The sequence below is a fragment of the Carassius carassius genome, chromosome 22, assembly GCF_963082965.1.
Source record: "Carassius carassius chromosome 22, fCarCar2.1, whole genome shotgun sequence".
NCBI lineage: Eukaryota > Metazoa > Chordata > Actinopteri > Cypriniformes > Cyprinidae > Carassius > Carassius carassius.
This window is the reverse complement of record NC_081776.1, coordinates 3,421,778-3,493,409: the sequence shown is the minus strand read 5'-3', so window position 1 is coordinate 3,493,409 and position 71,632 is coordinate 3,421,778. Positions and strand designations below refer to the sequence as shown.

Below are 71,632 nucleotides of genomic sequence, written 5' to 3'. Positions count from 1 at the left end.
TATTTTAATATATTCACATTTAAATGTTTTAGATATTATTTGACATATTTAAAATTGTATAAATAATGTTTTATAATTATTATATATAACAATAATGTTATTATTCTGTTGTTCTTATTATTATTACGATTTATGTAATGCTTATATATATATATATATATATATATATATATATATATATATATATATATATATATATATATATATATATATATATATATATAAAATCCCCTTTGGGTGGAGTGAGAGGGGCATGAACAGGGTTTTTACGTAAGAAAAATTACCTAAATTAATATCCTGGACAATCATGTCAACAGAATGCAATGCAGGCCATTCGTTATCCCACGCTGAAGAGTGATGAATACAGTGAATATGAATATCAGAACCTGCTAACTGATTGAATTTTGAGCAGTATGCTATTTATTACCTCGTCTAAAGCACGCATGTTGACATGTTGATGTGTGCTATATCAAGGGCATGGCTGCAGGAGTGTCTCTATATGTAGGCCTTGAGGATGTCTCCTTGTGATATTGTGATGTTATAGAATAACCTTTATCATAACCTTATTGACAATGTGTAAATAGTGATCCGTCAATGTAGTGATCAGAGCCAGCTGGGTTTAATTCTGTGCTTTTGCTTTGTCTCTGACCTTTGCAGAAATGGCAGTGCTGTTAGCAAAACATCTCAGGTTACACAAGGCCCTAGGAAAGACTTGGTGTTATTTGATGACTATTCACATTAGCTATTGATTCAGACATGCATTACACAAATATAATTACATATTATTAATTGTTTTAAGATCAGAGACACATAAGTACAAAACTGAAGAGAGAACGCTACTGACTGTGATGCTTTGAATGTGTTTCAGCACCACTGAAGTGGACAGCGACTAATCACTAAAGACTGAACTCTGAATCGATCTGAAGTGTTTCTGGAATATTTCTGGTCCATTTATATTTTTTTTAAATAATTTTAGGAGTTGATGAACTCTGTTTAAAAATTATAAAATGTAAAAAAAAAAAAAAAAAACATTTAAAGGAGGTACCTGATCTGGAAACCAGAATATTATAGCAACCAACCAGGAAACACATTTAAAAGAATCTAAAAATCTATTTACCCCAGTTGTATTAAGTAAGAATAAGAGTAAGTATCTAATGCGCCCAAAGCTTTGCACAATAGATAATGCTGTATATGGTCATTTTGAAAAGTTTCTGGTGTGTTTTGAAACAAAATTGAAAATTGTTGAATAGGCTATGATAAAGTTGGTTTAAAGAGGATGAAATGTCAAAAAATCCCAGAGACACTAAAGGAAGTAACTAAGCTATATTATAGTAACCATCAATCTGAAAACACATAAAAATAGCATAAAAATCTATTTTTCCCCCTACATAATTCAATTTAATAATATAAATTCTCCCAAGGTAATAATAGGATTTCTCCCATTAGTATCTAATGGGCTCAAAGCTTTTCACAGTAGATGGTGTAGTATATTGCTCATTTTGGACAGTTTCTGGTGCATTTTTAAAAGAAAATTTATCACTTTATGATGTTTTAGTGTATTTGTGAACTGTTTGATCTCCATTAATTTCTAATTCACTTCCATATTTGCTGCCCTGTAGGAAGGAACAGGAGTTGGACTCTGAAGATACCATCATTCTGCATCAGTTTGCCCGGCCCAAAACTGGAGTGCCTAGCTTGTCCCCTTTCTGCCTGAAGATAGAAACATACCTGCGGATGGCGGACCTTCCTTACCAGGTATCAAAATATATGATAATGATATGTTGTGAAAAGAGGTGGATGTTTTTTAAACATACAAGCTGTTTTCTCCTCAGAACTATTTCGATGGGAAGCTGTCTCCTCAAGGGAAGATGCCTTGGATAGCGTATAATAAGGAGCAGGTGTGCGGGACAGAGTTCATCATCGACTTCCTGGAGGAGAAGCTCAGCGTGAATCTCAACTCCAGCCTGAGTCCTCAGGAGAAAGCCATCTCACGTGCCATCACCAAAATGGTGGAGGAACACTTCTACTGGTGAGAAAGAGCTGGGGTTTTTTCTTCACATATGGTCTAAATCAACCTGATATTTTAATAAACATCTTCGGTGCTTCATTATATTGTAGAAAAACAGAGATCAGATTCACTTGCATAAGTGACTTGAGTATTTAATTACTGAATGACTGAAATGTGTTAATATTCTAAATATGATGCATTTTGCTTCAGGACGATAGCATACTGTCAGTGGGTGGACAATGTGGAGGAGACGCAGAAGATGTTAGCCACAAATGGGCCGCTGAGTGACATGCTCAGGTGGATTTTGAGTCAGGTGACCGGCAGCATTGTGAAGAGAGAGATGTACGGTCATGGGATCGGACGCTTCTCCAAAGAGGAGGTTTACTCTCTGATGGAGAAAGACATGCGCACCCTTGCCACATTACTTGGTGTGTTTTGAACATCTGAGGCACAGTTTTTCGAGCTTTATTGACAGGATTTGTAGCATTTTAGTCATTTTCTATATTTAATCTAGATCAGGGGTCCTCAATTCTGGACCTCGTGAACCACTTTCCTGCAGAGTTTCGCTCCAACCCTAATCAAACACACCTGAACAAACTAATCCAGGTCTTAAGGATCACTACGAAGTTGCAGGTAGGTGTGTTTAATCCAGGCTGGATCTGATCTCTGCTGGAAAGTGGATCTCGAGGTTCAGAGTTGAGGATCCCTGATCTAGATTATTATAGATGAATCTTTGGAGTTAAGAGCTTTTAAAAACCGGTTACAAGTTTCAGTAAACCTAAATCATCCTTTCACATTGGAAATGTACTTGTTTTTTTGTTTTATTCTCCAGTATAAATAAGCAGAGATTGTAAGTAAGATACGTAATATGTAAAATTGTTATATCAAGATACACTTTACTTAATATTGCATGAGATTATGCTTAAAACAAGTGTGCATAAAAATAAACTTAATTCTAAGGCAAAACAAGAAGTTTTTTCTTACTCTGTTGATATTTTTTTCTTGTTTTAAGCATAAACTCATTACAGTTCTATTCATTAATTTTGATAAATTTGTCAGTAAATAAGACTTAAAGTCATTTTACTTTTCAAATATGAATAATCTTGAAAGAACATACTCTCACTACAGGTGAATTGCTATGAAAACGTCTTTCCTTTATGGGATAACAGATAAGGTAATTGTGACTTTTTCATCTCACAATTCTGACTTTGTTCTCTCAATTCTGACTTGTCTGCTCTAAATTGTGATGATATAAACTCATAATTGCTAGAAAAAAAGTCATAATTACCTTTTTTTATGAGAAAAAAAATCTGAGAATCAAATATCAGAGGGAAAAAGTCTTTTGACGTATTTTTACAATTCTGAACAATATGTAAATTCAGTATTCGGAGAAAACAAATAGTCAAAATTCTGAGAAAAATTGCAGAATTGTAAGATATAAATCACAATTACCTTTATTATTTTTTTTAAATCTGTGGTAGAAACAAGCTTCCATAGGTACCTGAGCCATATCTAGAGACCAGAACATCATAGCAACAAACCAGAAAACACATGAAAAATTATTTTTCTATTGTTTTATATAATTCAGTTTAATAATAGAATTTATCCTGTAGGCAATAAAAAGTATTTAATGGGCCCGGAGCTCTCCACAGTAGATGCTGCTGTATTTGGTCATCTGGCTCAGGCCATGTGGACTCTCCCAGGAACACGTCCAGAGCAGTTAATCAAAGGTGAGCTCATGAACTCATGCTTTTTGTGTATTGGAATACTGTTACATAAAGTTTTGAGTGCATTAACTGACTGAAGCTGCTTCATCGGTGCAGGTGAGTTCATCAACCTGGCCATGTACTGTGAACGAATCCGCCGCAAATTCTGGCCGGAGTGGTTTGTGGACGTCGACGACCTTTACTATGACGGACTGAGTGAGGAGCCGGATTCTCTTTCCCAGCTTCCCGATTTGGGTCTGTACTCACGCAGTGGCAGCTTCCAGGAGCAGGAAAACGCTCTGTCGCACCATGACACACCGTCACCGGACAGCGACGCCACCGGACACTCTCTGTTCGATTCTGACATGGACACCGAATGCTCAGAAATGGAGCATTTGAAGTGAAAACCACACCCTCTTGATGATGTATCTGCACGGGCCCCGCCCCCTTCGTTCTCCCACAAGCCCTTTAGCAGGGGAAGGGCTGGTCAAATAAAGATGTGGTAACATAGCAGCGGTTTTCCCAGACTCTCAGCGAGGGGCAGGTATTCTGACACTTTTTAATTAATGAGAATGAGGATTTTATTCAATGAGGGAAGGTCAGGCCATAGAGAATCCAGGGAGAAAAAGTATCAAACAGAATAATAAAGATGGATTAAAGAGTGAGAATGGAACGGCGTGAATGATGCTTCAGCTGAATCACTCCTCCTGTGGTTGTGACATCATTACTGCGCTCGAAATCGACAGAATGACATCATCACATGTGACCATTTCCCTTTCACTGTGTGTGTTTGTAGCTAAACAGCATTTCTTACATCCTTGGATTTATTGTTATACGGGTAGACAGACAGAAAGAAAGGTTTTGGGTTCTGATTGAAGTGTGTAATTATTTGTGTGAAACAACTTGACTCATTCTCATAGTCAATCTAAAATTCGCATCCAGTTTTATTTGATCATATTTATCATATTTGATAGTACTTTACCATGATTTTTCTAAAAAAGTATGCGTAAGTATAAGTCAAGTAAGCCTAAATTGCCGTCTAGTATTCATCTTGAAATATAACTAACAATATAAAAGTTATTTTTATGGTTATTATATTTATTTGTCACAGCAAAAAGACACTTGAACTACAACATTGTTCAAAATTTCTAAAAGGCCTTTAACTTGCAAAAAAAAATAAAAATACAAATTATAATCTATCAGGCTGATGAGAGAATGCATATAGTAGATTCAATAGAACAGGTTTTCCAGGACAGTTTTGATCATGTTCATAATTTAGAGGCTTATTTAACTTTTGTGGTTTAATATCAGTCATATCTCATCAGCATGTTTAATCAAGGACAGAATATTATTTGATATTGGGCGAATTATGCATTTAGGAGCAAATACGGTGAATGTATAAATAGTACATTGACAAATATGATCATTTATTTGTTTGAGGTTCAGTCTATTTTCAGTTGCAAGAAAATGTAAAATCAATATAGTCTGCAATGCAGATTCTGAATCAGTTGCATGCTGTTAAAATCTATATCATGCAAGACTCGTGTATATGTTTTCAGCTGTAATATGTGCTGAATGTGTAGCTAAAAACATCACTTGTGTTTGTCGAACAGCAAACACTTCATATGGATCTGTGATTGTGCAAGAGCGCCTCCTGTGGGCTGCATCATTATTTACTACGACAAAAAACACTGGACCAGACCAGAACAGAATACCCTGGTAATGCAGCAGTGTTACTCAAATGCAGCCATTACAGGAGACTCATAACACAATACAGATGGAGACAGACAGCTGATGTGTGTGTGTGTGTGTGTGTGTGTGTGTGTGTGTGTGTCCATCTGCTGCAGGACTGAGTCTCTGAGTCATCTTCACACATGAACACACTCGCAGGTGTGTACTTCCAAATGTACTTATCTGATGTTTTTTCAAATGCAGCATTATAAGAAAATCTGTAGGAAAAAACGATTTCAAATAAACATTGGGTTAATTAACTGGTGCTTTATCAGAAATAAAATGTTTGCATTCCAGTAATTATTTAAATGTGCCAAAGACTTAAAGGAACAGTTTACCCAAAAAGGAACATTTGCTGATGATTTATTCACCCTTTGACCATCCAACATAGAGATTCGTTTTTTTTTCTCTGTAGTGAATGGGTGCCGTCAGAATGCGAGTCCAGACAGCTAATAAAAGCATTACAATAATCCACATTACTCCAGTATATCAATTAATATCTTGTGAAGTTGGAGAAAGCAATATTATTAAAAGAGGACTAATATTTTAACCTAAAGCAATGGTCTAGAGTTAAAAATGTCTTAAAGATGAATTTGTTTCTTTTAGACACGCAGATTTTCACTACACAATACATTAGTTGATGGACTGGAGTGGTGTGGATTATTGTGATGTTTTTATCAGCTGTTTGGACTCTCATTCTGACGGCACCCATTCACTGCAGAGGATCCATTGGTGAGCAACTGATGTAGTGCTACATTTCTCCAAATCTGTTCTGATGATAAAACAAAATCATTTACATCTTGGAAGGCCTGACTACATTTTCAGCAAATTTACATTTTTTTTGGTGAACTATTCCTGCAAAGTACAAAGTCAAAAAATTGACAGCCAGTCTGAGTTAAACCATAATCTTTCTTAAGATATTTGTTTGTTTGCTTGTTTGTATTTTTCTTGATTTAAGACTGTGCCTGATACTTAAATATTATTATTATTTTTTTATTGTACTATGTGTTAATCCTGGGCCACTTGACCTTTTTTTATTTATCGCTTGTGATTTAATTTATATTTTGAAAGTATTGCAAATACTTATTCTTGACTTTTAATGAGTTGTTATATTTCTTCATGAATATCTGTAGTTGTTTTAGTTCCTGTGAGAGTTGTGTGTTTTACACACTGTTTTCTTTTTGATCATATTGAATGAATTTCAGATAATGCTCACTAGGCCAGAATTCAAGGCTTGTCTTCAAAAGCTCACTTTAAGCATTACAGACTATTGCAAATTAATTTTTAATGGTTCCTTGTTTAGCTTTAGTTTCTAGCTAGTTTTATCATCCATACATGACAATCGTGTATTTATTTTCCTCACAGGTCATATACGGCCAAACTCATATGCCAAAAGTGATAGAAATATGGCAACCCAAAGATGGAATAATGTTGGAAAGGCAATGGTAAGAGTCCAAGTCTCATGTTTCTTTTCATGTGTGTGCTGATTTTAGAGCCATATTACAGAGTCTATGTTGTGTGTATCATGAGGGATTTATGGATTTATTATAGGCTATACATAATATTGGGGAGGGAGGGGTTGTGGACATGAACAAATGGTCACTGTAACTTAAGGAACCCAAATTGTCTGATAAATGTATTAAAGATTAAACCACGTTTCATGAAATATAGCTGTATTAAATTAACTGTTCCTTGCTCTATGTGTGGTTTCTGATTACAGTTCATTCTTTAATTCTTAATATTCATTCCTAATAAGCCTACATATAATTAAGAAGGATTTTTAAACTCCCTCATTTCTGAAGCCTAGAGAACAATATTACATTAGGCTACTTTATGGCAGTATGCTTGACTAAACAGAACATGCAAACATAGACGACTGTAATATCTAAATTTCATTAAGAATTGCTTTTCTCCAACACGTTATCGTCAGTAGATGGCGCTCACAGCACGCGCGCGCACACACACACACACACACACACACACACACACACACACACACACAAATACGGCTTTACGCCGTTTTCCAAGGCCCTAAGATTCACTATTCATTATTAATACACAGCAAGTAAAATTGACATCCAGTGCTTTGGTCGTTTTCCTAAAATTGTACATTGACGGAGCAGTAACTTATATTGTTTTACAGGTAATGGCCGATTTGAAACGACCGGCCTGTTTTAAAATGTAAAGCAATTTTATCGCATAAAAGCTATTAATTAACAGCTCACTAATGTTGTAGCAGTAGTCTGTTATTTTGTTTCCATGAATGTATTTAATATATATAATAATAATAAGTTATAGATCCAGAATAGCATAAAAAAATATTCACATACGTTGCCGATCTGTTTCTGGACACGTTTGGACCCGTCAGATCCGTCTTCATTACCAGTGAAATGGCAAACATTTGCCTCCATGGTCACGCAGAAATGGAAGCGAAGGAATTGCATCGGGCTGCGATGGATCTACAGCATCAGCTCATACCGAAGCAACATTATATTCACACAGCCTTGATGCTCGAATAATGTGTGAAATTGTGAATCCGTTTATCTTGAGGATCTTCATGCGCGGGGCACAGATTGATGAGAGGCACTTCTTCATATAAAAACGTATTCATTTAATGACAAAAGGCGTTTAAAAACTGTGCAATTTTTCTGTCAAAACCAAAGACATTACTGGTCTCAATAGGGCACAGTGACAGCTTGTGCTTTGGAAGTGTCAGGTTAAGTGCACAAATATACAAGTATTCACAGAGCCATAGAAAATTCAAATGAAAAATCCACGCACAATGTCCTTGTTTTTCGATGCAGGCCATCAAATCATTGTGACACAGCTGGTGTAATATTTCTCGTTAAAAAAGAGACATATTTGGGATGAACAAGAAACACAATAGAGCAAACAGATACAAACATAATGAGGCTTATACATTTAGTTGACGCACAAATTCACACAATGCTATAATCATAATGGGCAAGAAAAACTGGCCTCTTATTATTATCATTATTATTATATTGTCTTTGTTGTTTTAAAATCTTGATCTGTGTTAATTATAAGCAAGAACAACTAGCCTCTATATTATTATTATTATTATTATTATTATTATATTGTTTTAAAAACTTGTCATTTCCATATAAAGCGTTTCCAGACAAAATAATTAAATTAAATTAAATTAAATTAAAAGCTTGGTTTGTTTTTATCTTTCATATAAAATATCATAAATTGTACGAGTCCGTTTTGGTTTCTTTTAGATTTCCTAATAAACAAACATTTATTAAAATCTTAATAAACAAGCCACTGTCTCAAATCATGGTGCAAATTTTGGTGCATCATAAAAATGCACTCAAAATGTTAAGAAACCCCCAATTGGGTGGTTACTTTTGAAGAGCTGGTATCACTGAATTTTATTTATAGAAATAGAAATTTCGATATGGTCCACAGCACTGTGCGCTTCTAGGTTTTACTGTTTTCCTCAGGCCTCTGTTTTGCACCAGCAGAGTGAATCCGTGATCTGCATGAAATCGGCCTGCTTTGCCTGTGAACGACACACAGCGGAACTTGGCAGCCTTTGTTGTGACCGAAATGAGACTTTTAAAGAACTGATCACGTTTGCATTTAACAGTGATACTTTTAGATAAGTTAACATATAGCCACATTATGTTAAGTATAATAATAAATATTATTATTGTTGCTGTTAATTGTGCATGTTAGGATTTTTTTATTTAAATAATTTAGAGATATTTAGTTTATTATTATTATTATTATTATTTGGTTATTTATTGGCATAAAGGCTAATAAAATGCAGACACAATCTTAATGAGTATTAAACATTTTGTGATCGTGACGGAAATAATAATGATAATAATAATAATGAAGCATTTGCCATTAGTATGTGTAAGAGAATGCACAGTAGACTGCAGCAGATTAATTTCAATCCGTAATAAACCTTTTGTGGTCATGAGAGGAAGATGGCGCGCCCCCGAACCCTTTTTTCACAGCTTTCGGTTGGAAGTGATATGATGCTTTCACAGATCCCCGGACTTGAAAATAAATCTTAAATAAAATAATATTTACGTTCCCTCTTTAGGTTCAGCCGCGGCGCGTAACGACTCAGAGCGTGTTTTCTTGCGCCCGTGCCAGTAAATTGTTCGCGCAACCACGCGCGCTCCGCGCCCTTGGAGGTGCCACACACAGAGACACTTCATCACCGTCGGTCCGCCCCGAGCGGGCTTGTGACCGGGACAAAGAGACAGTCGATTATGTTCAGGCCGCCCCTTTCTCACGGAACAGGTGTCTGCGCGCCGTGGTGAGGCGAGGCGTCCCCGTACACATCCTCGTTCCCGGCCATCGCTCCGTTTTGGGGCGTCATTCGCTTCTCCTTCTGCCGCCGGTTGCAGAACCAGACCCGCACAACCTCCTTCTCCAGCTGCAGGCTATCCGCCAGCGAAGTGATCTCCGACGCACCGGGTTTCGGGCACTTGAGGAAATGGCTCTCCAGGGCCCCTTTGACACTCACCTCGATGGAGGTCCGCTTTTTCCTCTTCCTCCCCTGCGCAGCAATCTTATCCAGGCTGGTCGGACTTCCTGAGGTGGAGTCCGCCTCCTCCAGCCATTTGTTCAGCAGGGGCTTGAGTTTGCACATGTTCTTGAAGCTCAGCTGGAGCGCCTCGAACCTGCAGATGGTGGTCTGGGAGAAGACGTTGCCGTAAAGGGTGCCCAGCGCGAGCCCCACGTCCGCCTGCGTAAAACCCAGCTTGATCCGGCGCTGCTTGAACTGCTTGGCGAACTGCTCCAGGTCGTCCGAGGTCGGCGTGTCCTCGTCCGAGTGCAGGCTCTGCGGGTGGCCGTGCTCGCTCAGATGCGGGCTGTGGTGGTCCTCGTGGTGCATCCCCGGTTCGCCGTACCCGGACTGAGAGTAGATCAAGCTCTGCCCGTTGGAGGTGCTCATGCTCGGCATAGTGGTCGCGCGCCAAGCGCCCGCCTCGTGATGCTGCTGGCTTTGCTGCACCAGATGCGCCTGTCTCGGCGAATGCTGCAGCTCCTCCACCGGCTTAATGTCCTGCTCGCCCAGCGGGCTGGCGGGCCATGGCGACCCCTCTCCCCCGTGAGACAGCGCCGCCGTCAGCCACTGGTGCGCGTGGCCGAGCGTGCTCCCGCTGCTCTGCAGTGTGGTGTACTCGCTCTGCAGAAGGCTGTGCGCGTCCCTGTAGGCCGGCGGCGGCGGCGTCTGCTGCATGCTGCCGGGCTCCGAGTTGGACGTGAGGATGCTGTAGTGGTTGGACGCCGCGGTCGCCATAGTTTCCACAGCTACTCTGTGCCACAGGCGGCTCCCCAGCGCGCCAGAGCCGCGAGGACGCAGAGGCGCGCACCTGAGATCCGCCTCGCGCTGCTGTCTATTGGTCAGAAGCGCTTGACAGATGTGACAGCGGCGCGTTCATTGGTCACAGTAGATTCGACAGAAGCCCCATCACATTGCGTTCGCCTGAAAACAAGCACAGAAGAATCAGCAGTGACAGGGCGCAGTTGGCTCCAAAGCATCCAGCCTGGCTTTCGTTAAGTTTTTCTTAAAGTTTAAACGTTTCACAATTTAATATTAACATGCTGTTTTATTTGGCTGTTACTTATAGGATAGTTATTCCAATATATATTCCAATTTAATAATTCATTTTAGCTTAGTTTCGTTATTATTGGATATTTAATGAGTGCTTTGTCCAAAAAGGAATACAATTTATTATATATGGTGTTGGCCCAAAGCATTTCAAATAAAAGGTAAAGAAACAAACAAACAAAAATAATTTAATCAACATAGTTTAAATGTGTAAGCAAATTAATTAAATATATTTATATCTTATATTAAGTTAATATTACTGGATAAAACAAAATTCTTTTCAACAAAAATATAAAATAAAAATAAAATAATGATATTTGGTTCATAATATATTTCATATATAAAAAAAGACTAAGACTATTAATCAAATTCAGAAATGTGATTTGCACTTTAAAATATATTTCACAACACTTTGTGATTTCTAATCTATTTTAACTTAATTTTCTTCATTAAAATTATAATTAAAAAATGTATTTTCTTTGTTAAAATTAAATTCAAACTGTTTGAAAAGGTGCAGTGAGCTCATGACTGCTTATTGAAAATCTGGCACCACTATTTTATTTGACCTAAAAAAAAAAAATAAGGCAAAAAAAAAAAAAAAAAATCACAATAATAGACTTCAATGAAGTGTAATGCTAGCCATCCTTACAGTGTATATGAAAAAAGTTAAATGGGTATCTAAGATGATGATATTATGATAATTATATTTGTTTATATTATTATATGGTTGAAATAGCAGCACTCTATGTAATGATGTGATTTCAGATTCTCTCTGTTTCTCCCTCATGGCTCAAGGAGGGGGCATATTTCTCGGGCTCCTGTCCGTTGCCATGGCAAGAGGTGAATGAAACAACGCCGCCCACGTCACAGCTGCTCGAGCCTTTTCTCTCTCTCCCCCGCACACATAAAGCCCATTTTAAAGCCTGAAAAGCACATGCAGGGCATCGCAGGGCCAGAGAGAGGTGAATGACAGACTCAACCTCCATCCCAGCCACGGACTTTTGTAAACATGCACCCATATGCACTGTTCTCCACACATTTTTTTGCACTCCCTTATAATGCATCTCTGTGTGCAACGTAAAAAAAAGCATGATAATCCCATGATACTAATTGGGAGTGCATATTGCCAAATGTTCATGAGTTTTGGTGAAACGCAAGGAGCGGTCGTGTTAGTTGAGTTGTAATTTTAAGATTCAGAAGCTTTAACAGAGTCGTGCACGGCCAAGCAGAAAACACATTAGCTTAATAAAGTAATATGCAAACTATGGGCTGTTCAGTTACACATCCTAATAATGCATAAACGATGCTAGACCCATTAAAGGGACGAAAAGGCCCAGCGTTTATAATTATTAAACAGTTATTTCTCTGGTAGTTCCTCCAATCTGTGTTTGATAGAATAAGAATTGATGGTGAATAATCTGAGCAATAAATTAGCAGTAATTATATCGACCCTGTACTGGAGTTGTTTAATTTCTCATGGCTTAATTAGAAAGGACTGTTAAGTAATTAAATGTTCCAATTGAAAACATGATCATCTTGGGGATTTGTCTTCTTATACTTTTTTTTTCATAGCATGAGCAGAACAGTCTTTTAACACTGAATTAACACTGAATTATATATATATATATATATATATATATATATATATATATATATATATATATATATATATATATATATATATATATAATAAACAGTACATTATGAATAGCCTATATATGAAAATATTTAAATATTGTAAAACAATTTTTTTATTTAAGCATGTTTTATGACATGATATGTTTAATATAATATATACAAACACTCATATTACATGTATACATGTGATGAGCAGTGAAATTATAGTGCAACAACAATAATAGACTATCAAGAACAGGAAGTGAATGAAAAGAAGAAAAAAGGGCAATTTAAAAAATATATATATACAAAAACTATACAACAATGTATACAGATATATCAAATATTTCTTATAAACACATTTTTTGTAGAGTGTGATTAGTTAGTTTTGCAATAGAAACTACATTGTGCTAATAAAATAATTTTCAGTCTTTAAAGTTACATTTTACAAATCAGTTACAATTTATGTTACCATATATATATATATATATATATATATATATATATATATATATTATATATTATATATATATATATTATATATATTACATTACATTTTGTATTCTGTCAGTTTGAATGTGTGTGTGGGGTTTGTTTGGGGTTCACCTGTGTCAGATAAGGGGTGTATGAGCTCCTACAGACCCTCATTCACATGTAATTAGTCTGCACAAAGGGCTCGTTAAATCTGTAATCCCACATGCCTCCTCTCCCTTTGATAGTGTTGATCAGCTGTGAGAGAATGGCTATTATTCTCCTTATAAAAGAGGGGCAGTTCAGCTCTCTGTATTAAGGCCCCCACTGTGCACAGCAAAACTGGGGTCAATAGCACCCCAAACACACTCGCTCACACATACATGCAGCAGAAACTCCAGCTCATCACTTATGTCATTAGGTCAAACCAAACCTTCAGTCTACAGGAACCACCTGTTTGACAAGCACAATATTTCACTGCACAAATATGTACTCATAAAATGTAAATAAATACTCACAATCAGCTATATTTTCAAATTAATTATCAAAGCTAAAATAGGTTCTATACTGTATACTCAATGCATGTATTAATATTTAGAAATCATATTAAAAATAATAGCAATAATAATATTTCTCTTGCTCTTTTTCCTCTTACACCCAGATCCAACGGCTCTCTCATTTTTATTGGGTAGTTGTTTAAATATGTATACTTTTGAAGCCCGGTGGGTACATCAGTTATTACAATAAATGCAGAATTGCATGTATTTTTCACAAGGGTTTTGGATTTTAATGGGGTTATGATTAAAGCTCCTGCATGCTTCTATCCCATCTATGGTCTGCACATTCAGATTTTAGCTCCATGTCTACGATGTTCCTCTAATTTAGAGCATTTGTGAGGATTATGCATTTTCCACCCGATTGTGACAAGCATTTGGCGCTGGTTGGAGTGAGTGGGAAAATGACGCTGCATCATCATCAGATTAAGTAATCCAGAGGTGTCTGTGTCTCTGGCTTTGTGTGGGAGGATATAATGAATACACTAATTAGGGGTATTATTCAGATAATGGGTGTAAGTATTTGTCTGAGAAGCTTAGGCAGTTATGATAAAAATGTAATGTGCAAATCTAAAGTCATTAAGATATTTAGTTGATTGTCAAAGATCTTTGGTAGGCACCTAACTCGCAGCCTGATAGCGATCATTGATTCTCCTGTTCCCTGAACTTTTATGACTTGATGGGAATAATACTAAAGTCTCTTTCTCCTGGAGTTTGGTAGTTTAATGGCTGTTTGGATTTTACTGCCTTTGCAATAGACCATTAAAAATCCACATGGGTGTTTTGATCGTTTTGCACCCTGATCTATTCTCTGAGGATGTGGGAGTATGAATATAAGTCATGTTTTCAGGGCCACTGTGGCTTTAAATTTTCTTCTAAATGCAACCACATGACCCTTTGTTATGTATGCTTAAACCTCAGTCACCACAAATTCATGATTCTGGCTAGCACATTAAATATTCAGTTTGGGGATATGCTGCGTCTGATTGGTCAGTAGCTCAAACCAATGATTTAATTTTTCGTAATATTCACTGTCATCCATGTCATCAACTCTGTATATCAAAAATCAACACAACTGAAACAGGTAATACAATCACAACTAGTTCCATCTTTTATCTCAGTTAGCAATTGTACTGTCGTGCAAAGGACTCCAGAAGATTTGAGTATTACTGTAAAATTGTTGCTGTGCCCCTTATTTTTTTATAACTATTAAAATAATGTACTAGTAAAATTTATAGAATTATTAACTTTATTAAAGATGAATATTTCATGTTCATGGAACCAGTTGACTGTATGTCACGCAATAAATGTATTTTTTTCAGCATAAAAATATTCTAGAAAATAAAAATATATCCTCATGCTAAAAAGAACATTAGCATCAGAACATGAAACTAGAACATCTGAGCACTTCTCCTAATAACAGCATCAACAGCCCAACAATTTTAGAACTCACTATATTTAAGCTAGAACCTCGGCATCAGAACGTTCCAGTGATCTAGAACAAAATAATTCAGTTTAAGTAAAATTCTGTAAAAATGTGACAAAGTGTCAAAACATCTCCAATGTTCAATAGCATTCTAGAACATTTGAACTCTCCTTAGAACTCTCAGTATCAGTCAGTGAACATTCCAGTGATCTAGAACAGTAAAATTCTCTTCATGTGTGAATATTAGCATCAAACACCTCCAGTGTTCTAGATATCTATAATGTAGGCATAAACTTCAGCATTCTACATTAATGTGTGAACGTCAGCAGCAGAACACTTCAACAATCTAAATCTCCAAGGATCTAGAACAGCAAAATTGTGCTTAAGTAAAAATATAATGAATATCAGCATCAAGATACCTCCAGTGTTTTAGAGCATTAGATATCTATAGCATTCTATAGCATGCTAGAACATTAGAACTCTCCTAATTTGTCCTTTGCATCTGGAAATACCAGTCATCTAGAACAGTAAACCTCTATTGAAATAAAATTATGTTAAGATGCATGGAAATCCACATCAAAACACCTCCAATGTTCTAAACCATTAGATATCTAGAGCTTTAGAACTATTCTAATGCATCCTCAGCATCAGAACATTCTAGTTATCTGAAACAATTCTATTTTGTTCACAAAACATCTCCAATGTTCTAGACCATTCGATATATATCAAATTCTATAGCATTCCAGAACATTAGAACTTTCCTTTTATGTCCTCAGCCTCAGAATGTTCCAGTGATCTAGAAGAATAAAATTCTATAAAGATCAGCGCTGAAACATCTCCAGTGTTCTAGATTATTAGATCTCTATAACATTATGTAGCATTCTAGAACATGACAAATCTTCTAGTGTTCTCAACATTAGAACATTGTAGTGATCTAGATAAGTAAAATTAAGTTCAAGACCATTAGATGTCTACAATCTAGGCATAAACTTCAGAACTGTAAAATATGAATGCGTCAATTAGAACACATTAGAACTCTCTGTATGTGTGAACTCCAGCATCAGAACATTCCCATGATTCAAAATCAGTAATACTCCTCTCATGAACCTCAGGACACTCTTCTAGAACAGTCGAATCTTGAAAGCCCTCATGGATCGATAGAGATGGGCTAACCTCAGATTAAACCCAGATTTCAACCCTTGGTTTGTCTCACTGGGGATTTATACAGAAGTATATCAGTCCAGATCAATACAGCTGTCTGAACTAGGGGTTAAAAAGGCTGTTAATCTCTGCAGCTGAACACCGATGGCCACACTAACAGCTGAAGAAGAGCTGAATCTGTGCATCCAACACAGGTTAACAATGAAACCCTGGTCAGGACAGACAGCGGAGATGGAATGTAGGATGTGTGTGTGTGTGTTTAGCAGTTAGTATGCACTAAATGGTTCAACTACACATTAGAAAAGAAATAATACCCCTTTGTTTGGGCCTTTGTTGTAAGTGGGGGTTAAAAATATGTTTGTGATCATATGATTGTATATTATATGCATGCTCAAATATGCTTAAAAAGTGTCAGACAAACATCAAATTCAGTTTTTTTAATGCACATTTTCTCTCTTTCTCCACTCAAGCCTTACTAAAGCGCTCACCACGTTTAGGTCATTTTCCCAAGAGCCCGGCTCCCCCTTCCCGAACAGATACAAAATAGAGAAAATAGAGAAAAAAGAATTGAGTGGTTTAAGGCAGGACACCATCTGTCCTCCGCCATAAAGGACCAAGGACATCTTGCAGTGTTTGTGTGTGTGCGAGTGGGAGGGTGGGATTGTGAAGTGGTTTGCTGGCCCAACAGAGGTGCTAGAGGTGAGAGATTTGCAGAATGAAGGGGTGAAACAGAGAAAGGCTGAGTGGATGCTCACAGAATTCCTGCTAAGAGTGAAGCGGTCTGCACTGGCGCTGGTGCTCCATTTAAAGCTGCCTCTGTATGTGTGTGTGTGTGTGATTAGCGGACCCCCAATTGTTAGCGATCTCCTAAAGCTGCCTCTTGCAGCTGTGACCCCCATGACCCTGTGGCACCATGGCAACCACTTAGACCTCCATCCTCTCCCAAAGCTCTCTTTACTGCCCAGTGTCATGCAAAAAAAATGCCTAATTTTAGGAAGCTATGGTCAGTTTTTAGTAGATTTAAACATATCCACCTTCACAAGGAAAACACATAGTTATGCCTTTTAAAGAAATATTCTATAATAAAGGGTACTAGTAATTTTCTCTCAGCTGTTTACACTTTGAGCTACACAAACACATCGTGGCAGTTGATAGATTGAATATAACTTGACACTGTCTCAGTTCTGACAAAGGTTTCCGAGTCATATTAAACATGTTTGCCAGTGTTTGTAGAATTGAACCGCTGCTGGTATGTCTGAAAGTCAATGTTTAAAGTGAGCGCTCAGCTGCTCTTCTGTGTGTACAATCATGTTTGAAGAAAACTGCTGCCTTTTTCAGCTCATAATATGTGACAATGAGAAACTGGAAAATAATGCAATTTCTCTATGGTTGATTAAAAACTCATCTTTTGTTTTGATTCTGCGTTTGATTCTTTGATTATGACTCATATTCTGATTCAAATTTTGGCTATGATTTTGATTCAGATTCAGATTCAGATTCTGACCCTGACATCCTAAAACCATAATAGACTATGGGAACTCTATACTTTTTTTGTCAGAAATGTATTGTTTGTTTATGCCTTGTGTTTTGATTCAGATTCTGATCCTTTGATTATGACTCATATTCTGATTCAAATTTTGGCTCTGATTTTGATTCATATTCTGATCTGACCTCTTAATACCATAATAGACTATGGTAACTCCATTCTTTTTTTGACATAAATTTATTGTTTGTTTATGACTTGTGTTTTGATTCAGATTCTGATCCTTTGATAATGACACATATTCTGATTCGAATTTTGGCCCTGATTTTGATTCAGATTCTTATCCTCTTAAAAAGTCTTAAAACCAAAATAGACTAATATTGGAACTTCTTAAAAGAGTTTTTTGTTTTGATGGTTGATTTTCAGTTGTAATATCCTGAGCAACTGCAGTATTTTGGCAGTAGCTCTAGTCTAGTGTTTATGGTAATTTTTTTTAAGGGGAGGACAGCGGAAGTGAAAAATGTCTCTGCGACGATACAGTTTGTCTTCATCAAACAGAAAGAAATAAAGATAAATTGACAAAATAACCGTAATGGAAGGGGAACAGAGTGCCATGACACATGCTAGTGCCATGTACGTACACACAAACAAACACTGACACACAGACACACATTTAGCACTTCCCAGCAGTGGCTAATGAGATGTTTCTTCTGCTCAAAACAGTCAGAGTGTGTTTAATGAAAAGTGGTGTGTGTGTTTGTGTGTGTTAAATGAAAGTGTAATTACTTTGTGTATATTAACAGATGTGCTTTGTTTGCCATGGTCCAGTGCAAACGGACCGAGGGCTGTTTCATGAGATTGTGTGTGTGCTTATGTGTGTGTCTGAGAATACTTCATAAATTCATTTGCGTGTCTGTGGAGGTCAGCATGTCTCATAACGACCCTCAGCATTAGCAATAAATGCTAACTCCTTTTATTGCTAAAACGCATCCCATAAAACACCAAAGCAGTGCAGCAACAGTGCCTTAATGTAAACATTATTAAATGAACTATCACTCCCTTTGGGATAAATTAGAAACCATGGATGTCGGTGTCCTTCTGAAATACAAACGAACGCAAACATAAATGTAGCACTTGAGGCTCCACTGAAGATGCATGTGTGTGCTTGTATGTGCGAAATCTCCTGTCACCCTCAACCTGCAAACATCACACACTGTTTTTCTGGAATGTTCTGCTCTTGTTTCTGACTGTTTGTTTGTGTGCTTGTATGTGCGAAATCTCCTGTCACCCTCAACCCGCAAACATCACACACTGTTTTTCTGGAATGTTCTGCTCTTGTTTCTGACTGTTTGTTTGTGTGCTTGAATGTTAATGAAGTGGGAGCCCAGCCACTGTTTACAGGCTGGAACAGTCGTTCCAGGAGTCTGACCTCCTTAGAGGGACATGAAACACTTTGTATGTGTGAATGAGGAATGTGAGTGCGTGTGTGTGTATTTCTGTATGTAATTATGTGTGTTTATGTGTTGGTCTCAGAAAGGGGAAAAAAGAGGCACTCACTGCTCCTATTGAACTTGACCTGCAGGCCTGATCAATGCAGCTCAGCGTGTGACGGAATGAGAGAGCTGACTTATTACCCTGGAGAAAGAGCGAGAAGAGAGAGAGAAGGGATGGAAGGCAAGACACTTTAGTTAAAGGCAGGATCTTGAGGGGGTAAAGAAAGCGAATGGAAAAATGTGTGTTTCTCCTTTGCTGAGTCTGTGTATTTTCATTCCTCAGAAGAGAACGCTCTGCACTGAGGTTCATTTACACACAAGAAAAGCTCTTTGATCTTTTGAAAATTGTGATTAAAACTGCTGAGTTGGCCCCAGATAGGCTCTCTTGTTTTATCTCAGTAGAGATGAATTTAGGGATGGCGAGGTCGATGCAGAGTTTTTTCACCAACACCTTTATGTTTAGTTGTCTAAATGCATCCTGATTAATTAAAAATGTTTTTTTTAAATATTTTGCTGAGTGTGTTTAAGATTATTTTTGGTCCTGGAGTCTGCTACAGATTCTTACAGAATTTAGTCCTGATTCCCACTCCCAAATCTTAATCTGTACCTGATTCTAATCCTGATCCTTGGATTATGACTCGCATTCATATTATGATTTTGAGTCTTATTTTGATTCAGATTCTCATGCTGACTCTTATTCTGTTCTTGATTCTAACCCTCATACTGACTTTATGACTCTGATTTTGATTAAGATTCTTAAACAGATCCTGACTCTCTGTCTGATTTTAAGCCTGATTCTGATTTGAATTTAGACTTAGATTTTGAGAACTATTTCGAATCTGACTCAGATTTGATTCAGATTCTTATCCAGATTCTGATTCCGATTCTTTCTTTCATTCTACACCTAATTCTAATCCTGATCCTTTGATTATAACTCATATTCTGATTCAGATTTTTTGACTTATTTTGATTCTGACTCTGATTTTTATTCTGACTCTTTTTTTAATCATGTTCTTGATTCCTAACACACACACACACACACACACACACACACACATATATATATTACACATAGAACTATTCACCCATAACTCTGCACATTAGGTGTGTGTGTGTGTGTGTGTACTTAGGGCACTGATGCACAATCCAGCATCTTTCTCATTATCCTCCCACAGCAACAGTGTCATGATTGTCATGGTTACGGTCATGGTTAAGGTCACTAATATGCCTGTCTGGGGTGTGGTGTAAATAAGAGGTTGTGCTTTTTATCAGAGGTCACCATCCTGGTTCCCGAACCTTCGCTGCCCTTTGGCCTGCTCTAACCTGTTTGCAGTTGATATATCTGGAAAAATATATAGATTGCCACTCAAAAATGCCACAGGAGCAAACTAAAATAATGTACACGCTTAGTATTTGACTTCTTATGAGGTCACAGACACAAGTGAATGTGACTGTATATATTTTCGTGTAATATACTTTGCCCGTCTGGATGTGGTGTGATTTTTGGAATCGATTGCACGCCAGCCAAAAGTAATTAATGTGGCTTTGAGTGGTAGGAGGCCGTCCCACTCACAAGATCCCTCAAATTCAATTTGGAATCAGAGGGCAGAGGAGAGGTGAGCGACTCAATATCTCATTCATTTCAGTGACACACAAACACACACATCACAAATACCCCAGAAATAGACCCCCCACCACCGCTACCCCACATGAAACATCAGATCTCAAGAGCAGGACTTATTGAAGACCACCTGCCCAAAGTAAATCCCCCCATGCCCTACTCTCCACACATGCCGGGTAATGACTTGGCTTGAGTTTTAATGTCTGTCGCTGCCCCTGGGAAGACAGCGAGCACCTCTTTTTTTATCGTAAATTTCACAAAACAGACCTGGCATTCATCAGGAATGCTAAACGTTAAAAACTCACTGAAAATTTCCATCAGCCTCCCGCTCCCTTCACTCCTTCTGCCTGTTAGGAAGTGGGGAGGAGAAAAGGAGAGGGAGAGAGCGTGATGAAGGAAACGCTCCAATGCTCGGAGTCGCAGTACCCCCGAACTCTAACCCGTGATAGATTGGTTGCTCCTGCAGCGTGACAGACGAGCGATTGATGGAAGGAATGGCAGATAGATGAAGGGAGAAGCAGAGAGAGCAAGTGTGAGGGGAAAATAGAAGGGAAAGAGGCTTTCTTTACGATAATGTAAATGTGAGGTGCTATTTAAGCTTTATTGACATATAAACATCTTTCATTTACAGCATTATGCTCAGAAAAAAAGGTACAAAAGCTGTCACTGGGGCAGTACCCTTTCAAATTGTACACGTTTGCACCTTATTTTCCTATTTTAGTACCTTAAAGATACATATTTGTACCCAAAGTTTTCATAGTCGTACCGTTTGAAAGTAATTTATATAAATTTAAATCTAAATTTATCTGTAAATGCAGATGAATTGCCATAGATTTTTTTGTTTTTTTTTTCAACCCTTTAGTTTATAATTTATGCTCAGTTTTTTCAGGGTGTTTAATGGCAAAATTGGGCAAGTTGCACTGGAGAGGAAAAAAATTAAATTAAACCATGAAAATTTTCCCTCAAATATTGCTAGTACATAATTCACAAATCACAAATTATTACAAAGAAATGGCAAGTAACAATTTGGAATAAACATTAAATACATTTTCAAAGACTGAAATAGTATGTTCTACTCGTAATATATATATTTTAATGCAATGTACTCTGCTTTGCTTTGAAAATGTGTGCCAAATATATAAATGTAAATAGATATTCAAGCTGTAAAGCTTACAGACCTTTCTAGGCAGAGAAACATCTAGTTATGTGTTACATAAATTTTGCATGAGTTATAATGTTTACTTGCTGTTCAGGATTATAAGAGCTGAAACATCGGCATGGACAAGATAAATGATTATATCACACTTTTAAAACAATTAGATTTTTGTTTATTTTACAAACTAACAGACAAGTTGAAATCATATTCTGTAATAATCGATAACATCTAAAGCTTGTTTTAGATGCAGAATACAAAAAAACCCAATCATAATCTATTTATATAATATTGAGTATTTATGATCAAATCCTTGCAATTCCGTGAAATATTCATGACATCATGTGTTTTCAGAGCACAGGAATGATTTTTCACTAATTTCATCTGAGATCTAATCTTATCAAAATTCTGGCATGTGTCAGGCCTGACTTGAGGTTTGTGTGTCTCTGTAATGGAATTTGTCTCACTGCACAGAGTTTAAGCACAGCTAGTGATTCAGTGCAGCAGGGCATCTGGGTCTCTCTCTCTCTCTCTCTTTCTCTCTTCCGCCCTCCGTGGCACAAGCGTCATTTGTTGACTGGCAGGCTGAGTGCCAGGAGCAGCATCAGTAAAATGCTGCTGAATTATACAGCCTTTACGACTCGTGCAATAAAGCAGCAGTTTAAAGGAAAGACATCGCCATTTAAAGCAAAGACATAGTGTTGTTCTTTAAAGCTTTTATTGTCTGTAAAACAGACTCACAGTGATTTTCAGGGAAGGACCCTACACTAAGACGAGCTTAAAATGAATGTGAATCTGGTGTGTGTATGTGTGTGTGTTCTCATAGGGATGTATTTAGGTGTGTGTGCATGTTTGTGCATGTCTACAATGTTGCAAACATGCTAAACCCACTATAAATCACAAATGCAAGTATGTGCATCTATATAGTGATTATATATACACATTAAAAGTCATTTAAATCCAAAATTCCATAATCCATATTCTCATGATTTTTATGACATATTTTTCCCTTGGATTTGCGTATATATGTGTGCGCACACACACACACACACACACACACACACACACACATATAGGGAGTACTTTTATTTATACACATAGTATTCATTGTACTGCATTCATAATCACAATTATATTGTGAAAAACAATTATTTATACCACATACTGGATGTAATGTCTTTATATTCATTTGAGAATAGGAATTACAAAAAAAAGAAAAGAAAAGAAAATGAGAATGAAGCTATAATAGGCTTAAATGTCAGTAATATAAACTCACAGTGTGAAAAAATAAATAAAATAAAATAAAATAAAAACTGATCATCCTAGTTAGTTAACCCAAGTTGATTAAATTAACATGAATATAACTTCTTATTTTTTTGCCTTATGATTTTGTTTTTGTTACATTCATCCGTGTGTGTGCAGGTATGTTTTTGATGAATTGCTGGTTGCTGTTTCTTACTCGCTGTAAAGCTGTTTAAGAATCCGGTCACATTCTAGACCGGCAGTAAAAGAGCCCTCTCCCCTCCCTCCTCCTCTCTCTCTCTCCTCCCTTCATCGTTTTCTCCTTCCCTGTAGCTCTTTCACACTCCTTTCTCTATGTGCCCCCCCCCCCTCTGTGCAGCTGATAAACCCTCTCACTGCGTTTCCAGGTCTGCCACCCTCACATCAGCTAGACACTGATCTCTGCCAAGCTGTCAATCAAACACAGCACAGACGGTTGATGCGCAGGTGAGAGACAGACAGCGCGCGCGAGAGAGAGAGAAAGAGAAAAGAGCTGCGAAGGTCTTTCTTGATTCGTCAGCGTCTCTATGATACACTTTCTCCCCGTTTTATGCCTCTCACCCCTTCATCTCCTCTCCGTTTCTTGTTTGCGTCTTTTGGTTTTTGTTTAGTTTCGTCTGCCAGTGTAAACATCCCCGTCTCGTCCTCACAGGTTTGACACGCGGGTGATTGACAGCCGCGCTCAGGGGCGTTCAGTCAGCGCGAGGGTCTGAGAAAGCGCGCACTGACAAACAGTGCAGCGTTTTAAATGTCATTCTTCATATCTGTCCACTTCAGAGTGTATGTACAACCCGTACCACACCGCTGCAGACCGCCACTCCACCACACACACACACACACACACACACACACACACAGGGACCAGAGACCAAACCAAATCTACTTATCGTGAGCTCCTTTGTATTATTTCTTTCCGTGCTTGACACACAAGAAAGTGAATAATCCGGTGCAAGCGATGCGATAGCGAGCCAAACAAAAGAGAGATTCAGCATAATACCATTCATCATTTTCAGCAGAATACATCATGGTGTGATATAATATGATGGGCATGGTGCATAAAACTATTTACATATTTTGTTTGTCATTTATTAATTTTGGAACGTTTTAAAAAAAATCAAATGTGCACCATAAGATATTTCTACTCGCCATGCCCATTAAAATGACTTTCATTAAAGATTCCCAACCGTTTTTAGTCAGCTAAATTTAAATTAGCTAAATAATTTACTTAATTTATTTAGTAATGAGAAACATTTCAGTCGCTTTCTCCCCTTTGGAATGTTGTTAGAATATGTAGTTCGAATTTTAGGGCTTCCGGTTCCATCGTCCTGAAATCAATGGTTTTATAAAAAAATTATTGCGTGTTGGCTTAAATACCTGAAATAAGGTATTTGGTTAACACAAGCTAAAAATATTTGGTTGTTTTAATCTACGACATAAATTACACCAGTATCACCTCTTGTTTTTTTTTTAAGCTTTTACTTGTCTTGAAAAAGGTGGTTGCTAACAAGTGGCTAAATGAGATGACAGAGGTTGCTGAACAGTTAAACTCATCTACTTAGTCCACTTTTACAGCCTCATTGTGTTTATAATTGCACTCTTGCAAACAATTCAAATGTTTATTTTTTATTTTTTATTTTTTTATAAAGTCTGAAGTAGGCCTAATTGTCAGAAGTTTAGTGATGTTGAAGTCATGTGACCATGGTGATGCTTCTTTAGAGCCTTTTATTAAGGTTTCAAAATTCATAAAAATGTGTGTTCATTTGTGAAAATGATTATGATGCACAAATGTTTAAGAATCATATACTTGAGCTTATGTCCTGCAATGGAAAAATCCTATTTGAAACCAGGGTGATGCTAACTTCCCGAATGGCCTACAAAAATACGGCATCACTGCATTTTGAGAATGTTCGCTGTAATTTGTGTAGACACCTTTACTTTGTGACTTGCTGAATAACTGATCAGTTGGAAACATAACAGCTGCAATCATGTAGATCTGAACAGCTGGAAATAAGCAGGCTTAACGTTCATGAGGTCACGTTCAGTACAGCATTAGCATCACATTCAAATTGCAGAGCTATAATTCATATACAACATAGCTGTAACTCAAACATGCAAGGCATCATTCTGTCGGTCTCACCTCAGCAGGGGCCAAATAATTTCACCATCTGAAATTCAGCTTTATTCAACCTTTCATTATGTAATTACACTCACACATACACACAGACACAGAGACTTGAGCAAATGATCATCTAATTGCTGTGGAGCGCTTAAGTGTGTGTGTTGCTGTCCTTGTTGATTTGATTCTGTTTCAGTCTTTGCATCCGAATGTGATGTGTGAGGTGTTAGTGTGTTAGCGCATTAGCGAGGTGTCGGAACGAGGGGCCCATCAGCTCGTTAATGAGCAGAAACGCTAATCGTGTTTCACACTGACACAAACGCAATTAAAACATCTGTACCGCGGCGACCTGATCTCGCACGTCTTTCTCTCCCTTACGCTAATGCTTATGTTTTGCAAACAGAGAGTGAGAACTATAAGGCCCTGTTGACTGTTATTATGACAACTGTCAATCATATTGGCGTTAAAAGTCTTAATTCACAGCAGTGATGATTGATGTATGTCTTTTTCCTAAATGACAAGAAGCAAATGTGAGTGGCTCTAACCTGTACAAAAGCGGCTGGCATGATGCTAAAGGGTTCAGAGTGAGTGTTGGCAGTTTGCTAAGGCTTGCTAGGTGTTCTCTTGTGAAAAAGAAGTACACTTACAGCATACTTTCACTTTAAAAAAAGAAATGAATATTAAAAGAATCTGAAGTGGGAAGTGAATAATGTAATTGCATGTTATCAGCTAGTAAATAATAATAATAATAATAAAAAATAATATATAAAAGAATATATTAAATTAATTACATGAAATATGGTTAAAGTGTTCTGGCAAATAATATAAATATATATTTGTAATAATTAATTCCAGTTTAGTACATTTAAATTAGCTTAATTAAAATTTCAAATAACAGTTGAAATTATGATAAATATTGATATAGTTATAATTCAGATATACTGTGCTTTAGTATTCAGTCAACAGATCAAAATAAGTGTTCTTATTTAAAGCATTACAAAAATTATTAAAACTTTTCTTGACTTTAAAGTAAAACTTTTAATTTGACATTACAAATTTCACATTTCAAAAGAATATTTAAATGTGTTATGAAAACGTTCTTTAAGCACACTTTGCACACAAAGTGGCCTTTTATTTTATTATTTTTATATAATCTGCAAAAACAAACTTTTAAGATTTGAAGTACACTACAAGTGTACAGTCAATACAATTAAGTCCACTTGTTTTACTCAAGGGGTCTCTATGGTATTCTAGCTTGGCATAAACTTCTACAGAATCCATTTTTCCTGTATTTAAAACTTTGACAATGTAAAAATTTTAAAACTTGCCTCTTTTTCAAAAAGCCACACAATTTGAAGTATCATTCGTGTCTTAAGGGCAAGTTTAATTCTTCAGGTTCAAGTCCCTAACCTCAAATATAGGGATGTTTGCATTCCCTTAATAAGAAAATACTAATGCATGTGCAATACACATGGATACTGCTGTTATGTATTTGTGGTCAAACACACTCAGTATGCAGACAAGGCCTTTAACAGCCTAAAAAAACATCTGCTCTATGTAGGGGAGAGGGGTTGCTTATTTATTATAACAAATTAAAACCAGCCTATAGATTATGATATTCTGAAGCTCAAAGCTTCGCTACCCACTTACTGGCAAGAAAGCCCCACCGGCGCTGCCTCGCTCTCTCCGTTACACCCACAGCCCTCCCTTGTCTTCTCTAAAATGATGCATGGACGCTCAGCCCAGTGTTGTCCTCGTGATGGATTGGAGCACTTTGGGAAAAAATTTCAGTTCATGGCCACCCTTGAGTAGAAGCTTAAGTAAGACTCTCTTTAATATTGTAATGGAGAACTGAGAGGCATGGGGAAAAATGGACCCCTATGGATGATCTAATGTATGAGATGAATCCCAGGTCACTTTGAGAGGAAGATATGGGGCGGTTTGGTATAGATGCACTTTATTCAGGCCTCTGTGGAAAGAGTTGCAGAATAGGTCCGTCACAGTGGGATTTCTGTGATTTCTGTGGACGGTGAGAAGTAATTATACTACTGGAGAGATATCAGAGCACCTGCAAGTGTTTAAAACACTTGGATGGCCCTTATGCGACCCATAGGCCCTGATATTATTAAAATACTTAATTCAGTAACTAATGGTATTAAACAGGCCAGACGTCCATTATTAAGCCATGCTTTTTAAAATATAACTATAGAAAACAGTCCAATTATGGGTCACACAAGCTAATGTAGTAACAAACATAAAGAATTGAAACCCACTACCATTGGCTCCAGTATGATAATGAGATGGTAATGAAATGATAATTGTATGGTAATCCGGCAAGGTTATTCAGTAGGGGAGGGGAGGTTTCTGGCTGAGCAACTGTCAAAATGTCACGCCTTAAAAACATTAAAAACACTGTTTGAAATACACATATTGAAGGATAATGCTGAATGAGATGGTTCCCTCTAACTAATAATTTCAGACTCAAATAATGCAAGTAACAAGCTGATAAACATTTATACTGTATAGTTTACACAAACAGGTATGCCTAATGATAATAATAGCAAGAATACCAAATATACAGGACATAAGAAGACTTCCAGCAATCTAAGTTACTGAGAAATTATAAATAAGGAGCGCCTCACATATAGTTTTGAATGATAGTAGTTGAAAAATTCAAATGTCGCGGCGCCCTCTAGTGGTGTGTAATAGTAACAGCGTCGACACTAATCACGACTGGCCCCGAGTCATTTCCACCACAAAAATCACAGAAATAAATTGTAGGCTTTACATTACGGACTTTCTCATTACTTTAAACAATTGGAGCCCAAATAAAGTTTATCAAAAGTTAATGTACTTCACTAAGGAAAAACTGCTGGCATGCGGCTTGCCCGTCATTTGCGATTAAGCTGTAATTTTCACAAATTATGCAAAATGATTGAACATTGCTGTTGGAAAAACCAGCATATGCTGGTCAGGTAGGTTTTAAAAGCATGGGTGCTGGTTTGAGCTGGTCCCATGCTGGTTCTAAGCTGGTCACTCCTGCTCAGGACCAGCACATGACCAGCTAAGGACCAGTTTAAACCAGTTCATGAACGTCTACGGACTATCTTAGACCAGCTCAAACCAGCATCCAAGCTTTAAAACCTACCTAACTAACCAAAACCCTGTATTTTTCAACTGGATGTTTAATTGTGTATTAAGGGTACATAAAATAGCAAAACAATTCTATAAATTTAGGTAGTCGATTAAGGAGCCGCTTTATTTCTTTAGTTAGTTTTAAATATCATTTCCATTGGACCTACATTTTAATGTCCAGTAAGAAATATTTATGACTGGTTGGTACCATCCACCATTTACGTACCAGACATCTCGCAGGTATAGCAAAACTAAGTTTTGAATCCAGTATGAAAAAGGATCCCAGTTGACATTTTAAGCGTTTGCGCATTTACCAAAATACATTTATTTATGCAATTTGCAGGTGCTTTTAAAGCTACTTTTACAAATTTGTTCAGTTCATGCATTCCCTGGGAATCAAACCCTTGGCTTTCCTTGTGGTATAATGTATAACAACACATAGCATTGAATCACTTGTGTTTTTCCTAAATGTAGTGCACTCAGGAGATAATAATGGTGATGATGATTATTCAACTTTTATGCAACACTGATGTGCCTCTTTATATAGTTATACAAATATTTCCTTTATCAAATAGGTTAGAGAAAACCCTCTGAACTCTCCTTCCTCCTTCCGTTTAGTAACCCTGACTGACCTGTTCTTACATTTAAAAATACACTCTGTATAAAACTAAAAAGATTTTTTTTATGGTCAAATTAAATGCAAATAGCAGGTTCTAAACAGAAGCTGTGTTTGTTTATTTTGACTGGTTTTGTTCTGTGTGTGTGTGTATGTCTGGTATTGTGACATTGTGTCTTCAGTTGATGTGATTACAGTTTCAGGTCATGGAGCCATTGTATGCATGAGTTATTTATTTATTTTAAATATCAAATCAATTTAGTTAAAAAAGTTAATACTACAGCATAACCAGTAAACCATAGATCGGTACAGACAGGCACCAAACAACTTTTACAGTAGATTATTTCATGCGTAACCTATGCATCATTATTAGATTATGCAAATATGAGTTGTTATACAACTGGGAGGTTTTTGCATTCTTGGATTCACTTCTGCATTGTTAATTGTAATTAAAATCTTTCTGAATGTGGGGTTTCCTCCTGTGTGGAATGTTTCCTCTTGATCTGAACTGAACAAGGCATCTGTTTCTAGAGTAACAGAGGAGGAAACAGAGACATATATTTTAGCCAGATCCTCAAGCTCACCCAGTCTGCTGAGAGGACAGAGAGAGAGCTGAGGACTCTTGTTGAAGAGGCAGAAAAGGTGAACAGACAAATAGACAAGGGGTGAGACACACAGATGAAATGAAGATGTATAACAATAAGATTTGGTTTGGGCTTTTTGCCATCTTGGGAAGTTTGGGGGGTTGTGACTGTAGACCTGCTTCAGGCTCACTGGAAGCCATGCAGTTAGGGGACATCATGTTTGGAGGACTCTTTCCAGTTCACCAAAGCTTCAAGATCGTCAACACGACCAGCAATCCCGTTGAAAACGTGTGTGAAAAGTGAGTCTTACATTAATAATGTCAAATTCTAAGAAATTTAAACTTACATAATTCTTATGCATTTATATCTCAGACATCTGGAAGAATGAAGATGTTTTAATGTTTTTGAAATATATCTCCAAGGCTGCATTTATTTTACAGTAATATTGTGAAATATTATTACACATTATTGTCACATGACCTTTCAGAAATCATTCTAATGTACAGATTTGCTGCTTAAATATATATGTATATTTTTTATTATTATTATCAATGTCAAAAATTGTTTTCTGCTTAACAGTGAAACCGTGGAGCGTCACCATACAAAATTTGGTTTTAAGTAAAATTTAAGAAAAAATAAAAAAGAATACTTTTATACAAGGATGCATTAACTGATCATTTCCACCAAAATGTTAAACAGCAGAAACTGTTTTCATCACTGATGATAAGAAGAATCATTATTAATAATTGAGCTCCAATTATAAATGATAATAACTGATATTAAATAATGATTGTTGATTGATTGGTCTTTCTTCAGACTGTGTATAAAAGACCTTGTTCTAAATGACTGAGTAAAGCACACATGCCTCCTTCCTCTTCCCCCTGACAGCTTCACCGTATCCAGGTTGATCCAATCTCTGGCGATGACTGAAGCGGTGGAGGCCATCAACAAGTCCCCCATGCTGAATGGTCTCACATTAGGCTACAAGATCATGGACACGTGCTCTGATGTGACCACTGCACTGCAACACACCGATATCTTCATGGATAAAAATTGTGGCAGCACTAATTCATTGTTTCAGGCTGTTATTGGAGAGTACCATTCTGAGGTTTCCATTGCTGTGGCGAGGTATCTGACCATGGGTTATATGCCACAGGTATGTTTTGTTTAATTGACAGATCAATGACTAACAGTTGAGTAACCAATGTCTATTATGTCACACATTGTCAGAATTTTTCAGTAATGCTCTTCTTATTACTATTATCGCAGATCAGTTATGGTTCAACAGCTGGGGTTTTGAGCGACAAAACCCGTTTTCCGACATTCAAGAGGACTGTCCCGGAAGATGACCACCAGGCTAAAGCAATCACCAAAATTTTGAGGTACCACAACTGGACTTGGATTGGCATAATAGCCACAGACGGAGATTACGGCCGATACGCCGCAGACCAACTTGAGGCACATGCCATTAAACAAAATATATATGTGTCATACCGAGTTGTGCTCCCTGATTTTCTCAACGATGAAAGCTTAGATTCCAAACTCAATGAAACTATCGAAAAAATCGCAAACACTTCAAAAGTTCAAGTCATTGTGTCTTTTGCCAAATCTCACCACATGTCTTGTTTGTTCAATAAACTAACTCCCAATGCATCTGGACGTTTCTGGATCGCTGGTGATAGCTGGTCCACGTCACTCAATGTGCTAGACAATCGTCCCTTGAATGAAGTTGGAAAAATTCTTGGAATAATCCCATTTTCAGGGAACATCTCTCTTTTCAGAAGATACCTAGATAATCTGGATCTAAACCCTGACTCACAATCAAACAACACTATCCTGCAGTACTTCATCAAAGGAGAGCTGAACAAAAGCAGAACCATCAAAGAAATAAGAGAAACCCTGCAGAAAGCTGTAAGTCCTAGTGCAGTGTTTAGTGTACAGTTGGCTGTGAAGTTTGCTGCTAATGCTATTAAAGACATCTGTTCTCGAAAAATCTGCCGTGGAGGCTTTGATATTCAACGCTCTGAGGTAAGTCATTTTATCTGTTATTTGATGTTAAACCAAATAATAAATATTCAAAAGCTTAAATATATCATCAACTTTTCCAGCTAAATGATGCCTTGGCAAAGACCATGTTCACAATAGATGATGAGAAATATTCATTCAGCAAATCTGGAGATTTGGATACTGGTTATGATATCAACATTTGGGAAGCAGCACTTGAAAAAAATGCTGAACTGGTCAACAATGTGAAACTGAAGACTGTGGCACGCTACATGATCAAGAATGAAAGCATGCTTTTCTTGAATGACACACAGAGAAATCCTCTGGAAGATTTCACAGTGAGTTTCTGACGCCACATAATACAGAACGAAGTGCTGTGAGGAAAGATAGTATGAAATCTGGTTCATTAAATGGATAGTTCACCCAGAAATAAAACATTCTGTCATTAACTACTCGTGTCATTCCAAACCCGAATGACTTCCTTTCCTCCGTGGAACACAAAAGAGGATATTTTGAGAAAGGTTTTGTCCATATAAGTCCAAAACAATATCAAGATTCTAATTGACTTTCATTATACTGACATAAACACAGAAGAAAGGAAGTCATACAGGTTTGGAAAGACATGAGGTTGAGTAAATGATGACTGATTTTTTATTTTTGGGTGAATTATCCTTTTCGCACTAATACATTTTGCAAATATGTTGTTTAATCTGAAATATCATACAAATAAACTATATATTGAAATTGAAATGTATATGGTATTTGATCAAAAAAAGTTTTTTTTGTTTTGTTTTACCCCAGGGTCGTGTGATTTCGCAGTGCTCTCCAAGCTGTCAACCTGGATTTAGAAAGGTTTTTTCTGTAGACAAGCCCATCTGTTGCTATGAGTGTGCCAAGTGTCCAGTAAACACCTTTTCAAACCAAACAGGTATAAATTCATTCAAATAAAATTAAGTCACCTGCACCCATTGTAGGTGATAAAACATTACAAGTAATGCAAATTACATAATCAGATGAAGATTTTTCAAGCACTGGTAAAGTAACAAACTCATTTAAAATTGACAAGAAAATATCAGAGTAACTTTGTTTTCCCAATTATTCACTGACACCTCTCCTATCCCTGTGTTGAGAGAAGTTTGGAGTGAGGTGCAGAGGCACTTCCTTCAGGCTGATGCTTATTCATTTCACTTTTGGTGTGAATTATTAAAAATAAATAAGCAAGCCCAGCTTAGGTAACAAAAAGTAATGCAAAAGTAACAATGCTTTACTCTCCATACAAAATAACTAAGTAACGCAGTAGGTTACTTTTTTTTAAGGAGTAACAGTATCGTAATGTATTACTTTTTAAAAGTAACTTTCCCCAACACTGCATACACCAGCTTCAGACCTGGCAAAAACATGAAGTTCTTTCATTTCAATACACATCCTTTTACATAAACATATAAAAACAAAAACTGTAAAATGCAATTATGACCATAAGGCAGTTGCTTCTTCTCATTGCTATCTGGGATATAAATAATAATAAACAAATTCTGTCATCAGTTAATGACCTTCATGTCATTTCAAACCTGTATGCATTTATTTCTTCTTCGGAACACAAAAGAAGATATTTCAATATGGTTCATCACCAAACACTTTCGGTTCCCGTCGATTTACATTATGCGGCCAAAAAATACAGTAGAAGTCAATGGGAACTGAAACTTTTTGGTTTTGAATGACATGAGGGGGAGTAGATGAATTTGAATTTTAGAGTGGACTCCGATCCATTAACACAATTTCAGATTCAGCAGCATGATGAAATGAAATGATGTTTAACAGATGTAACTTTTCATTCTTCTCCAGATGCACATGAATGTATAGACTGTCCAAAGAATTTCTGGTCTAATGAGAACTCCACCACTTGCACTCCCCAAAAGCAAGTTTTCCTGTCCTGGAAAGAGACATACTGTGTCGCCTTAGTGGTGTTTGCTTGTCTTGGCCTCCTTTTGACACTGATTGTGATGCTGGTGTACTTAGTCAGATGGGATACCCCGGTGGTCCTCGCAGCCGGGGGTCCCATCTCCATCCTGATCTTGCTGTCCCTGCTCGGGACGTTCACCAGCGCCATCTTGTTTGGTGGGAAGCCCACAGGCATACAGTGTAAAACCGGACAGGTGCTATTTGGCCTGAGCTTCACCCTATGTGTCTCCTGCATCCTGGTCAGGTACTTTAAGGTACTGCTGGTCTTCCAGAATGATTCCGCTGTCAAACAGGTCATGAAGAAACTCTTCCTGCCCTACTGGATCATTGGTATTTGTGTGCTTATCCAGGGCATCATCTGTGGTCTCTGGTTGTGGTTTGAACCACCCAAGGCTTCTAATAGCTCAGTGATCAGGTCTGAACTTGTCTTCCATTGCGATGAGGGGACAGGGCTATACTTCGGACTCATGCTGGCCTTCATTAGCCTTCTGGCTCTGGTGTGCTTTGGATTTGCCTTCCTGGGACGGAAGCTTCCCCAGTGCTATAACGAAGAGAGGTGCATCAGCATCAGCATGCTCATCTACATTATCAGTTGGGTGGTGTTTGCCCCCATTTATGTGAACATAGTTCATATTACCCAGTACAAATCTGCCATTCAGATGATTGTGATGCTCTTTTCTGCATACGGGATACTCATCTGCCACTTCATGCCTAAATGTTACATCATCCTATTGAAAAGCGAGAAGAACACCAGAGAGGCTTTCACAAGGGGCATTCGGGAGTTCACCAGACGCTTCAACAGAAGTTCACGAGTGGATCGGCATAGAGCTGGACTCGACCGGCCAGAAAGTGCATTTACTATTGACTCTGGAATCGAGAATATAATAAATGGGGTGTACTCAAATCCCTTCCCAACAAGCACTATTTCTTCATTTCACCTGTCCATAGATAATCTGCCCCACGAGGTCAGTGTGTCTGGAGATTCCTTGTACGAGTTTTCAGTGTCCTCTGGATCTTCAGCAGAAATGAATGAGGAAAACCAGCAACAACAGACTTTAAGCGGCTCCCAAAAACTCCTCCAAAGGATTAAGAATAACCGTACTGAGCTCAAAAGGACCTTAAGTGTCCCGAATTTTTAAGCAATAATTTTTTTTTTTTTACAATTACTCCACATATACGAGTTGAACATGATGTTCTCTGTTCTCTCACTGATCTCAGGTTTTAAAAATTTTTTTTTTTTAATTATGCTAAATTCTCTTGTCAGAATAATCTTGTTTAACCAATCATTTAAACAAAAAAGAAGCTCCACGATGTTTATGTTTGACATGCTTTCTGTGATTGTTATCAGTGTCATCATTGTTTTGAATGCTCTGATTTAGCATTTGTATATGTGTTTAAATCAGGGAAAACAATAAATACAAACAATTAATAATTAGAAATGTCAATACAGATATGCTTATAGGGATGTCATCTCAGGGGAAAACAATAAAGCTTTTAATATACAAATACGTTTTTTTTCTGTGAATCTGTAACCAAAGCAATTTATGAATGAATGAATTATATAAATAAATTAATTTAAAATGAACTAAATAATTGAATAAGCAAAAAATAATATATACTATGATAATATCAGTACTGAATTAATCCATACATTCTCCAAATATTTGGGATGCTGGATCAAATCAACAATACATTTGAAATGTTTAATAAAAATATAAAGGATATTCACAATTTAAAATGTGGGGAGAACTGTAAAACACTGCTTTATTGGTTCTGCAGTAATACACCGAAGACATAATCTGTGGCATTTAAATAAACAGTAAATAAATAATTTTCCGTACAAATCTATTTACAAAGTTTGTCTTTTTGTTCTTATTTTGGGGCACAATGACTTTACTACTTCAGATGCAAAACAACCTACTTTAATAGCATTGTGTAAACCCCACCAGCATCTCAAGCAAAGCCACTTTGATTTAGTAAAATAGATTTACTGCATTTTATTTCTGCTCTCTAAATTGTTGATACTGGAGAACAGGGCCATAGCTGGGGCTTGCAGTGCCCCGGTGCAGTTTGTACCAGTGGGCCCTGTTTGAAATTGTTTAATTTTTATGTTCGGTCTAGTTATTTATTTGTGCTTTACCAAGTACCAATTACCAAGTAATGCTTAATTTTGTTCAGCCTTTTAATTTGCAATTGAAGAAGAAACACTTAAGCAAAACATGGTCAGGTCAAAGTGTCTGAATATTTTTTGGTCGCCAAATTATTTTTATTTTTATCAATTTTACTGGTAGTCCACTATATGAAGAATTTTGGGGTATAATATGTCAGAGCTGACTTTATTTCGCTATACTCACTTACATACATAATTATGCAGGGATCCTTTAGCTCTAACCCTATTGAAACTCACCTGAGCATGCTAATCAATGCCTTCAGGATCATTAGAAAATCACAGGTAGGTTAGAGTTTGATCAGGGGTGGAGCTAAACCCTGCAGCGCATTGGCCCTCCAGGACAAGATTTGAGGAACCCTGAACTATAGTGTCCTGAGCCCATTAGTAATATATATATATATATATATATATATATATATATATATATCTCACAAATATTTGGTTTGATTGTGGATTAATTCTTGTTAAACTTACAACGTAATTTAGTCAAGAGCAGTGGGTGATTTTCTTTCATTTATATTATTGGATTAACATTAAGGACACCGACAGCAGCTAGTAAATTAGGCGCTGTCACTTTAAGAGACGATGCATCCATTATAATTATACTCATCTGATTTCTTTCTTCAATGTTTACTTTCACTTAAGACATAACCGACAGGTTTTTTTATGAGGATACTCTAAAAAAATGGGTATTATAACACAATTTTGTGTGTATTTGTCGGTACAAGAGCAAGAAGAGGCAAATTTGGTGTTCAAGCGCTTTGAGACATATGTCTCTCTGCATGGACCCTGTATTTGTTCGTTCAGGTGCCGGAGGACACGAAGGAGAGTTCGGTTCGTTGTTGCTGTCTGTAAGACGCAGCTCTCTGTGGCCTGTTAATGGGCCCCTATAATTGTCACTACCTTTCACCCCACTAGCGATGGCCTTGCTGGGGAATATACAGTAAATGCCAAACAGTGCAGTTTCTATTTGGAATTAGATGTACTTGCATCAAAATCTTCATAATTTATTTATCTTTCATGTCTAATGATTTAAAAAGAAATCTATTCTAAAAATGATTTCCCAAACATATGGGCTACTATGGGGTGTTGTTGAGTCTCCGGGAAGAAACGCCACACAACAACCTAGAAACATCAGATGACTTCTCTGGAATTCCTCTTGCTACATAACAAGAGATGATAAGATTATATAATCCTGTTGATTTATTTGTTTAGTCTTCCTGCTTGTGTGTTTTTGTTGTCTGACATGCCTGAAATTCTTACAGCAGCTACAACATTATTTTGAGAATGCTTCTATAAACTTGGTTTTCCTTGTTGAAGTGACTATTCATTTTGATCTTGGCATCAATAACTGATGACTTCAGTGACAGAAATGTTATCTTCCTGATTGAGCATTGCAATGCATTCTGTACCGCATTCCATTGCATTCTGTACCGCATTCCATCCTCTTCCTGCAAAGAACACTTTATAAGCTCTCATTTGTTAACATTATAATACATTAGTTAAGAAAAAAAAGCAAAAATAGGGTACTGTATTAATATGAAGTAATATTCTGTATTGATTTTTTTCCCAGTATTTTTTCAATTTTACACTGCATTGCATTTTGTTTTTTTCATTGTTAATATTACTTTACAGTTCATGTTAACAGACCAAACTTTTGATTTTAAGAATTTATTCTTAAATGTGGATATCAACATTAGCTAAGATTAGTAAATGATTTAGAAATATTCAGAAATTGTTAGTTCCTGTAAACCAATGTTTTTGTTTTTTTCAATTAGTTTTTATTTTACAGTTTTAGTATTGTAGTATGTTGTTGTCATTTTTTATTAAGTATATATATATATATATACTTTTTTTCAAAGTTTTTCAAAGTATATATATATATATATATATATATATATATATATATATATATATATATATATATATAAAATATCTTTGTGGAACATGATCTTTACTTAATATCGTTATGGTGTTTGGCATAACAGAAAAATCTATAATTTTGACCCAAACTGTTTTTTTTTTTGGCTATTGTTAAATATATACCCCAGTGACTTAAGACTGGTTTTGTGGTCTAGTGTAACACACACACACACAGCTTATATATATATATATATATATATATAATTATTATGAACACCATGATCAGTGCTTACCTCTATATTAATACAATTCCACCATTGTTTGAATAGAAGTTAGTCTACATTAATATGCAGTCTGAGATGTATGTATGCAGCACAGACATAAGATTAATGCTCCATGCTCTATTTCGTGTGTTTACAGTAGCCTAACCAAGCGAAACATCTAAATGAGGCTGTGTGTGCTCGTCTGCTCGACTGTTCATTTGCCACTCATGCCAGTATCTTGACTATGCTGATTAGAGGCAGTATTCCTCAGCTGTCAGGCTGACGGAAAACAATCAAAGCCCCCATACCCCCAATCACCGCAGCTCTCTCCCCGAGCGCCGCCGCCGCAATCAGCCGCTGATTAGGAGCCCGTCGGCCTTCTCCAGCCCGCAGCGGGGGTTAATTCGTGCGTCAGATGGTGTCGCAGAGGGCCACGGAGAGGCGAATGAGAACGTGAGCAGGATGATATTGGACGGATATAGCCGACCTGTCAATCACTGGGGATTCACTGTAAAGGCTCAGAGACTCTCTTCATCTCGCTCTCCTCCCCCTCCAGGGCCGGGATAATCTATTTAAGCCAAATGTGAGGATGCACCAATTAAATCAGACGCCGTTTGGAATTTTTTGCCTGTTTTCGACACATGAAAGCAATCTAATAACATGGTTGGATAAATAATACATTTACCCTGCGTTGGAAAGAGCATAGCTACTGCATGTTGTTTCGCACCAATTCGCTGTTTATTGCTACCTTTTAGCCTGAAAATAGTTTACTGTAATGTTCCCGTGGAAATTACATAAATTTTCTTGTAAAGCACTCTTATAATGTTTGTTTCATTTACAGTATGCATTTTAAAAATGCACTTTTAACAATGTAAATAATTTCGTATAAAAAAATATCAAAATAAAAAACCCAGAAACTGCTAGTAAATGTAACAAATAATTAAGGATTAAATGTTAAAATTTGAAGTAGAAAGACTGAAGCTGTATTTTCTTGTAAAACGTGCTCTGATCTTTTAGGCCTAACAAAAATAGATATATTAAATAATTAAAAACCTTATAAATAAATTTGTTTATTTTTTTAATATTTTATTTTTAAAGAAGTGGGCTACACATTGTTTCTTTCATATAACAGTTTTTTTTTTACGTTTAAAGTCTTAATTTATACACAATAGAATATTATTGCAATTATTGGATGCTGTTTGAGAAATAAACTTTGACTTGACTAAATGAATAATTATTCATTTTAGAGAATGCATTAGCCATAAAATGATAATGCTCGAGAAATGAGAATAGATTAAAAAAAATACTGTAGCCTATATATCGCGTTTGATTTGGTTTAATTTCTCAATCTTCTTGGTATAAAGACAATTGTTTTTATTATTTAGGCAACTGTAGGCTATTTCTAAAGTCATTTGGGGCGTTTTTAATGATCTGCTGTTTTATGTATATTGTACTGCCGTAGTGTGGAATAATATATTAATTTATTCTATACAATGAGAATAAATGTATTGGGTTGCTGGGCGGAGATCTGGGTATCTACGCATGTGCGGATATGAGTCACCGTAAAGTTTAGTATACTCCCTAAGCTGACAGCCCGACCAGTTTTGCACAACCCAGAAGCGGAAAAAAAATCCAACGAGGTATGCTTTTGTTCCATTAAAGAGAAAGAGCCAGTAAAGTTTTAGGTTCTTGACGAAACTTGAACTGGACTTGGTCAAAATCTTTTTAGACTTGGTTAGTTTGTACCCCGTTATGCAGAAGCGTCATGACGTCACGGGCAGCACGTCGATGTTGTATGTGCCAGTTTAGTGGCGCAATTTTGTTTGTTTTTGTTGTGTTCACGATGAGGTGTGTTTTGTGTTTGCATACTATAGTGAGTCTAACGACATTGCTAACGACCGGTTTTGCACAACCCAGAAGCGGGAAAAAATTCCACCGAGGCAAGCTTTTGTTTCTTAAACAAACGAAACTAACTAACTAACTAACTCCCGAGAAAGCCCCACTAAAGCTCTCGGTTCTTGACGAGAGTTTAACTCAACTGGACTTGTTTAGTTTATCCCACGTTATTCAGGCGTCATGACGTCACGGGCAGCATGTCGATGTATGTGTCGCAGTTTTGTTTGTTTTGTTGTGTGTTCGTGATAAGGTGTGTTTGCATGCTCCAAATTCAGTTTGCTTTCATATATATATATATATATATATATATATATATATATATATATATATATATATATATATATATATATATATATATATATATATATATATATATTAGTAACGCAACAATGCGCATGAGACCAAACTGCACACAGACATTGGGTGGAGTGGGAAAGGTTTTGGCTTATTTGTGCAGCTAGTGGCTAAATTCCGATCCTTACTTTAACAACACTTTCTTATAGCATTTATTGGTACCATGCATTGCAGCATAAGGTTCAACCATGTATCATCAATTCAGTCACCAGGATCTTTAGTGAAACATTTTAAGGCAATATAATGTTCATAAATTCCCAAACCTTTTTGTTGATGTTACAAACTCCATGTGATCTAGACTAACTGTAATTCTGTTTTGTCTCCAATAAATGCAATAAAAGGACTGCCTCTAGAGTTTGAACTCAAATGCATGTGATATTTCACATCCTTTCACTAATTTGCCATTCACAACACTGAAGATTCATGCTTTGAATGTTGGCACCAGTGATGGTATGAGACAGTAATGCCATGATACTGCAATATAGTAATAGTATCAACTAATCTTTGAAATCATTGGTAATGAGTAATTTGTACAACTCCTGTAATTGTTTTTAGATAGCTGTTTTTATTTTTTTTGATCTTTTTTATTATATTTTTATATTTATTTATAATGTTATTACATTTTTGTTTTATTTTATTTGTTTTTATTATTGTTATATTTTATATATATTATTTTATATGATTCATTTATATATATATATATATATATATATATATATATATATATATATATATATATATATATACACATACATTTTTTTCATGTTATTTGGTATGATTTTTATTTAAATGTATGTATGCATGTGCAGCATTATGTTCTTCTGCAAGGCCACCATTGTAAATAAAACAGGTCTCAATCGACTTGTATGAATAAATAAAGATGAACAAACAAGCAAACAATAGTCATCTGGGATCCTAGTGACTTACAGTATGTCACAGAAACGTATCTTTTTCAGGGACTGCAAAAGTAAAACTGTACAGTTTGTACCTGTTTGTCCTCTGGATGGCCTCCACGTGGTGGGGACCCCTCTCCATGACAGTGGATAATGGCACTGGCCCTGTGGACAACAGCAGCTGTTTCAGTGCCACACAGAGCACCGTGCTGAAGGGGGTGAATTTCGGAGGAGTGCCTGTCGTTCTGCTGATGGACTTCTCACTCTTTGTGGTAAGTTCTGCAGTTAGCTGCGATCCGATTGGCTTGTGCTGCCGGAATTGTGGTATTTGATTGGTTGATACAGATGTAATTGGATAATGCTTTGTATTTTCCAATAGGTGCTGCTAATAGTCTTCACTCTGATCAGAAGGAGGCTGTGGGATTATGGGAGACTCGCCCTTGTCGCAGAGACTGAAGGGTATGTGAGATGAAAGCACTAGTAGTCACTATGGAAACATACAGTGTTATAATTGACTGTAAATGTTCTTAAGCGAGTCAAAATTACAGTGTTAAACTAGCAATTTTTTTGTAATCTTTTGTTGCTGCAGGTTCAGCGATGCTCAAAAACAGCATTACAGTAGATTAATGTCATCCATGTCCATAGAGGAGCCTGAATACGAGAAGGTGAGTTTTAACCATTATCATCATCATCCTCAATTATGACATCATTCAGGACATCGTCAAGATCTTCCTCATTTCCTGTAGGGTTGCTGCTCTTGGCTTACCTTTATCGTCAATATGGAGTAAGTGCTGTTTTGGAGCTAAATATTCATTTGACATGTTTACACCTGAAAAGCTTGTTGCTTTCTGTTGATATTGTTGCTTTTTCCTGATCTCAAATAGGGACATTTGCATTGTAAAAGAACTAAGAGATGAAACTGATGTGTGTGCATGTTTGTGTGTGTGTGTGTGTGTGTGTGTGCAGTGAGACTTTGGTCCAAGAGAGATGTGGAGTGGATGCAGTACATTATCTGTCATTTCAGAAGCACCTTGTCATCCTGCTCTTGCTCATCTGTGTGCTGTCTGTCACTGTTATCCTACCAGTCAATCTATCTGGCGACCTGCTGGGTATCTAACACAGAGACACACACACACACACACACACACACACACACACACACACACAAACAAACACACACGTACAATGGAAAATTCAATGCGTCTCAAAAATCCTTCATACAGTGGCTTGGGATATATTAGCGAGCTGCCTCACTGTTTACTGTTTGTTTAAAACAGAGACTTGACTAATACCAGACACACTGACAGAGAAAAATGAATGAAAGATATGTGGCTGCTGTAGGAATAAGGGTGTAAAGAGCCTTTTTGATATGAAAATATCTGTGGAGCCAGAAATGTGTTTGATTTAAGATTTATTATATTGTTATTGTCAGATTCTAATGCAGATTTAAAATGTAGTATATTTCAGTCTCCAACATTGATAATAAATCAGCATATTAGAATTATTTCTGAAGGATCATGTGACACTGAAGACTGGAGTTATGGCTGATGAAAATTCAGTCTTGCATCACATGAATAAATTATATTTTAAAAGTATATTAAAAACGAGGAGCGCTATTTTAAATTGTTGTAATATCACGCCTTGATGAGCATAACAGGCTTCTTTAAAAAATATCACAAATATTACTTTCATATGAAGATATTAATGGACAGAATATTTTTTAAGCATTATTTGATTTGTAATACTGTTATTGTCACATTTTATTGATGATTTGAATTATTAAATGTAATCACGAAAAACTGTTTTTCTCATCCTATACCTTTTTAAAATATATTTAGTCTATATATTTTTATTTTTAAAGACATGTGATGCATAAATATGTTTCCTCATTTGGTTTTTGAAAGAGCGGTAGTGGTTCATAATCTCACATAATGTCACCATATGAAATACTTTCAAGTTTCTTATGCTGATTGAAAAAGTCTGACTCATTACTGTGTTCCAGGCAATGATCCCTACAGTTTCGGCAGAACCACCATAGCCAATCTTAAGCAGGGGTATGTACAGTATGTATCCATGTGCAAATGTTTAAATGTCTCTGTGTGTGTCTATTTGAACTGTATTTTAAATGGTGTCTTTGCAGTGATATGCTGCTTTGGCTGCACACTGTATTTGCAGTTTTGTATCTCATGATCACGGTGGCCCTGCTGAGACGACATACCTCTAAAATGAAGAGAACCAAGAGAGAGATAGTAAGCCGTCCTACCATTTCTCTCTCTCACACACAGACACACACAAAAATGGTCTAAATCTAACCCTGGTTTATTTTTCCATAGGCCAGAAACACCCTGTTTGTGAGGGATGTACCCACTGCGGCCAGTAATGAGACTATAAAAACTCACTTTATGTAAGTGGGAATGATTTTCCAAGACTTTGTTTTGTTTACTTAATTTTTTTAGCTATTTCCTTCCCATCTCCATGTTATTTGTTCCATACAGGGCATGATCTCAGCTTAAAGCATGTGGAATTGATTAACTTTACATATATGGAATGTACTTGCATAATTTTAATAATAACCAGGTGTAATATTGACACCAATGGAACAGTAATCTGTTTGTTTAGTAACTGATTGGCTCTAACAATGGCTTGAGTTGGGCCAGACCTACTTGTATTTTAGTGCACCGGAAGATGTGAAATCTGTTAGGGAAAACTATAAATTTTTACTAATATTAATGTGTCTTGAATGTATATTTGTTTGCAGGGAGGCGTACCCCTCCTGTCAAGTGACTGATGTTAACTTGTGTTATGATGTTGCCAAACTGATTGATCTGGACAGAAACAGGTAAGAAAGCCCGTTATTATTCACAGATCTTATAGGACAGACCCTCACAGACCTGTTATGATTCAGTGTTTTTTTTATTATTAATAGTATGAATTTGTTTTTATTTTATATATTACATTTTCCATTTTTGTTAAGGTTTAGTAATTCTTTTCTGTGTTTTTGTGATTTTTGTTAGTTTTTTTAATGTCCATATATATATATTTTTTCAGTTTTAGTTTTAATTATTTTAGTACATCAGGTTCATCAAACTGAAAACGGAAAATTATAACTTTTCCCTTGTCAGCAAATTAAATAATTTTAAGTACTTTTTAAAATACTTTTTTTCAGCTAATGTTTTTTATTTCAGGTAACATTTTTTAAATAAAAAAAACGACTTTTTAAAAAAAAAATTTAAATAGTTAACTATAATTTTTTTTATTCTTAATTTTTATTTAAATTTTTTGCAACAGAAAACGGGCAGAAAGAAATCTGCAACATTACAATAAGATACTTGAGATCCAGGGACGACGTGAGATCATCAACCCGCGGCCATGCAGCCACCTGTGCTGCTGCTGCAGTCACTGTAAGGGCTGTGAAGTGGTAAGTACTACCATCAACCATTTCAGTGGCCTTTGACCTTTCAAGCCTTGGGCGTCTAAATAACGTGTGTGTTTATGTGTAGGTTGATGCTATAGAGTTCTACCGCTCACAGGAGGCTGCTCTGTGTGACGAGGAAAATAGACTTAAGGAGAATGAAGAACTGCATCCTCTGGGCATGACATTTGTGACCCTGCAAAATGAGTACATGGCCTCTTAGTGAGTTATTCATGCTTAGACTCAACAGCCTATGTATTAAAAATGGTGCATGATTATGTTTTTACCAGATTTAATATATTGTGAAAAGAAAAAGAAATCTAGATTCTCCCTATGAAAATGACGCTCTGAGTGTCATTTATCTTTCCTCACAGTATTCTGAAAGATTTCAATGCTTTGGAATGTGGAGGCGGGGCAAGGGGTTTGGCTGGTGAAGAAATGGGCGGGGGAATCGGGTGTGGGTGTGGCCGGGAGCCTCAGCCGTCCTCTAAGAGCACAGAACTGAGGGTGAACAAATGGAAAGTGAATTACGCTCCTCACCCACATAATATCTACTGGTACGATTATCCAGTTATATTTTTTTGGAAAAAAATCTGTAATATTACAACCTGCTTTAGTTTATAGAGAAACCTTGACCTTCTCTTCATCTCTTTCAGGGAGAATTTGTCATTACATGGGTGGCGTTGGTGGATACGCTTTCTGCTGCTGAATACGGCACTCTTCCTCCTCCTCTTCTTCCTCACCACACCCTCCATCATCATCAGCACCATAGACAAGTTTAATGTCACCAAGCCCATTCACTATCTGAACGTATGTGACTGAACGTGAATAATGATGTGAGCACATGAAGTGCAGTGGTGTAAAGATTGTATGTTGTGTTCGCAGAGCGCCATTATTAGCCAGTTCTTCCCCACTCTTCTGCTGTGGACCTTCTCAGCCCTGTTACCCACCATTGTGTATTACTCTACACTGGGAGAAGGCCATTGGACCAGGTAGACCTTCAACCTCAACTACACTCACACACAAACAAGCTTCCTTAATAATGCCTTTCTATCTGTGTGTGTGTGTGAAGGTCCAGTGAAAATATGAGCATGATGTACAAGCTCTACACCTTCCTGATCTTCATGGTGTTGATTTTGCCCTCCCTGGGCCTCACCAGGTATGAACTGATGATGATAATTATTATTAGATGCATTTTTTTATTTCCCAGTAGAATATTACAATAGGAATATTTATTAATTTGTTTTAATATGGTATTATTATAAAGATATATAATTAAAAAATTTTTGGCCAATTTGTACAGCCCTACAAACAGTCTTAAAAAAATTCACATTTAAAATGCATCCACAATTTATTGTATTTATTTGTTTACTTGTTTGTTTTTATAATTTAACCCCCTCAAAAAAAAAAAAACATAGGAAACCCACCCATCTGTGACAATTTAAAACCAAAAATGAATAAGTTTTTGATTAGAGTACAGTGGCTCTAAAATGTTCCCAGACTGAGCATGTATAGAGATATAAACACGTTCTCTTTCCTCTCAGTCTAGACGTGTTTTTCCGCTGGTTGTTTGATAAACAGTCTGAGGGGAAGCTGAGGTTTGAGTGAGTATCATGTGTAAATTCTCTTGTGACTTCTTTGGTCAAATCAGAATGATTTATTTCAGAATAATTTTGTGACATGTGCCGAAATATAAGAATGGCTTTCCATCTTCTCTTCTCTGTGTGTCTCAGGTGTGTGTTTCTACCTGATCAGGGGGCCTTCTTTGTAAATTACGTGATCGCGGCGGCTCTGGTGGGCTCTGGCATGGAGCTGCTGCGCTTGCCAGGGTTACTGCTCTACGTCGTGCGTCTGGCGCTCGCACATTCGGCTGCTGAGAGGAAATATGTTAAACAGGTCCGGCATAATTTTTGCTTCAGAACTAGTTACATTTTAGCCAATGTGGCATGAAATAATTTAAAAAGTATCTTTTTAAACCTTTTATTATTATTATATTTTCATTTTAATCAAGCATTGACACCTCTATCGTGCTGTTTAGACAATAGGTTGAAAATGTATCCCTTGAAACTGATTTGAAATCGAATTAACAGAAATGTATTACTGATCCACTTGTAACCTCTGTGAAGAATCAGGCGTATGAGTTTCAGTACGGAGCGATGTACGGATGGACGCTGTGTGTGTTCACAGTCATCATGGCCTACAGCATCACCTGTCCTGTCATCGTCCCCTTTGGTCTGATGATTTCATTTCCTCAAGACCTTACACACACCGTATTGGTGTATGTAACATTACATTAACACACTGTGACATGTTTGTAGGTTTGCTGTACCTGCTGCTGAAACACCTGGTGGACAAACACAACCTGTACTTCGCTTACCTTCCCGCCCGCCTCGATCGGCAAGTTCACCTGGGAGCTGTCAATCAAGCGCTGGCTGCACCAATCATATGCCTGATGTGGCTTTATTTCTTCTCTGTGCTCAGAACAGGTAGCATCAAATAACAAATCTGCATTTTTCAGACAGCTGTATTCATATTTGATTCATATAGTGGATATACTTTGGTTTTCTGTCTTCATAGGCTTCATGACAGCTACGTCACTGTTCACTTTAGTGGTTCTGTGTGTGACCATCTTTATCTGTATCAGTTACACCTGCTTCGGACACTTCAAATACCTCAGTCCGCACAACTACAACGTGAGCTGCTTTGTTCTGTGTCAAAGTTTTATCTGAATTTACAATGCATTGTTGTAATTTAACCATAATTTAATGGTTATAATTTAACCACCCCACACACAAACTTTAACCAATGCGCGTGCGCGCACACGCACACACGCACACACACACACACACACACACACACACACACACACACACACGTTTGTTTTTGTGAAAAGTGGGGACATCCCATAGGCGTAATTGTTTTTATACTGTAGAAACTGTATATTTTATGGCCCTACACCTAACCCTAACCCTCACAGGAAACTTTGCATTTTTGCATTTTTACTTTCTCAAAAAAACTCCTTCTGTATGATTTATAAGTGTTTTGAAAAATGGGGACATGGGTTATGTCCTCGTAAGTCACCCTCTCCTTGTAATACATGTGTCATACCCATGTCATTATAGAGTTGTGTCCTGATATGTCACAAAAACAAGAGCACACACACCCACACACACAAATACTCTTCTTTTTTTTCTTCTCTGCATTTCTCTTCTGCATTGTATATTCGAAAAATTGTTGGCTCTGTGAAATATTGCTTTTGTTCCTCTATTTTAAGTCACTTTGTATAAAAAAAAGGTCTGCTGAATGCATAAAAGTAATTGCATTGTCTGTGATTTCAGGTTAAGGAGGAAGATGAAGACACGGCAGTTTCAGAGAGTTCATCTGCATCGGCAAGTTTCACAGTTTTATATTACTGGTACATTTGTATTTTTTTAAAAAGTCCTGATAGATTTTGACATGAACAAAATCTCTCTCTCCATCCTTTTTATTTTTTTATTTTATTATTTTTTTTTTTATAGGTGTATCTTCCCAAAGTTTTAAACCCAGATGCATCGTCCGCATCTGATGAATGCAGCATTCGGCATTCATATGGCACCACAGACACAAGCACGCCCTTCCTCATCACTGAGGAAGATTGTCCAGACTCAGATATCTAACAACAGATATCGGCCAATCACAAATGCCCTTTTACCTCTGGAGGAAATGGTTCTTGCTGAATTGAGTTGGAGGTCATTGTGCAGATGGAGGGAGTTTACCTTTTAAAAACGGGATCTTTTGGTGAGGAAAAGGCATGGGTACGTCCTCGTCGCCACCGATGACACAGCGATCCAGGCGTCCGCGATGAGTAGGGACTAGAGTAGCTGTAAGGTCAAAGGTCGAGTCAATGAAAAGCATCTAAGCTGATAAATGCTCTGACAGATCAACAGAATTTTTTGTTTGTTTCTTTTTTTTTTTTCTACACCTACTTAGAGACTTGAGGAACATTTAATCATAAACTGTCATTAAAAAAACCTAAAGGAGCTTTTTGGGATCAATTGTTGTCACCAAAGACTTTAAACTCTTTTCTAAATTGCCATTCAAACACACTGTCCAAACATTTACAGCCAGCTTCGGCAATGAGCACTTGCCAAGGAGATCAAATATAATGCGAATATATCAAAAACATTTGAACTGACACTTGTGTCTTGACGGAATCAACTTAAAACACTTTATAATAGGAATTAGTGTGTGCATGTGTGTGAGTGAGAGAAAGCAAGTGTCTGTGTTGTTCATCATTCTTAATTTATCTGTTTTTAATTATATGTTAATATATTGATGTTGACAGATTTGAGCTCATAACTCAGTGGCCTTTCATTACCAGATTTATAGTTGTGTGTGAGGGGATGTATCCTCGCTAGGTGGCACTGTTTCTTTCTGATCCTTCTTGGTTCTTGCAAGAGAGATGTTTCAGGTTCAATACAAACTCAGTATTTTGGCATAATGTCAACTATTAGAGAAAATAATTTAGATAAAAAAATATGCCAAGGTTGTATTTACAGTAAGGCTTGTAGAATGAAGTCAACTGGGCAATGCATACATTTTTTATTTTTTTTATTTTAAGAGACTAAATAAAATCGCATGTCTGCGTAAAATGTAACTTCTAAAATTTAAATTTAATGTCATGGCCATAACAACAGTAAGAAAGGGATTGATTTTACATCAACTCTATAGAGCAAATAGGAAACGGTTTCAATAATAATTTATGTAGGAGCTTTAACAAGTACAAACATCATATTTAGTCCATTAGCTGTAATGCAAGGGGAAGAAATTGTGGCTATGAAGGGAAGTTCTTGATGTGGTTCCTGTGTTTGTGTTTTTGTTCTGTAAAGTCATTATATGAGTGGAACAGAAACCGAGTTTTAGTGTCTGATCATTTAAACGGCTCAACCTCTGTACATTGAGTCTCATAGTCTTAAGTCTCAGATTTTCCTGGAAAGGGGTGAATAGATGTCCTCCAAACACACACACCACACAGTTCTCCTGAATGCGGTTTTCAGCTCATTAGTAAGGATAGAGGAAAATCACCTTATTTTAACACCATAAGCAGCCCACAAACTCGACTGACCGGCTCTAAATGCCAGGATCAGCATTCAAAACTGCTTAAGAACAGAAACTGATATAATGTGTGTGTGTATCAAACTTTTATTTTGTAATTTTTTTATTTTCTTTAGTATTTTTTTTTTTACATTTTTAGTGGTGGCAGGTAGTTAATTGGGTTCACTCTTAGCTTGCCAAATATTTTATTGCACAAAAATGTTAAACTTTAAGTTTTAAGCTTTGCAACAATTTTTCTTGGGTATGTGTGTATTTGAGTGTGTAATAGGATGGATCTCATCTCATACTTTATTCACAATACTGTGTAAAGGTCACATATTTGGTGTAAACCATACACAATAGTCATGTACATGAAGATTACATGCATTTGTAAAGCTATATTTTATTCTGTGAGAGCCAAAAAATAACAGCATTTACAGTGTTTGAGACAACAATGTATGGGCTTTATGACCCAAATGACACAAACGTCCACATGCAACTTGAAACAAAAGATGTATACGAGTCAAATAAAGCAGCAGTGAATCCAGAAAAATCTTATTGTACCTCTGGAAACAGCTGTTATGTTATTTAATTTGGATATTAAATAAACTCTTTCTTTTATTAGTTTTGCTTGTTAAGATAACCATCACTGTTACTATGAGGACATGCTTCTTCATAAGTTCAACAAATTCCTAATACAAAATCAATAAATATAATCTTTAGGATGTAACTTGTTCATAGCTGTTCGCGCTACAGATGTGAAAGATACCTTAAAAGAATAGTTCACCCAAAAATGAATATTTGCTGAACATGTACTCATCCAAGATTTTGTTTATTCTTCAGATTTTGAGAAATTCAGCATTACATCATAGTCTCTGCACTGGATCCTCTGCAGTGAATGGGTGCCATCAGAATGAGAGACCAAACAGCTGATACACAAGTAATCCAAAACACTCCAGTCCACCAATGAATGACTTGTGAAATAAAAGGCTGTGCACTTTAAATAAGTCCATCATTAAGACTTTTTTTTTTATTCAAACCATTGCTTCTGGCAAAAATGCAAGTCCTCTATCCATGATATTGCTTTTTCCAGTAAAAAAGTTGTAATTTTTGACCTGGGAAGATAATAGCGGGTGGACTTTTTTTTCTCTTGAGGAACCATTTTTACGAATTGGACTTGTATTTTGGCCAGAAGTGACGGTTTAAAGCTAAAGTGCCTCGATGGATTTGTTTCTTACAAACACGCAGCTTTTCACTTCACAAGACATGAATTGTTATTCTGGAGTGGTGTGAATTTTGTGGATTATTGTGATGTTTTTATCAACTGTTTGGATTCTCGTTCTGTCGGCACCCATTCACTGCAGAAGATCACTGGTGAGTAAACTGCTTTCAAATGCTCTGGAATCATTACTGACTGTTGCACTGGAAAAAATCAACAACAACAATAAACACTTATATAAATTAACATGCGATTTCTTAATCCTGTAAACTGGGCTCTAGATGTGGTGTGAATCCACATAACTCACATCTCATGGTTGACACACACACTTAATGGCTCGTCTCCAGCTGTTTTTGGTCTTTCAAACTACAGGAACCAATTATTGTTGTACTTGTATATGGTGCCTTGAAATACTCAAAAGATGATTCATCCCTCCATTGACACGGACGAAGATGCTTCCTCCTCTCCTCTCCTCCCTTCTTCCCTTCTCTTTTCAGATGGTCCGTGCTCTTCCGAAGCCATGATTGATGCCTCTGACCTCGTGACCCGGGCTACGTATGACTGATCTCTATGCTAGCCAACCACAAAGCCCGACTGCATTGATTTCCCCTGCTGATCCCTCCCTTTTGTCTGAGGGATTATTCCCATGGCAACGCTGGTGGTCTGTATGGTTCTGTTCTCAGAGCCAAGAGTAACAGACCCCCTGCCAAGCCCTGGGGAAAAACTCCTTGCCAGACATCTCTTAAGGTTTGCAGAGTTTACTCATGGAGGAAATTGAGACCAAAAGAAATGAGGAAAGAAACTAGTAAAGGATTATTAGAGGGAGAATTCCCAGACTTTTCCTCGGTTATGTGATCATCAATAAAAATTAACAGAGCTATAAATCTGCCTCTGAAACTGCAGTCTGTAATTCTACAACTCTCTATAGCTTGAAGGGAAATTCTGTCATTGTTCAAAAATTGTGAGGAACATACTTCATTTTTATTTGTGCTCAAATCATATTTGTGGTTAGTTATGAAATATGACACATGAAGATGCATTTCATCAGGTTTGATGTCAATAATATTATAGTATGGTATCAGAAGATATGCAATCAATTTTTTTTTGCATCTTCTGGAACTTGACCACCTTATTCACTTTAACTGTACAAAAAGGAGTGATTTAATATTCTCCAAAACTAAACATCTTTCTTGTTCCGCAGATGGAAGAAATTCATATTGGGGTAATATGAAAGAGAGAAAATGATAACCAAATTTTTTTTTTGTGGAGAACTATCCTTTTACCCCCCCCCCCCCACCCGTAAAAAAAAAATTATAATAATATTAAAAAAGTTGTACTCCTAAAGTGTAAGAAAGTATCCATATAAAAACAGAAAAGGTACTGGTCATTTTCTGCCAAAATATTTTCTGTTAAGTTTACAGATATTTCCTTCAGTAAACATTTCCTTAAATCGATGCAATTTGTATTTCAAAATATGGTGAAAACACATGTGAAAAATCAAAATGGAATTTTTTTTTTTTTTTTTACAGATTTCGAGTGTACATAGATGAACAAACATCTAAAGTTATATACACATAATAAAATTAATGATTAAATATGTATTTCTGCAATAGCAAAGTTAAATAGAAAAAAATAGCTATTGTTATTTTTGACTAAAACACAAATTGTTTTCATTTATTAAAATAAAATAATACAATAAAATAGATGAACAATTTAAACTTAAATTTAAAAAGCATAAACAAAAATGAGAAATAAAAAAAATAACAAGAATGACAAAAGCGCGTTACAAAATTACAAGAACTTAAACTAAAATTAAAATGAAAGTAAGATAAAAATGAAAGTAATATAAAAATAAAAGAATGTGTGTGTGTTTGTGTGTTTCTCAAGGGAAAATTTATTAAATTACTATGATTAATTGCTTAATAATGCATTACACCCACACTCTATATGTCAAAGTTGGGTCAAGCAGTGAAAACCTAAACATAAGTTAGTGCACTATATAAGTATAAGGCCTTATGAATTTACTTAACAAGTCATGTGGAGCTCTACCAGTTAAGACAAGCATGAGACAAATCTGTCCAAAGATGTGAAATACAGACATCTTCACTTCCTTCCCACCCTCTTCCTCATCCTCCCCTTCGTGTCTGAAGTCTTCCCCCTCTGGTCATGCTCTTTCAGAGGCTCTGTACTTTGTGAGTTATAGCCAGAGGCGGGTGTGATGTTGTGGCCACTAATCTCCTGTGAATGAGGCCGTCCGTCTGTGTGCGTGTTGAACATGCGTGCTGCTAACTCAACAGGATCTCTGTGGGTAACCGTTCCCAATCACAGCACTCCATCACTTACACAGGGACTGGCTTTAAGAGCGCTGGAGTGCTAAGCACTTGACACCTGTAACGGATGTTGCTTCTTACGGTTTTACCATGCAGGAAAACGCTTATGCTATAGAGCAAACAAACGCTCTTAAAAATAAAGGTTCCATGGGGGCTTTTCAAAACAATGCCATAGAAGAACAATTTGGTTTCCTAAAGAACATTTCAGTGAACATTTCACAAAAGAACCCTCTTTTTTTTTCATTATAAAGAATGTTTTGTGAAATGGAAAGGTTTAAAAGGTGTTAAAGGTTATTCATTGAACAACTGATGCCAATAAAAAAACTTAAATTATAGTGAAACAAAAAAGTGAACTTTGTAAGAAAAAAAGAAAAGATTTTACCAACCACCACGATACTCACAATTCATCCCAAAACTATAAAGCAAAATAATTTATTATATTTTGCACAGAGAAAATTAAACCTCCTTTATAATATTAATTGTATATTGTATAGTGGCATTGTTTTCATGACAAATAACAATTTATATTCTTTTTTTATTATTTATTTATTTGTTGCATTATATACCATGAGAATGTGGGGGTGAAACATTCTCAATTGTCAAATTAATTATTTCACAATGCAAATAATTGGACAGACAGACAGACAGATAGATAAATAGATAGATACTTAAAATACATATACAGATACACAAATACATAGATAGATAGGCCTACATAGACTATGTATATATATATATATATATATATATATATATATATATATATATATATATATATATATATATATATATATACAGTACAGACCAAAAGTTTGGAAACATTACTATTTTTAATGTTTTTGAAAGAAGTTTCTTCTGCTCATCAAGCCTGCATTTATTTGATCAAAAATACAGAAATAACAATAATATTGTGAAATATTATTACAACTTAAAATAATAGTTTTATATTTGAATATACTTTAAAAATAAAAATGTATTCCTGTGATGCAAAGCTGAATTTTCAGCATCATTACTCCAGCCTTCAGTGTCACATGTAACATCCTGTCTATCACATGATCATTTAGAAATCATTCTAATATTCTGATTTATTATGAGTGTTGGAAACAGTTCTGCTGTCTAATATATTTGATGAATAAAAGGTTAAAAAGAACTGCATTTATTCAAAATAAAAAAATTATAATAATATATATTCTAATAATATATTTTCTTTACTATCACTTTTTATCAATTTAACACATCCTTGCTGAATACAAGTATTTATTTTATTTAAAAAAAAGAAAGAAAAAAAATTACTGACCCCAAATTACTGACCAGTAGTGTATATTGTTATTACAAAATATTTATATTTTAAAAACATAGCTTCTTTTATTTTTTTTTACTTTTTATTCATCAAAGTATCATAAAAAAGTATCACATGTTCTGAAAAAATCTTAAGCAGCAGAACTGTTTCCAACTTTGATAATGAATCATCATATTAGAATGATTTCTAAAGGATCATGTGCTAATGATCCTAAAAATTCAGCTTTGCATCACAGAAATAAATGATAATTTAAATTATAATAAATTTAAAAACAATTATTTTAAATTGTAATAATATATCACAATATAACATTTTTTCTGTATTTTTGATCAAATAAATGCGGGCTTGATGAGCAGAAGAAACTTCTTTCAAAAACATTAAAAATATATATATATGCTGTATATATATTTTTTTTTTAAAATTGGGATGAAATGTGTTTTCTAATGCCAGTGCCAAACCGAAATCATAGTCATTACTTGTGTTTGTCATCATCATAAACAGCCTCTATCTTCACACACATAAACACGCTGATGTGTTCACAGCAGGCAGAGCTGACTTCTGCTGTTAACAGCTAATCACACAGAGGGCATTAGGTCAGACAGAACACACATCCTGCCAGCTGTGCCACATGCTTCCTGTTTGTCTCCAAGTAGATGAGGAGCCTCCTGTGAGCGACCGTCATTTGTGCAGACATCTAACGTTAACTCAATCAAATGAATGATTATCATCATCGTGACCCAAAAAAAATCAAATGCAAAAAATAACTAACATTACAATATTTCTGACTGAATTAATTATTTTAAAAACATAATAAAAATATTATTTTAATTAGAAAATTAATTATATATATGTATATATATATATATATATATATATATATATATATGTGTGTGTGTATATATATATATATATATATATATATATATATGTGTGTGTGTATATATATATATATATATATATATATGTGTGTGTGTGTGTGTATATATATATATATATATATATGTGTGTGTGTATATATATATATATATATATATATATATATATATATGTGTGTGTGTGTGTGTATATATATATATATATATAATTTTCAAATTAAAATAATATGTTTATTATGTTTTTAATAACATATATGTGTGTTTTTAAATAACATATGTGTGTGTGTGTGTTTTATAAAAATTAAATAAATAATAATGTGAACAATGAACGCGGTTGGGAGCCGAGTGTTTGTGTGTTGCTATAGAAACAGGATACTAGTTATTGGCTTCTGTTTACCTTAACAACCACAGAGTAAATGGACAGTGAGGCTGATTAGCTTGCTACCACCCGTTCAATAAACAAGCGAAAAAATACAATTGATTCAGTTATTATTGTAATTATTTTGTAGAAATAAATTTAGTTAGTAAATGGTGTTGAGATGGACTCTGAATCTTTGCATTACTCGTTGGATTTAGCCGCCGGTAATGGTTTGACTCTGAGCAGCGAGCAGAGAGCCGCTCTTCAGACCTCGCTGGTCATTCTGAAGAGAAACTACAAATTCAGCCGGGTTTTATTTTGGGGAAAGATTTTGGGGATAAAATGCGACTATTTTATTGCTCAAGGAGTTGAAGATGATGAAATGAAGAACAAAAAGTATTTGTACAGGTAGGAAATCATGTCGCTTGTTTAGATCAGTGCTTGTTTACTCAGTTGTGATCATGTACGGTGGCTAAATTTGTCTCAGCCAAATAATATGAGACATAAGTCGATTTTGCTATTTTAATTCAATAAAATAACCTTTTATCAGTTTAATTACTACTTTCTTTTGAAAATGTTATCTTAATATGGTGGCCATTCAGGTGAAAGTAATTAAACATATTTTATTAGTAAAATGGTTATATACATTTATATATATAAAGTAGGTAAGTTATACATTTATTTTATTTGACAAGAACCATTGTGTCAGTATTGTTTGGAAAAACAGTGATATTCAATACCAGTATCTGTTTAACCTTGTTAGTGAGTGATAAATTATATATAATGATAATTTTTTATCATTACACAGTTTAAACTGCGTGGATTGGCACCTGTTACCCCCAGCCACTGAGTCCATGATTGCAGATGTGGCATTAGCAGCACAAGGGCGATTTACAGGCGACCCGTCCCATGAGTACGAGCACACAGAGATGCGCATTAAGGGAGAGGGGGACGATGCCACGGAGGAAGAGGTCACGGTGAGAGGAGGGGCATTTGGGTTACACGACACAGATGGGAGTATAACGACCATGCAACATTCTGGAAATAGATATAAAAAATGAACAAAAGCCCATCTTCCCTGGCCAATGTGGTATTTCTGCTTTTCAGGATTGTGGAATGTTTGTGTCTTTGTAAAATACAGATCTTGCTTTGTTGGCCAATCTTTTTTTTTTTGCAATCAAAGAGTCTAAACATTTCGAGGACAATTGGAAACACTAAAAAATAATGTTGCGTTTATGTGGGCGTGGTAATGTTTGGATGTAAAACAACTGTTATTATTTATTTGGTTTTCTGTTTATTCATGGTTTATAATAGAGTAAACATGGTAAATGGCAGGCGGCTTCTTGAATGTTTATGAAGCCATTAACGTGCCTCCGTTTCTGCAGGTGAAAGTGAATGAGGCGAGTAGACTGGCAACAGCCGTGTCAAACATCGATAAAGATGCATCTGTAGTGCCACGTGGTGCATTTACCAAGAGCCCCAGCGGCAAAGTGCTTACAAACCGAAGCTTTGGAGGTATGTTTACAGCCAAACTCTTAGTAGTTCAGAAGTGTTTGTAAATTTTTTCCACCCGCAATCAGATGCAGCTGTGTGAGTATAAAACTAAAGTCTGTATGTTTCCATTTCTTAATACAATGGAATCAATTTCGGTTCTCTGAAGACACTTTCTTGTAATCAGTCTTCTGTTCATCTATCTCAATCATCATCAGACACTAGATCAGTTTAAACTTTGCACATGATTTGGGTGACCATATGTCCCCTTTTCTCCCTGGACAGGATTTCTAAGTTGCCAAAATGTCCAGGTTTTGCCTTTGTTTCTCTGTTGACGTGCTCTCTACAGTCTTTATGCATTATATGAGCCATTGCATTGTATTAAGCATTCTCTGTAAATCCCTCCTTCTTGCTTGACACAACTGATCAATTATGTACAATTGATACAAACCTGGACATTTTAGGCAATTTAGAAATTGCCCTGGAAAAAGCGGATGTATGTTCACCGTACACTCGATTGCAGGTCTAGATCCCATTGAGGCAGCGAAACTGCGCAACTATCTGCACTTCCGTGAGCCAGTTAACCTGAAAAAGAAGTCCATCCTGGAAATGTCACATCTAAACCCGGCTATTGACTTCCTAGATCCTTTGAGCGAGGACATTCCTAAAGGTAATGAAAAGGAACCATCTTTCATTTCCTTTTTGTGTGATGATTTATTCGTGATGTGGTTTTATTTCTAGTCACAATATTGTTTCTGAAGGTACTGTGGGAGTCTCCAGCTCCCACCCTCAAGTCCTGTAATGAAACGTTTGCATTGAATCAGACCTCTCTTTTGCTTTAGACTTAATAATTAAAAAGGTGAACAACACCTGTTAACACCACCATACTTTCCCAAAAATGATGCTGACAAGCAAATTGCATCTAGAAAGTCTTAATAGTGGTGGAAATATGAGGAGGGTGTAAAAATTCTTCTGCAAGGCATCCCATGATCCCTGTAGCTGGATTTCCCTGGGTTAATGACAGATATGATTTGGCAGCTGCCTAAGGCCGAGCGAAAGCCAAGGAGACATCTGGGGTGTTGTTCTGCAAACTATAATCCCATTGTTCTCTTTTCTTTCTGGGAAGAAGTGTTTGAGAGAATGCCATTTTCTACAACAACTATAAAATTCCCACTCGTATATCACGGTTACTCAAAAAACTATTCCTCTGTTGATGTTCCCTACAAATTCAAGTCAGACATAAGCTTGCTGAAAGGTATTCATCAAGCATGCTTCATGAAGCATTACCCATCGCTTGCCTACAGGCTACAGACCACTACTGATTGTTTAACATTAAGTTCCTCAAGGAATATCCGGTTCTGCTGATCCTGAATCTTAACCAGTTGGAATCTGACTTGTTTAAAATACTGAGCGAAGCACTGGAGCATCACTTTGAGTCTCGACATTTACTGAAAACAGCTTATGACTCTGGCATAAAAGTTCTCATTGCAAGATTAAGAGTGACCTCCTGTTGAATGCAACCTCAGTTTCTCAGTAGAGTTTGAAGACATAGTCAACCTACTGGACACATGCCTAGCCTTTAAGTGTGGTAGAAACATCTCAGCTGTTTCATCAAAGGAGGTGATCTGTCCTTTCTCTCTCTCTCAAAGGGATGGCAATACTAGACTAAGTTGATTTGTTTTGTCTCTAGAAACTGAAAAAGTAGGGCAGGTTTCAGACAGAGGACATTTACCCGCCCTGCGTAACAGTTTCTTCTTTTCCCCTTGACCAGTCAGGTGGAAAAAACCTCAATCTTCTCTCAAAAAGGGCCAGAGGTGAACAGGTTCATCTGGACGCCTCAAATAGTGGGAAGAGAATACTGGGAATGGGCGGTGATATTTTGGCTTCACTCGGGTTTCCTTGAATGTGGCCTAGAGAAGGAAAAAGCAGGGAGATTTCCCAAGAACTTGGAAAGGCAGAAAATAATGTATAACCGCATGATTGCTTTAAAGCCAAACATCTCTGTAAGAAATGGAGGGTTATGGTTTTGTTCAGTGTGGATCGAAGTAACTTGCCAGTCTTATTTTATATTGCATCTTTTGGACAAGAAAATCGAATGACTACATATTATCCTCAAAAGCTTTTCTTATTAGTGACGGATATGTGTTTTGATGAGCACTCTATAGAACTGCTGCCCATAAATATTTGAAGTCATAATCAAGCAGATTCACAATGGACATTATTGCAGACTTTTGAATGTTTTAGTTGAAACATCGTTAGCAGTTTTATGTTATGTTATGTCTTCACTGGCATCGAGCTTCGCAGTACTGGGCGCAAGCCAATGCCGACAGCTGGATGCTGGGGCCACCCAGACAGAAAGACACCAGATCACTCTCTTTATATATTGCTGTGATAATAGTTATCCATAACTGAGCCAACTCTCTGTCACATGACTTTCTTCTCCAGATTTTATTCTGAATCTGTCATACTATCGCAGTCTGGACTCTGTCAGTGATTATGTGTAATGGTCGAAAATTCTAGTTCAGTCTATGCAAAATGCTTTTTGCCTTCTTTTCCCCCCTTTGATCTTGTACAGTAGGATAATCCTGGTCTTTTTCTTGTCATTTTTGCTTACTGTGTGTGTCCTTCACGTAGGGTCATGGAGCCTCCAGCTTGAGCGTGGTGGGACTATGTGTGTATTACGCAGTTTGCTCTGGCTGGGTCTCACCTTCTTCCACATTCCCCAGACCCCTCAGCATGGGTACATCTACATGGGAGACGGACTGATGAACCTTGACCTGCCCTTCATGTTATAGCAGCCAAAAGGATTTTTTATGAAGACGGCAAAAGCTTCAATCTTGCTCTAAGCGTGAATGTGTAATCAACTCTGTGATTTACTTGCACTGTAATTTTCTTTATTTAATTGACGGAAAACATAAACATGTCAACATGTTTGGAAAGTTGAAGTTGCATTGGTGTTTTAACCTTTCAGGCAGTCACAAACGTTTACCTCGGTTTTTCTTTGTTGCAAACACATGCACACTAAGAAACAGCTGAAGTGAGAGAAACGCTTTATTTGCAAATCTGCCCTTGCAATATTATAATTGAACATTTCTCCAAATCACACTGTGGAAAGACAAATCAGAGTTCTAGAGTTACATTAAAGTGATCTTTGAATTGACATTTTGATGTTTCAGAGCACTCTGGTTTATCAGTTAACAGTCTCTTTGTGCCAGAGGCAGTGACCACCATGAAAAGGTACAAATCCTTTGTCATACTGTAGATCCTCTCAGTCCCACGTAAGTCACTCTTTTGATTGGGTAAACAGCCGTGTCCATCAGTGCTTTATGTACAGTGGTTTGGGGCTGTATCTGATGTTGTTTTTCAGGGCAGGATGTCCTACAGTCATTCTCTTTTTACACCACTTCAGCCCTGTCTTGAAGATGGGCTTCACGGACTTCACAGAGTAACGTGTCAGATACCTGCAACAGAGATTGTCTGATTAATGACATGTACCTAATCTAAAAATTGCATGAAAATATGACTCCTCAAATATGTGACATCATTATCTTTCTAAGATAACCGTACCGGTTGAGAGGTGGGTTGGGTTTAGGTTTTGGAACATGGCCTTCAGGTAAAGGGGGTTTATGATCTGGTAGCAGTCCTAAAAAGAAATTAGGAACTGATTCAATGATTGTAACTATTAATATGAATGCCAAAACAGGAGTAGCTGATTTTACATGGTTCTATATTAAACATAATCTATTAGTTAATATGAGATTAAAAATGCTGCATTCATAATACATATAAAAAAGAGAATTAACAGAATGTGGTTTAAACCATTTTAGATGCTGTATTACATTGACTTTATTAAAGCTGAGCAACACTGAGTATTTTCATATAACATAAACATTAGAAAGCTCCAACTCACCTGCACGATGGGCCATCTGTACACAAATTGCTATCTTGGTATGTTCCTGGGCACAGAGGCCTGTAATGCGCCGGGGAAGCATCCCACCATCTGAGCGAATGAACTGACTGAGTAACAACACGTCCTGCAGCACCAACCAGAGTGAGAGAGAGAGAAGTCTTAAAGATAATGAGAGAAAAATAATGATGCCCCTGATCATCATATTTGTGAGCACTTACAGTGTAGTTGTACTTGTTCTGTAGGTTCCATCTGTAGATGGGACAGGAAGCTGTGGGATTGGGAGGCTGTGGTCGCTCAGATGCAGGCTCAATAACACCCTCTATCTGATAAAAAAAAGTGAAAAAACAAGCATTATTTCAGTATTGCAAATAATATCAAGTTGAATTGTGACAAACACACAGCTGACACTGTTGAGTTATTGTTCTATCCTGGATGCTTGATTGTTTTGTTTATTATTTACACCTTCGTTTGTAAAATGTAGATTTGAGAGAGAAGGTATTACTTACAACTGTGGTTTTGCCATCTTTCTTCTCCACCACTGTAAAAAAACAACAACATGCAAAATGATGGGTTTTTTTTCAGTGTATTACATTAATGATGACAATATGCACTCAATCTGACTTTATGACACGTATTTAATGTTTAAGATGAGTTTAGAATGTTAAATATAGACCTTATAACACGTCTCCGAACAATTTTAATTAAATTAGTGTAATATTCTATTACATCCCATATTTTCAATGTGCACGCAGACGTTTTATCTGCATATAACATAATATAATATAATATAATAGCTCAGTTATGGCATGAAGAGGACGTTGCATTGCGCTGTGCAGATGTCCTGAAATCAGACTCCAGTAAACTCACCATGTCTAAGTCCGCGACACGGCGCACTCCCCAAAAACGAGAGCTGTGAGAAACCCGGTATCCTCTGAAATAAACTTTTGGTGCTGAGATGATTCTGAACGGACCTCAGCGCTGCCCTTGCCGACTGCACAACACAGCGCGCCGCCATGCTTTCTCTGACATCCGCTTCCTGGTCAATCACGTGTTTCCGCCTCCTTGTGAAAGATGCTCCTATGCTTAGGTTGAGTCATTTTACTTTAATTGCAATGTGCAGGTCCTTTTCCAGGCTATTAAAGTGAAATAACTGAGCATAAATATAGGAGTCTGATAAAAATCAAAATTTTAGATGAAAATTTCAGATGGCACTTAGAGGCTTTTGCATCTGAACTCTGCATATATATATCAATAAAATGAATATAATATAATATAAATGAACAGAATAAAACCTAACGTAAACATTAATTGACTGTCTTTTTTATGATTAATTTGAACATTCAGTTTACAATATGCTACAACAAAATTAGAGCACAATAATTACAATTAACAGCAATTGACAGAAAAAAAGAAAACATAAACAATACCATAGCTCAAAATAGAAACATAATAATAAAGGAATAATAAAGGAAGGAAGAACAGGGCATTATACAGAATTGACATTGACGTGTAAGCAATAAAGAGATTGCATATTGGTTTAGTTACTGACTGGAAAAACAAAACAAATCGCTACTTATTAATTTCATATAGTCTTTATGTGTCATGTATTAAGAAACTGTTTGTGGCAATAACCCCCTCCCCATACTGTATATTCACCTTAGTTAAGAAAGTGCATCTAATACAAATGTGCCATGGTGTTTTCTTAAAAAAGTCTCTAGATTTAGTAGAAGTACATAATATACATTTTACATTCATTGTGTTAGCAACAAGTGGGAATTTACTAATGCAATGCAAGGTTGTTTTTCTAAGATGAAAAATTGGATCTAACTCCTTTGAACTAAGGTTGTGCAGCCTGGTTTTTGCTTTTGCAACAGTTTATGACTTCATGCTTATCATGAATGCAGTAGAGACTCTATTACATATATTGTCTACTATCACACTAGCTCAAAAAGAAGCAAGATAGTTCAAAGAAATGAACTACCAAAGGGGAAGAATGCAGTGGCTTTATCTGAATATACAAGGTATTGTACTGTGATTTATAATGACTACCTTTTGTTCACAATGGACAGGTTCACAATGTTCACTTTGTGGTGATGCAGTGATTTATTTGCATGGTATCAGTCACTGATCTTGGACTTTTCTTTTGTCACTGTTAAAAATGTGCCATATAAATCAAACTGTACCTGCATTTTTTAGAAATTAAGCCTGAATTGGTCTTTTGTTTCAAACACTCTGAAGTAGCAAAACAATTTTTTTTTTTTTTTAATTTAGAAAAAGTTTAGAAGAAAACAAAAACACAGAGATTATCAGCAGAGGAACATGTCCTGACTTTCTCTTACAGTGTTTGAGATGCAGGTGTTTTGCCTTGGGTTTTCATTTCTTTTCTGACCCACTACGTCCTTTATGTAAACAGACGTTCACAAAAAAATCAGATTAGAAAAACACAAAGAGCCAGTAATTAGGTGATTATGCCTTTGGATGGTTTTCATTTTGTTGAGCTTTCCTTTTATTCTTAGACAAATTGTGTTGGTTAAAACGCTAAAGAAAAGCCAATCTTGCTGATGGTACAGTAGGTGATAAAAAAAAGTCTCACAGATTTGGTCAACTCTGTGTACCCTCACAAAGAAAGGCCTTTTTATGAGTTGGTAAAAAGTTACGTAAAAAGCCTTCCCAACCTCAATTTTAAGGGAAATGAGTATGCTTGACCACCTCATTCATGTTCCTTGGCAACTATCTCAATAATACTGATGGAAATGGATGTTAACAACTATGAAAAAGCACATAAATTCTCACGGATAGTTATTGGCCTTTACACTGGTGCCCCTTGGATCTGGTGGGTCTTTTGTATTTCTGGCAGCTTCGCTAAAATTACTGGTGTGTTGAATAACAGACTCTTGTACTTTCACAGTCGATCAGAGAGATCTTACGGTGTAATTGAAGGTCTCTGATTGTTATTATGTCTGTCCTACTTGATTTACAGATATAAGGGATGTAGTTAATCCCTGAAAGAGGGCACGATGAGACTTCAGGCAGATACTGTCCAGCTTCACATGTGACATCATATCTTGAGAGCAGAATGTGTGGGAAACCCTTTCAGTGAGCCTCAAATGCCATTTCAATGAGAGGAACCATTTGTGACTCATGATCAAAGACACAAATGTTGTTTGTTCTTTTATTAGTAGCTGTAACATTTTGGCACTCGTGATTGTGCCGACTTGTGCCGAGTCCTGGGGATGTTATTTTGTCTGTAACAGTAATGTAATCCGTATCGGCACATCTGTTAATCTTGAAATTGACCCAGAATTCAAGTGCAGTAGTCAAAAATGTGCCTGTTTTGGGATCCAGAGAGTGACGGGGATTCTTGTGTTTTGTGTGTGCATGTGTAGGTCGTGCTGCACAAAGCAGGCTTTGTTTCTCCAAACTCATTCCTTCGGTCATCAACACTTCAGTGGTCACATTCCCTGACAAAAGTGCTGTGCAAAAAATGGCATTTAAAGTGTCTGGCCACCTTCTCTCATGGGCTTTGATATTCAAATGCAATGTGGAGCTCCCCAAATAACAGCTGAGCTGAGTGTGGAGTAAATCAGGTCACTTTCAGAAGATGAAAAGACATCCCCACGGACAAAGATGGAGGACAATGGCACCATGTTGAATCGGTGTCACAGTGAGAAGTTATGGATGCACGCAGGAGGTTGGCACCACTGAAACACGCAGGGGGTGCTCAGAAAGAGCCACGCAGAGGTCACAGCCAATATAGGTGCTGAAGAAGACAGAAACATTGCCTGTGGATTTAGAGCACCAGTCAGAGGGAAGTCCTTTTCCTGTGTTGTGTTAATAGAGTAATTATCCTCTGAAAGATTAGGCACATGAATGCTAAGATTAAAAGTGTCATCGTCTCATTGTCTGTGGATTGTTTGAACTGAAGCTAGTAAAAATCAGTGCAGACTGTATAACTGTTCTCACGCAGGCTCACCGGTCGACTTGGTATCTGACGAGTTGAAAAGCCTCTCTAATTCAATTAGCGCAGAGAGGTTTTGCTGCCTGAATAACTTCACTGTAAAGCTCCTGAGTCAATTTCTGTAATTAGAAAACAGACCATCATTAGTTCCATTTTTCCTGAATTAGTTTGAAACCAGACCTTGCAGATGCACACTTTGCACTACATAATACACATGAACATGTAAACGAAGCCTTTTTAGATTCCGTATTACTACACAAACTCAAACAGTGTCTCATCACAGACCTCATTCATCAGAAAAAGCCTTTTCAGACTCATTCCCTGCTTGTCTGAATCCAGATGGAGTGATACATGAATGATGGCATTCATAATATCCACAATGTGTATTCACGGCCCCCTGTGCGATCAGAAATCTGGGATATATCGCACTGCCAGAAACGTGAAATTTCACCCATCCGCACAGCAACAAATGTCTCTCTTTCATCCTTTCTCTGCCTCCCTTCCTCACTCCCTCCCTCCCTGCCCTTGCTCTCGTTCTCGCTCTCTCTCTTTTCCCCATTCCCTTTCTTCTTTGCTCCCACACTGAAGCCAGGCGGCTGGAGAGGCTCTGGGTGTACGTGCGGAGTGGCAGAGCCTCTACTCAAAGAATCAATTCGCTTTTGGAAAAGCCTCGGGAGATTCAGGCCTCTCCATGTCCCTGTTCTTTCTCTTTCTGCCCAGACTCTTTACATCCGCCAGCTTCTATCCTCATGTGCCCTTTTGATTTACTCACTTCCTCTCTCTTTCTCCTCTCTCTCTCTCGTGGTCCAGGCAAATATATTCGTACGCTTCGTCCCCATTAGTGCTAATGTCATGCAAGACACATCCCAGTCAACACAATGACCGATAGACTCCTGAGAGCTTGTAGTGCAGGAAAGAAAACATTCCGCTTTTTTTTTTGCCTTCTCCACTTTGTTTAGTTGAGTCACTATGTTTGATTTCTGTTCAACTTGCTTGCCATTTATGTCTTTGTCCTCACTTTTTTTGTTATCTGATTGTTCCATGTCCATTTGCATTGTTTCTGGACTAGAACCGCCCACTTAGACAGGAGGAGGCATATAATGTGACCAACAGCAGTTTTTCAATCTGACATTGATATCTCATAAATAGGGCACTGAACAATAAAGTGGTTGCTTTCTCAAATAATGATGCAGCACTTTCCAAGACAACACCAACACAAGACATGAGTGTTAAATGTGTGCAGACAGCAGTCTCTCTAAGGAATATCACATTTATTTGGGACTAAGACTGAGCTCAAACAATGCTGAATATTTTCCAGATATCAAACTGCCAAATCCTGTATCTACAGGTAGTTCTTCCACAGAAGTGCTCTTTGTAGTGGCTTGGTACCTTGTAAACAGAACTTTTTGTTTTCCCAGCAGACCAGTAAAAGCATTTGCACGCAAACTCCCTGATATTGTGTAGCAGACCAGACAGAGCTGGATAGTTAAAGAAAGAGCTTACCGATTTTGTGTTCATATGCACCAGATGGTAAGTGACCTCTGGGTGGTCCGTCGATAAATCAGAAATGAGATTGTCACTGGATAACTTTTAAAAAGGAACATGATTTTGTGACTTGTGTCCTTTGTTCTTCCCATCATAGTTTTAGCTTTCTCACTTTTCTCACTTCTTCTCAGGTGCTTACCATGGGACCTTTAGAGGCTTTCATAAACAAATCAGTACACCCATCAAAAAGATTTGTAAACTGTTTGTAACAAAGTTTGACCTACATAACCACGCTGGTTCTGTAACACACAACGCTAGTTCTCTCTAAAATAAGTTAGAGTAGGTCATATTTCATTATAATTAAAACCTGATACTGAAAAAGGAGGTGTTGCATATTGTCACGTTTCGTTTACTCTCTCTTTTGCACGAATCTACTTAACCTCAGGCTTTGAAATATGAATACACTACATGCTTGTTTGAGCTGCAATCCACGTGACACCTCCCATGACAAATGTGCCTTTCAGAGGAAATGACCACCTGCCATGAAGATGACTTATTTATCAATTATTTACATGACCATTTGATCATTATGATCTACCCACTGCGGCTGGGAAGCTGTCAGAAATATATATGTACAGTTGCGCTGAGTACTTTTGACATTTGAGCAGCACTAGATATATTGCATTAGATAACAAAATAATACACCAAGTGACATCTGCAAACAAATAATGCATGATATTTTCTCATAATTAAGACTGTGGCTTAAGTGTCCAAATATTTTTCAGGTTTATAGCCTGAATTACTTAACTGCTGTGGAAACATCAGGTCTGTTTACCTGTTTTTGTTGAGCTTAAACTGTCCAATAGGTGGTGGTATAATTGTTAGAGATAAAGCTTGAGCTACACTTAGCGTTGAGATCATCTTTTAACTGTCTCCTGTCCTGATCCATGTGGACTGGGAGATGTGCCAGATAGGAGACATTAGAGCAAAAAATAAAAAGATTATAAATAAAAAGGGATCTGCCCATCTATAATTTTTCTGAATGAGCACAGCATAACTCATAGGAGATGTAGTCCTATAAAACTATTAAGTACTCATGAATGTCTTCAGCACTAGGGAAGTTATTGATGCTAGTCTGGAAAGTATGCGCTTAAATAAGAAGTGTTCCTGCTGACAGGCTCGTAAGTTAAAAGATGAAATTTGAGACTTTAATAATGCATCATTGTTTTTGTTATCAAAATGACCTTCATTAGCCCCCAATTTATCATTCTTGCATCAACACAATGAAAAAAAAAAAATTCTAGAAACAGTTTGTAAGTCTGAAGGACACTCCATTCACATACTTATAGCACTTTTTTGTGTGTGTCTAAGGTGGATTTCTGTGAAAAACCCCTATGCTCTGTTCACTTCTCGGCTGGGGGTCGTTCACTGCCAAAGACTCGAGACTGTCTCCTCCAGCCTCCCTGTAAATGTAGAGAGAAAAAGCAGGTAGTCAAGAGCTTCTTCAGTCTGAAGTATATGCCTAATTAGAAGACGCAAAAAGTGAAAAACAAGGAATTAGGCTGCAAAGGTCAGAGACCATATCCTGTCGTTTTAATGTACATTTATATCCACAGAAAAATTGAAGTGAATTCCATCTAGGATATTCTTCACTATTTTTTAGAGATAATAACCGTAAACCATTTCAGAGTTTTATGTTTGTGTGAATCAATCATTAAGACAATATGAAACCATGAATGAATGCATTATAGTGGGAAGTGTAACTGCAAGCGTCGCTGATCATAAGAGCATGACATCAGAGCATAGCATGACATCATTATCACCTTTCAACTGCTGAGCGAGTATAATGTGAGTGAGTCCTTACAGCAAGAACATGCATTTTGGAATAATTCCTATAAGTATCCTATGATATATTTCAGATGGTGACGTCCTGATATGGCTGATATGTTCATTTGTCATGAGTTTGTACCAATTGGACTAACTGCACTGATATTGACCCTGATATTGTTTTACAGCATAATGTAGTTATTGTTAAGACTAACTGCAGCAGACCAAGGTGAATTGTCCAGCAAGAACCTGTTCCATTGTTTACATCAGTTAGTTTACTGGCAGAACAGTAGATTGAAGTGTAGCTTTTGAGAATCACTGGGCCAGAGTTTTAGTATGCCACCTGTTTAATGTTTTTCCTTCAGTCACTTTGCAATTCTTCTTCTTTTTTTTTAAACGGCTCCTTTGGCTCAGAATTGGATTTCTGTTCCTGCATCATCATTCGACTTTTGCCAGGCTTCTGTGGATTCTGTGGGAAGGTACTCACCACACATTGTGTATTTTCAGAGTTAAACTCATGTTTTAAACCTTTACATTTTTTTGCTTTGTTTGAAGATGTTTTTGCTAATATTTAGTTTGAAGCACTGAGGGAACACTGACATTGAAGTGAACCCTACTGTGTTCGGTCAGTGGGGTTTGTTTAGCTGCTTTTGAGGAAGAGGCGCAAGTGTTTGGTTTTTCCGTTCTTGCATACTGCCTCCTAAGATTTTCTTTCCATTCAAGAAAAGCCCAGTTGAAGCAGAACTGTATGTTGCCAAGCGGCTTGGTATCATGCTGCTTGAAGAATCTCTGTTACGTTTTCTTCTTCGCTTTGGCAAGTTGAAACTAACACTCCTGGTCTTGCATCACTCCCCAAAGACGCTATTCTGCCCTTATTGTCAAGTCAGCTGGAAGTAATAATTTAATTCTCTTTGTTTTGGACAAAGATCAATAGCGAGCATTTGTTAGATTCTCGTTTGAGCAGGTAAGCCAGACATTTACCGAAATGCACAAAGAAATATGCCAGTATTGCCTGGAGTTTCCTTATGAACCAAGGTGATGGATAATGAAAGTTGAGGAGTTTTTTACTGCAAATGTGAATGTCAACTCTTGCCAGTAGTTAGTGAGAGGGCAGATCTCAGATTTCAGGACAGCACATGCAAACCTGATTAATCAACTGGTGAAGTAGCCAACTTGAATAATAGCTTTGGCCTATATTCAACTATCTCATAAGGAATCTGGTCGCCTGACTTGGTTTTGAGGTTAGAGAACCTACCCTGTTTAGAACCCCACTAAACTCATGCATTAAGTTGTTTATGAAGTTGTAACCATGTGGAAAAGCTGATTTTCATTCATGCTCCTTCAAAGAGATGCGCATGACCTTAAACTCCTGCTCTCACATCTGCTTGATCAACAAGAGAGTGAATCCCACATTAGGAACATTTTGGTTGGTAAAAGACACGCATCTACATAAAATCCACTTTACGTGAGTCTCTGCATGAGCGGATGTTTGGACTTTGCGAGTGGACCAATTTAAAACTCTGACCTAAGATTTATCTTTCCATTACAAGCACTAAAACACACACTGATGCTCAGCCCTCATGAGCAGATAAAAAGAAGGATTGCTTGACACAACACTTAGACGAAATTGTGTCTAATAAGGGATGCCTCTTATTGTTGCATCTGTTTCTGATCAGTGTTCTTTCCATGGCATGTTAGTCTGACAGGAAGTGCTTAGCAGAAATAAAAGATACAGTTCTTCAGAACTATGTGGCAAGGCGCTAGACCTATCTTTTTAAGAGCCTGTTTGCGCTAAACCAAAATAAACCCCAATTTAATGTGCCTTGTTTCCATTGCATCTGGACTAGACCTTGCAGCATAATGTCATGAGCAAAGATTTAATGTCATAGTATGCAGGAAAGCGGAATGAGTTTCTGGTTTACTTTTCAGAATAGAAGTGTTTTAGAGAGTATATACAAGAAAAAAAGGCTTTTTGCTGCTATAAATATAGCATATTACAGTGTGTTGGTTCTACAGAGCTGCCTCGCTACTGTGATAGACTGTAGTTTGATTCAGTGTTCTCAGTAACCCGTAAAAGACAAACCATCAGTTTCTACAGCGGTGCTGCACTGTCCAAAAGTCCAAGAGGGACTTCCTCCATTCACATGAAGTTTCTTTCCTTCCATAAGCCTGACAGGCTTTTGATTACTATATAGGGCTCATATGTTAACCGGCTCCCCTACCGAGGTGAGTATGGATCTAATTAGGGGTAAGTGCGCTGAAAAGAAGCCTCAAGAGAGGTGGCTAATATAAAACAGACCTCTCTACAACACCAACAAATCATGAAGAGACCTATCTCTGTCTCCAGGATACTGGACAAACATCTTTTCCTCAGAAAGCCCCATTGAGTCAACTTAAACTGAACTATTGCTTAAGATTCCTCTTTTTTTTTTAACCTGAAGTAATATATATATATTGCTTAAGGCTACAGTGTCTATGCAGTTAGAGGAGGCTTAAGATGCCAGTAATAGAAAGTGTGTGAACTAGGATAAGTCCTGTGTGCTTTAGGGTTTGATACCACAGTTATGACCATCCCTGGAGATGTCTTTGGGAACTTGTGTTTGGTTAAGAATTCTTTGTGATCTTTTAACATTTTAATATTCCCAGTATAAAACCACTTAGGTGCTTGTTGCTCTTAGAGCTGAAGCCACCAGACACAGACCAGAGACCGTTCTAAACCTGTAAATGATCCTAGAGGAATGTAGTCGATAAAGATTTGGCCGTAATACAGATAAATTTTTTGAGGAGTTTGGTTTAAGACTTTATTAAGTTTATATTTGGGCTAAACCATACTTACCTTTATTATGGTGAGCCTAAAATAAAGGGTCTTTTCAAATATTTAACTATTGATCTACCAAAGATGCAAGTCTCTGAAGAATGTGAAAAGCATGTCCAGATATAGATGAGGTTTAATCAATGTTTATGCAGTCATATTATCGCTAAATAACCACAGCGAGTCTGAACCCCAGATATGTATTAATTTTACACTTGCACTGAATATATTGGCTATTTCTCAGTTTATCATCTTGCTTGTCATTACTGCTTTGGCTTTTGGGAGTCTAAATTGCAACCACGTGTTTTTAGGACTATATGCTTTGCCTTTTCTTGCAGTCGTAATGGAAGCATAATGTCTCCTAATGAGAAGTCTCTGATTTGCCTCTGTCAGTCTCCAGCGAATCCATTGGAATCCCTTGGTAT

At 36.8% G+C, this 71,632-nt stretch overlaps 6 protein-coding genes across 7 annotated transcripts in view; 4 read left to right on the top strand and 2 right to left on the bottom strand.

Moving 5' to 3' along the window:
• Window positions 1-4,903, top strand: part of LOC132098719 (failed axon connections homolog) — a 7,156-nt gene extending 2,253 nt beyond the window's left edge. Inside the window, exons 2-6 of the mRNA XM_059504854.1 lie at window positions 1,620-1,755; window positions 1,833-2,029; window positions 2,219-2,436; window positions 3,622-3,738; window positions 3,832-4,903. Coding sequence (XP_059360837.1) covers window positions 1,620-1,755; window positions 1,833-2,029; window positions 2,219-2,436; window positions 3,622-3,738; window positions 3,832-4,118 — 955 coding nt within the window. The 3' untranslated portion in view covers window positions 4,119-4,903. The remainder of the gene's footprint in view (window positions 1-1,619; window positions 1,756-1,832; window positions 2,030-2,218; window positions 2,437-3,621; window positions 3,739-3,831) is intronic.
• Window positions 4,904-8,032: 3,129 nt separating this feature from the next.
• On the bottom strand, window positions 8,033-10,966 carry LOC132098717 (POU domain, class 3, transcription factor 2-like). The gene has a single exon (XM_059504853.1). It carries the CDS (start codon window positions 10,730-10,732, stop codon window positions 9,716-9,718), a length of 1,017 nt encoding a protein of 338 aa, XP_059360836.1. The 5' UTR covers window positions 10,733-10,966; the 3' UTR covers window positions 8,033-9,715.
• A 19,677-nt stretch (window positions 10,967-30,643) lies between these two features.
• LOC132098324 (G-protein coupled receptor family C group 6 member A-like) lies at window positions 30,644-34,871 on the top strand. The gene is made up of 5 exons (XM_059504464.1): window positions 30,644-30,911; window positions 31,025-31,783; window positions 31,864-32,097; window positions 32,561-32,687; window positions 33,602-34,871. Exons 1-5 carry the CDS (start codon window positions 30,678-30,680, stop codon window positions 34,855-34,857), a joined length of 2,610 nt encoding a protein of 869 aa, XP_059360447.1. The 5' UTR covers window positions 30,644-30,677; the 3' UTR covers window positions 34,858-34,871.
• Window positions 34,872-39,622: 4,751 nt separating this feature from the next.
• Window positions 39,623-49,149, top strand: LOC132098716 (CSC1-like protein 1). 2 transcript variants are annotated; one of them, XM_059504852.1, is made up of 23 exons: window positions 39,623-39,654; window positions 41,221-41,429; window positions 41,537-41,616; window positions 41,753-41,822; window positions 41,904-41,941; window positions 42,124-42,266; window positions 43,160-43,211; window positions 43,298-43,406; window positions 43,491-43,561; window positions 43,916-43,996; window positions 44,446-44,575; window positions 44,658-44,791; window positions 44,944-45,126; window positions 45,226-45,379; window positions 45,455-45,561; window positions 45,642-45,728; window positions 46,114-46,173; window positions 46,303-46,465; window positions 46,696-46,801; window positions 46,888-47,055; window positions 47,147-47,262; window positions 47,908-47,958; window positions 48,088-49,149. In XM_059504852.1, the coding sequence occupies exons 2-23, from the start codon at window positions 41,268-41,270 to the stop codon at window positions 48,223-48,225; spliced, it is 2,403 nt and encodes an 800-aa protein (XP_059360835.1). In that variant the 5' UTR covers window positions 39,623-39,654; window positions 41,221-41,267; the 3' UTR covers window positions 48,226-49,149. The 2 variants fall into 2 exon arrangements, with proteins under 2 accessions (XP_059360835.1, XP_059360834.1); XM_059504851.1 differs by lacking the exon at window positions 39,623-39,654 and adding an exon at window positions 39,783-39,955 and having other exon boundaries at window positions 41,268-41,429.
• A 6,609-nt stretch (window positions 49,150-55,758) lies between these two features.
• Window positions 55,759-60,224, top strand: rsph9 (radial spoke head component 9). The gene is made up of 5 exons (XM_059504849.1): window positions 55,759-56,132; window positions 56,533-56,701; window positions 57,110-57,239; window positions 57,739-57,885; window positions 59,850-60,224. The coding sequence occupies exons 1-5, from the start codon at window positions 55,906-55,908 to the stop codon at window positions 60,008-60,010; spliced, it is 834 nt and encodes a 277-aa protein (XP_059360832.1). The 5' UTR covers window positions 55,759-55,905; the 3' UTR covers window positions 60,011-60,224.
• A 24-nt stretch (window positions 60,225-60,248) lies between these two features.
• Window positions 60,249-62,194, bottom strand: mrps18a (mitochondrial ribosomal protein S18A). The gene is made up of 6 exons (XM_059504850.1): window positions 61,993-62,194; window positions 61,632-61,663; window positions 61,344-61,448; window positions 61,126-61,249; window positions 60,783-60,858; window positions 60,249-60,676 (listed from the first exon to the last, which is right to left on the bottom strand). The coding sequence occupies exons 1-6, from the start codon at window positions 62,138-62,140 to the stop codon at window positions 60,532-60,534; spliced, it is 630 nt and encodes a 209-aa protein (XP_059360833.1). The 5' UTR covers window positions 62,141-62,194; the 3' UTR covers window positions 60,249-60,531.
• Between the last annotated feature and the right edge of the window lie 9,438 nt (window positions 62,195-71,632).

What these genes read in the sequence shown, in the direction of transcription:
- mrps18a (XM_059504850.1), bottom strand. Translation starts at nt 62,140, where the DNA reads ATGGCGGCGCGCTGTGTTGTGCAGTCGGCAAGGGCAGCGCTGAGGTCC. An exon ending in GTGTCGCGGACTTAGACATG is followed by an intron (nt 61,664 to 61,992) that starts GTGAGTTTACTG and finishes GTTTTTTTACAG; the next exon opens with TGGTGGAGAAGAAAGATGGC. An exon ending in AAGATGGCAAAACCACAGTT is followed by an intron (nt 61,449 to 61,631) that starts GTAAGTAATACC and finishes TTTTTTTATCAG; the next exon opens with ATAGAGGGTGTTATTGAGCC.
- LOC132098324 (XM_059504464.1), top strand. Translation starts at nt 30,678, where the DNA reads ATGACTGAAGCGGTGGAGGCCATCAACAAGTCCCCCATGCTGAATGGT. An exon ending in ATCCTCTGGAAGATTTCACA is followed by an intron (nt 32,098 to 32,560) that starts GTGAGTTTCTGA and finishes GTTTTACCCCAG; the next exon opens with GGTCGTGTGATTTCGCAGTG. An exon ending in CACCTTTTCAAACCAAACAG is followed by an intron (nt 32,688 to 33,601) that starts GTATAAATTCAT and finishes ATTCTTCTCCAG; the next exon opens with ATGCACATGAATGTATAGAC.
- LOC132098716 (XM_059504852.1), top strand. Translation starts at nt 41,268, where the DNA reads ATGGCCTCCACGTGGTGGGGACCCCTCTCCATGACAGTGGATAATGGC. An exon ending in ATAGCCAATCTTAAGCAGGG is followed by an intron (nt 43,212 to 43,297) that starts GTATGTACAGTA and finishes GTGTCTTTGCAG; the next exon opens with TGATATGCTGCTTTGGCTGC. An exon ending in CTTCTCTGTGCTCAGAACAG is followed by an intron (nt 47,056 to 47,146) that starts GTAGCATCAAAT and finishes CTGTCTTCATAG; the next exon opens with GCTTCATGACAGCTACGTCA.
- LOC132098717 (XM_059504853.1), bottom strand. Translation starts at nt 10,732, where the DNA reads ATGGCGACCGCGGCGTCCAACCACTACAGCATCCTCACGTCCAACTCG.
- rsph9 (XM_059504849.1), top strand. Translation starts at nt 55,906, where the DNA reads ATGGACTCTGAATCTTTGCATTACTCGTTGGATTTAGCCGCCGGTAAT. An exon ending in TACAAACCGAAGCTTTGGAG is followed by an intron (nt 57,240 to 57,738) that starts GTATGTTTACAG and finishes ACTCGATTGCAG; the next exon opens with GTCTAGATCCCATTGAGGCA. An exon ending in GAGCGAGGACATTCCTAAAG is followed by an intron (nt 57,886 to 59,849) that starts GTAATGAAAAGG and finishes TCCTTCACGTAG; the next exon opens with GGTCATGGAGCCTCCAGCTT.